Source organism: Phaseolus vulgaris, chromosome 1, assembly GCF_000499845.2.
Source record: "Phaseolus vulgaris cultivar G19833 chromosome 1, P. vulgaris v2.0, whole genome shotgun sequence".
In the NCBI taxonomy this organism is placed as follows: Eukaryota; Viridiplantae; Streptophyta; class Magnoliopsida; order Fabales; family Fabaceae; genus Phaseolus; species Phaseolus vulgaris.
This window is the reverse complement of record NC_023759.2, coordinates 49678235-49749759: the sequence shown is the minus strand read 5'-3', so window position 1 is coordinate 49749759 and position 71525 is coordinate 49678235. Positions and strand designations below refer to the sequence as shown.

The following is a 71525-nucleotide window of genomic DNA, read 5'->3' as shown; positions in this document are numbered from 1 at the left end:
CGAAAAGCATAAAAATTCTTTTAATGATGGATGTTGTCATCCTCAATTGTTTTGTGCAGCCATGGTGACCGTGACAAAAGCAATGTGCTGGACTGTTGTGGCTAAGACTCTCGATTCATCTGGCATTGGGCTTGTTATATACCAGAAGCCTACCTCATCTTCCTGTTATCACGAACGCAAAGAGAATAAACCTCCTTTATGTGAAGATAGCGATAAGAAAAGTATCTCATCCTGGTATATATGTTCAAGTTTTTGGTCCAACTTCTTTGACATTTATGTTTTTACCAACTTTGTTTTCTCTGCAATACCAACATGAGTGGAATAACCTGACAAGCAAATGTTTTTCAAACAATAGAAAATGTCTCCTGTTTTTTTTTTCTTGCTATTAATCTCTCGTCGAATGTTTTAGTTTGGTTGTTTTAAGTTGGGGTGGCGTATGTTAGTGTTTTAGTTTCTTTTGTTAAAGAGATTATTTTTCTTTCTTTGTTGGAAATGGATAGGCAGGTGAGGTGTGTTTTATTTTCATAATCTGGGTTAGACCATTCCGGAATTAATTTTATTTATTTATTCTTACTAGTTGATAAAAAAAAAATAATGTTCACAGGCGAACCATAGAAGCAATGCTAAGCTTATTAGTGTTAGTTTAACTTGTATCTCTGGTGATTTTGTTTGCATGATTGTGGTTAGGTATGCGAGACTGAGTGGTTGCCTGATTCCTCTACCAGTTGATGGAGAGGGTAACCTTCAGAGCTGGCCAATGTCTTGGCCCCAAAGGCTTACTGGTATACCTCCAAGCTTATCGAGTGAATCAGAGGCCACTGAGAAGTTCTTGAACGACACCAAGCACTGGTCTGAGTTAGTTTCAGAAGTTTATAGAGATGGACTTTCTATAAACTGGTCAAGTGTTCGAAATGTAATGGACATGAATGCTGGTTATGGAGGGTAAATTATACTCAATTACACATTGAAATTTACGTTTGCATTATCTGCATGTCAACACACTAACTTAAAATTGCTTTCCCTCCAGATTTGGCACGACACTAATTGATCTACCAGTGTGGGTGATGAATGTAGTACCCATTGACATGCCAGATACTCTTACTACCATATTTGACCGAGGGCTAATAGGAATATATCATGACTGGTGCGAGTCCCTAAGCACATACCCTCGCACCTACGATCTTCTTCATGCAAGCTTTCTTTTCAAACATCTTCAGCAAAGGTATTCATACAGAGGAAACTAACGCCACAATTTGTTTTTTTTTATCAGTAAAATTTTAGGAATGGTCTAACTTTTATAGAGAACAATAATTCATTTGGTGAAAACAAAACAAAAGTACAAACACACCTAACAACTGAAACCCTAAACAACTTCGGATAGCACAACCGTCAACATCCAACCAAACAACCAATACTAAAAAACAACACTAAATCAAATACATGCACACCAGAGGATCAAGACACCGATCATAATGATAAAAACAAGTTGAAAGAACCTTGGAGGCAACCCCAAACCAAGCATTAAGTTGAATAAGAGCAAACACTTCTAAAACATCCACCACTCCTCCTTTAAAAATGATCTTTCCTGAGTCTCCAAATCTCACTTCCAGGTAATCCTTCAAATTGCATTAACAGTTTCATATGCATTACACATTCTAAACTGTAGGAAATGGAAGTAAGGGTTAGAATGGTTCACAAACGTCAAACCTAACCAAGCGTAGCACAGACTCCAAACAAGTCAAACTAGTTTGCATTCGAAAAACAAATGGCGGTCAGACTCCTCTTTCACCGCATAAAATATTCTCAAACTCTATCCCTCACCTTACCAAATTGACTTTGGTGATTTAACTTATTTTCCCACACCATCATCCATCCATGTTATTTTGTACTATATTATTATAGGTTTATATTATAGTGCTTTCTCTTGAGAACATTTCCCATATTTATGCTACATTGGATAAAACAAAAGGTTACATTGTAATAAAAATGTGTTAATTAAGATTCTCACAGTTTGCAATAATGTTTGTGATCAGATGTGACATTGTGGATGTGGTTGTGGAGATAGATCGCATACTGAGACCAGATGGGTATCTAGTGGTTCAGGATACTATGGAGATCATGAACAAGCTTGGTCCGGTTCTGCATTCACTTCATTGGTCTGTAACATTGTATCAAAATCAGTTTCTTGTTGGTAAGAAGACTTTATGGCGTCCAAAGCCTTAGAATTTAGAACCATTTATTATTTTATTAATTCATCCTTAGGGTTTTCTCGTCATAATTTTATTTTACTCTAATATATATATAGACATTAATCAAAAACAATTGTAGAACAAGCTTTAGATGAAACGTTTTATTCATTTATTTATTCATACATTAATATAAAAAAAAAGATATTATTATTTTTTATAGTATGTATGCTATTAGTTTTAATTGAATTCTTATTAAACTTGTTATATTAACATTTTTACATCATCTAACGAATATATCACATAATTAAGTAGATATATTTATATTTATAAACATAACATTTACATCCTTCTTAAATAGTATTATAGAAAAAATGGATATCCCTCTTTCTACAGATTTTCAAATATATACATATGTTAAAAAATTAAAACACTAAAATATAAAAATTTGTCGGCAACTGAGGTTGTATGTAAATTTTAAAGCAAATATAAACACACACACACAAAATTACTATGTTCTTTAAGACTTAATTACGATTTTGATTCTTATATTAAGGATAAAAAAATAATTTCATTTTTTTATTTAAAAAATAATAATATTAGTATTTTTACAATGAAAATAGTGGATTTTAATTATTCTGAAGATTGAATAATAGTGGATTTGAATTATTACAAAGATTGAATAACTGATTGGATGAAAGCTTTCCCTTCCTCTATATTTTTTATATTATTGTTTTATCAATTTTAAGTTCCAAAATAATTGCATTTAAATTTTTTAATTAAAATAATTTTGAAAAAACTTAAAAGAGGATAAATATGTTTCAAATAATTTTTAAAACCAATTCATCCCCACTATTCTTTTTTACGAGTTCATTGTTGTGTCTCTTTCTGCAAAATAATATATACGAACTCTTTATCTATTTTAATTATTTCTTATATTAAATAAATTAGATACTAGTTTAGATATAAAAATATCATTAGTATCTAATGTAGTTTGTATTATATATCTAACTCATACATAATTTAGAGAATAATATTATTTCAAAATGTTTACTTATCCATAACTCCAAATTTAAAATTTGAACCAAAGTTTAATACTATGAACTAAAACACCAAATTTTCACAACATACTATTTTTTAAGGTCAAATATTTCAAGAAAATCAATTCAAAAATAAAATTCAAGCGCATGTAAGTAACTCTAAATTTTCAAAGAACAAACAATTCAACCAATTACAGTTTTATTAATTTATTACCATGCCATAATCTTCTCTAAAATCTTACACTCTAAACTCCACTAAGGTCTTTTATATTTAAGTTCCTTGTTCTCTATGAAATTTAGAAGTTGAAGATGACAAAGCTAAAAAAACTTGAAGATTCCTTTGATCACTTCAAATAATCAATCTACTCATCAAACTTTCAATATCAAGTTGAACTTAAATTTCTCAATAGTCTCTTTAATCTAAACCATGCATATCACTAGAGGGGTAAAAATTTCTTTGTTGTTTAGGTTTTAAGCAAAAAGAATAGTTGAAGAAGATAATAGAGTGAAGAAATATGGATAATAGATATGTTACTTGGAATGTAAAAACAATAGCAGAATTAAAATCTCCTAGTGCACCCCTTGCTAGCTAAACCTACTCTTATTTCTACTATAAGCACCACCCTTTTTACTAAAAGCACAACTATCTTATTCCATATCCAAAGTTAAAACTAATCAACATACATTATAAAATATTGACTCAATTAATAAACATACAATAGTTTATTTTAAATTATTATAACCCACTTATATAATAACATAAAATGTGAATCCTTACCATGTAGGAAGATTTGTTAAGATTATTATCTACGGTTATACGTGATAAAATTATTGATGCTTATAAACTTACTTTGAAGGTGTATTTAAAATAATTTAAACCATTTAATAGCGTAATTTTTTAAACAATATAGAAATTGAATGTAATTTTTTTAATGATTTGAAGAAAATCTAAAAAATGTAAATGTAACTATTTAATGAAAAAGTTAAAAAACTTTGAACGACTTCTAAAAAAATGAAATACTGGACTATTCTTAGAAGAGGATTGTTTTCAAACAAGGACATTTATGGAAAAGAAATCAAACAAATTTAAATACCAGATTTAAAAACCAGATTGTTAGCAAATTATCCAGTTTCAAATAGCCGCAACTGTAGTTTTGCTTAAAAGGTAATAATTATATATGAAAGAGTTATCCTATAAAATAGTTATAATATAATATATATGTTATTAACACGAATAATGTTATATTTTTCTTATCATTTTTTATATTTATCAAGAAAGTATTAAATGAAAAATTAAATATATATTTAATGTTTTATGAATTTAAAAGCGTTTAATTTTTTTATATTTCCTGGTACAATGATTTCGTGAAAAATTTATTTGGTATATAATTAATAGATTTTTGACTGAAATTACGATTATATATTTAATATAGTAGTGTAATTATGAATAATAGGAGTATCCCTTTTTTTCATACTGTACCAAAAAAAAGTATGATCGGAGTATAATAAATTGTATTTTTATAACAGTTAAATTTCTTAATTTATTTTCTTTTGAAGAGTGGTTTATGTTATATTTTAACTTTTTAAAATTAAAATTAAATTCCTTTCAATCATCATGCTTATTCGATTTATAAGTTAATGTATTTTTACTTATATTCTATTTGAATCAATTTTACCAATTTTGTTAATTTTTGAAAGGGTTAAAATTTTAAATTATATACCAATATTGTTTCAGTATTCCTTTAATTTTCCTAATCTCTATTTTCAATTTCTTTTTATTTTGTTTCTTGTTTCATCTTCTCAAATTTTTATTTTCTTTTGTAGATTGGTTGAGTGTTTTATTACTTGATTTTCTTTACTAATTTAATAAAATGCAAATATCTAATCATTAATAAGGATGAACCTTCCCTTTTTATCTATCTACCAATTCAACCCCACTCACTACCACTAAACACAACACACCTTCATAAAACAAACCACATCAAAAAAACAAAAACAAAAACACACGCATTCTGTTTCTCCTTTGCTTCAATGTGGCTACCATGGCGTGTGCGAACCACAGCTTCGCGTCCCAACCGATCCCGAGCCTGCTCCGTCTCCTGCACTTCCTTCAAAGACGTCCAAATCCTCCTCGATTCCGAACCCGAACCTAGCTCCCCCAAATCTCCCTCCCTTTTCCGCCGCCTCTCCGTCTCCCCCTCCCTCCTCCGTTCCCTCAGCAGCCCCCGCGCCGCCGCCCCTTCCTCCTTCGCGGAGCCGCCATACTCCGACTGCTCCTCCATCGTCCTCTACTACACCAGCCTCCGCGTCGTCCGCCGCACCTACGACGACTGCCGCGCCGTCCGGTCCATCCTCCACGGCTTCGCCGTCGCCCTCGACGAGCGCGACGTCAGCGTCGACGACCGCTTTCGCGAGGAGCTGCAGCGGATTCTCGGCAGCCGCAGAGCCCCGCTTCCCAGCGTCTTCATCGCCGGAACCTACATCGGCGGCGCCGAGGACGTTCGGCGACTCTACGACCGCGGCGAGCTGCACGAGCTGATCGAACGGCTGCCGTTGTCGCGGAGCATCGCGTGCGATCTCTGCGGAGGACTGAGATTCGTTGTGTGCGACAAATGTGATGGAAGCCATAAAGTGTTCGCTGAAAAGAGCGGCGCCTTCAGGATCTGTTCCTCCTGCAACTCCAACGGTTTGATCAGGTGCCCTTCCTGCTTCGTTGTGCAGCCGCGGCGCAGCAAATAATAATCCCTTTTCTTAGATTCCTTGCATTTTTCAATGTTGATCATCATCATCTTTCTCTGTGAATTATAAAACTTAGATTCCTTCAGACAGTAATCAGCAATGGGGATTCAATTCAAGCCTTGTGGATACACCAACCAACTTATGTTAAATTATATATGTTTAGCATATCATAGTTTCATCAAACAATAGTTATATTATATAGTTTTTATATGTTTAAATATTTCAGTGGTTTCAAACTCTCGTTTTCCCTCCAGAGTGAAAACTATGTGGTCTTTCTCAATCTTTGTCATCTATTCAACAGTTTGAACGTTATATTGTTGTCTACTTGTCTATTTTTGAATCCTAGTATTCAACTTCTATCCATTCGATTTCATTTGTATAGATTCAAATTAGGTAGAAGAAACACAAACACAACACAGATTCAAAATATTAAAAAAATTGTTTTTTTATTTTTATAATTATAATACAAAATTATATCACTAATTTTGAATTTTTTAAAAATTAATATATTTATTTTTTTAAAATTGTTAGAATCTTATTAGAATTGTCAGAAATTCAATAAATAATTTTTGAATTAGACATTTCACCAATACAGTATCTTACCAGTATTGTTTTATGAATATCGTATAAGTATCAGTGTCCGATACGTGTATTCAATACGAACATGTCATTAAGCTAAATTTCTCAGCTTCATAGAATTCAACATCACATAAGAAATTTTTAAACATAATAAATGAAGAAAAAAAATGGGCTGATGAGATTTTATCTCAAAACCTAATTTTATATAATTAAAATTCAAGAATTGGAAAAGACGTTGCACATCTCTTCCTATTGATTTCCTACTTGTTTAATAAATATTATTTTTTAAGACATTTAAATATATTCGAATTTTATTTAGTAATTTATTTATTGAAAATATTTGAGGGAGAATATTCCAATTTAAGCAATTGTTGAGGAAAATGTTTTGCCATAGAAATGGTGAACCCACAGCAAATGACATGTTTCTGTGGGAGGCTCCAAAACTTTAAATCGTATCGTAATTGTGCTAACTTTTCATCTTAATGTTCAATATTATTATTAACGCATTAATATCTATCACAAAAAACAAATACAAAAAACTATACATTAACAGGATTATTTATAAGTTTTAATATATTTTTCTACGAGATTATTTTATTATTCAACAATATTACTCTAACTTTTTAAAAAATAGTTAAACAGTAATTATTATTTTCAACAAATATTTTCTTGTTTTTATTATTACATATCCCCTAGTATTTAATTATTTCACAGCTACTATCCTTTTCATTGATATTTTACAACTACAATCTAACTCTTTAAATGGTTTTTTATTTATTTTGATAATTGATGTAATAAATATTGTTTAAGATATGTGTACCTTCTCTCTCAAACACATTGTAATTAGTTTTGGTTTTGTTAAATATATATTTAATGATACATGGTTTTAAATAATTAATTTTGTAATATTGCACACTGAGAAACCTAATCCACCTAATTATTGGCTGGAACTATCTTACAATTCACTGCACTAAACTACGTACCTAAAAAAATCCGTACATACGTATGTGTTCTTTTAAATCAATCAGGAAACAAAAAAGGCCGAAGCCCAATACTCGAAAACCGGCCCAAATATGAAAAAACAAGTATCTAATATAGATTTATGAAAAAGAAAAGTGTTTTTAATCCATATACATTTAATTAAACTTGATTTTAATTTTTTTATTTTCAAACTATTTTTTTTAATTTATAAAAATGTGTGATCTTTGTCTCTCTAATATATGATTTTGTTATTAACAGAATTGATGAAGAACAACGAAAGTTACATATTTAAAAATATATAAAAAATAAATTATTTTATCAATATATATATATATATATATGAATAAAAAATAAATTTTTCCATAATTAAATAGGAGAGACTAAGAAAGCCCAAAAAGGCCAGAAAATCGGATTCCATTAATGTAAAACAGGAACTTTTTAAAATTAAATGACAAACCATGGGCCCGTATATTTCGGCCGTACATCATATAAAGAGGTTATTTTACCCTGTTTTTGTAATTTTTTTTAACAAAATGGCAATAAAAATTAAATTTCTTAATGTGATTATACTGGATTATATGATGGGAAATTAAATTTTTTGATGGTGTCATGTTCCACTACATTACAAAACATTAATGCAAAAAAGAAAAAAACATAACATGTTACCTAATGTGTCATGTGAATAACACATTAATTTTAAGTTCATTTATGAGCTGTCAGACACTCTCATATCCTGTGCATAATTTTACAACTCAGTTTACTGGTTATGGCCAACTTGTTCCAACGTGGAGTTGGTGAGTATCGCATTTGTCCAAGATGCAAATAGGAAATGCAAATTTTTCTGATCACCACATTCCTTCAAAGGAAACATTTCTGTGTGTGTTTTGTTTTCTGATCATGACGCCAATGGGATAAATAAATTACGATGTATAAGTGTATAGGTTGGGGACTTAGATAGTAGATGTGATGCACTTATAACATGTAATTCTATTTGTTTTATTCAAAACTCATTTCTTAAATCTTTGATATTCGATAAGAGTAATGATAATTTACGAAAAGGTAGGTATTCCGACGTTCAAGTAAGTATTATAGTAAAAAGTACATTTTGGTCAATAATAAAGACGTACATTGCTTCTTCACAAAGGACTTTATTTATAGTATTGGTTATGGGCTCTGGCTATGATGGACTAAATATCAGTTATTAGTTTACCTGCGTCATGGTCCCATACTAATAGAGATGTGCATCCTTCCGTTAATCAGTTATTTAGCTGATTCGTCGGAGAAATCTCTCACATATTTTAAGATACTAATTATGAATCATTAAGTACTGTTGCAATTGTCATTACTATATTTTATTGTGTTATTTCACTCAGTCGATCTGTGACCGAGATAGTCCGACTCGTCCAATACCAACTAGTACATTATCTAAATCATATAAAAATAAGAAATAAAGCATTACCTTGTGAATTTTTTTATACATTATTTATTTTGCTATTTTTTCATTTGTATACAACTTTCGACTTATACTATGTTAACAATAAATATTAATTATTAGTATATTTTTTTTGTTAGTTAAATATTTGAACTAATATTTCATATTTATTAAATATAAAAACATTTCATGATATATAAGTATGTGTAAATCTCATTATTCATAAAGTTGAGTTAACCTTAAAATATAAAAAAAAAGAGTTAATCTTAATTTTTGATGAGATGAAAGTTGTTGATTTTTGATGAGATGAAAGGTCTTGAGAGGAAGAAAAAGACATGTGATTTTAAGAAGAAACATGCCATGAAAGGTGCTGAAGCATAAGCTCGAGTCTGATAATCATGTGTCCAATCTTACATGTGGTAGGTGCTCTAATCACCAACAACACAACAAACTCTTGTTCCTACCATTCAGACTCAGTTTCGTTAGTGGGAATTATCAAACTTTATTGTTTTTCTATTCAATTTTTTTTTTCTCAAAATATAGATGATCGTTTCTTCCTTAAAATATAAAGTCACAGAGAATAGTTTCTTTGGTTCAATATTTTTATTAAGTTTTATCAGAAACTTTATTTCATGGTAAATATTTTAAAATATAAATTACTTGAATTTTTAATATTTTTATGTAAACAAAAATGAGTAAAACTTATGATTGGTTTTGAATTGATTTTTGTTTAAAGAAAAATTATTTAGCTCAAGTAAAAATATTTTATAATTTAAAAATAAGTATAATTTATGAACTTCTATAAGATTGTTGGTTCATCTAATATATTATGTGTTGTAATATTAGCTAATCCCATCTTGTGTTAAGAAAATGGCATTAACTTATCTAAAGGATTAATTATAAGATTTATTAATTATGAAGAAAGTGATTGATAGTTGAGAAAGGAGAGTGAGGAATGTGGGTTGGGTTGAACAAGTAAACGTAAAGGGCGATGGTGACTATGGTGGTGGATTATTCAGAAAATCAATTTGATTTCTTATAATCTGTTTTTGTTCCTTTATTTTTGTTATTTAATCTTCCTTTTACTTCATATATGTAAGACGCCACACCAGTTTCTTTAAAATCACAAGTGTCATCATCACAACTGCGAAAGCTCAACAACTATCTATATGCCAATTGCCATATCTAACATTTTTTCCATCACAATTTTTAAATACAATTATTCTATTATTAGTATTAACAAAAAGTGTTACAATCAAGAGAACTCTATCTATTTCTATCTCTGTTAACGGTCTACACGTCATTTTTTTATTTTTCGTTCTCGTAAACTCCAAACTCAAATGGTATACGTAAAAGACATTCTGATATTCAAGTAAAATCTCGATATTCGGTGTTCGGTGCTATTAATACTAAATGATTATGTAACTTATTTTTGAAATATGTACCTATTTATATGATTATCGTGTGGAATTTTTGTTATTAGATCGGATTAGGGTTTTAGATCGTAATTATAAGTGTATTACCTCATGTTTGACCATTAACTAGTCTTGTTCATCTTCTGTTTAGACATGATAAATTTAGTCGTGTCGATCGACCTTGATTGGATGCTGAGACTTTCGGCTGTCGTGTTGACCCGACCGGTACAATTATTAAATAAATAGTTGGAAATTACCACTGAAATTAACCAAATTTTGCATGTGATTTTGAAATTGAAAGCTTCAAACACTTCCTTTTTTATATCTTATTTTTTGTTGACACGCGAACAAATCTTTTGTTTCATGAACAAGTTGTTGATAAAAATAGTAGCTATTGATAAGATATAAGTATCCAACTCGGTTCCCTGAATAGTATTTTAAAAATTTAGATTATTGTAAATAAAAATATAATTAAATAGAAAGATCTTACTATACATAGATACTTCTTATCAATGAAATTGTATAAAAAATAGTATATCTTCTACTTTAAAAAAAATATTGTATTTTTTTTAAAATAATCTTAATCAAATTATATTATATTGTTGGAGACTTAAATTCAATATACGCTGATTTACAAAATTATATGAACGGTAGTTAATGTAATTTTTTTGCATTTAAACCACCAAGCATTCAATTCATTCCATTTATAACTATAAGGTGTACAAAAAAAAATGTTTCATCTCGAAAATTCTTTTAAAAATAAAACACACTAATATAATGCACATCAGATAATAGAGTTCTCTCCCTTTTAATTCAATAAGAGAGGCTCTTTGCGTTCTTTCTTCATAGATGGAGCAATCCTCTTCGAAAGCTTGAAAGCGGATTAGTACAAATCCACGTGATTCGTATTCACTTACGTATCACGCATGCTTCGTCGTACACTTCCTAGTCCTGTTTCACTAACTTATTTGTACCTGAGTACATGATGGCACTCCCCTAGACCAATCCTCACTCGACAGCAACTTCATCCTAGCGTAGACAATTGAAGTAAAGTCTCTACCTCTATCGCTTGATTGAAAGAAATAAGATACTTTCCCTACTTTTGAGAGGAGAACAAATTATATTATTCAAATAAGTAAGGTAAACTTGCTTTGACCGATTGCACTCGGATAGCGGCCTAACATACAAAACAATAAAATTTCTTAAAAATAAGATTTGAAACTACAACATTTTCAATCATATAATCTTCTTAGTTTCTTAGTTAGAATTATATCAATTTAACTTAATTATTCATGTTAACTTTTTTGGACCAGGACAACAATTTATTATCGTTAGTAAATGGAAGAAATCAGATTACTGAATTCTCAAAGACTTGGTATATAATTATTTAATAATATAGAATATAAATAAAAAAAATTCAAAATTGTGGAAATAGAAGCAAAGACATTAATTAAAAATACTTGAATTAAAATAAATACAGCAAAGAAATACACAAAAGATAACTAAAATAAATAAAGAGATATCATAAGTTATTTTCACCAACCTTTTCCACCTAATTTACTCCTAATCATTATCCAATAATCTGGGTTACTCAATTAATTCAATGGTTCATGAATTTAATTTGACTTTAATTCATTAATAAAAAAAATCTAAATTACTTCAGGAAGATGAGAATTCATAGTTGAAATTTGTTTAAGCAATTAGTGTCAAAGGAAATTAATTAAAATTTCACTAATATACCTTACCCTATTCCTAAGAAATAAGTAGTATAATGTTCTTAGTGAGAACTTACTTAAATTAAGATTTTTATTGTAGTTAAAATTTCAAAATCATAATTTGATTGTGTTGGATGAAAAAATATTAATACTAGAATAAAAATATTAAACTAAATTAATCGATCTTATTAAGAAAGAGTTGAATAATTACTTGGAGTATAAAACTACACCAACCTCTAAATAATATTTTGACTTATGACAAAGTTTATCATTTTTATTTTTTATTTTTACATGGCCTTTTAAGTAAATAACTTTTCTTCTTCTCTTCCTCAAGGTCTTTCAGGTATCTTGCTAACAATTTTTATTTATGATCACTAGGTTGGTTGACTTGGACTATCTTTTGGCTAAACAAGCTTGAAATTTCTCTTAGGTGGACTAAGGCTTTCTCTCGGCTAGGTGGATTTGGGCTTATTTCCAGATGGATGGATGTACCTGCAAGATACTCCAATGATAAAGTCATAATTAATTTGATTAAGGTATAATTTCATAAAAAACACTATACTTACCTATTAATTAGATTACCTATTTATAAAGCTCATCATTAATTTTTATTAACTTTATTGAGCTTTCACTTTTTACACTTTATAATTACTAAATATATTTTTAATGATTTGAACTTATTCATTGGATCTTAATACAATATTAAAACTGTTTATTATTTCTTTATCATTTTCTAATTTTACTTATCTTTAATATATTATCGGTCTTTTTTTTCTCAAAACCTTTTGGTCTCTCGACCTTTCAGCCCTATATTTTCTTAACCATTACATTTATGAAATGTGTTTTTTCAATCAAAATAATTTTTTTTCATAATTTGTAGGAAACTCACATGTATTAAAAGAAAAGTATTTATCACACCTTAATACGCGTATAAATGGTCAAAAACTTCTCTACTTCATGTCTGTGACCTATAAGGTTATGAGTCATCTTCAATCCTAATGATGATTATGTGATCGACAATTGGATTATCTTAAACTTTTCTTAATCACCTATTTAACCATTTAGCTAACTATTTTAGATTTTAGATTTTAGATTTTTAACTTTAATGTTATGTATGTGAATAAGTTACAAAATTCTGCCGACCAAATATTAAACTCATTATACTAAATTGGGTTTGCAAACCTTAAAATGTTAAATTTAAAAGATGTAAATTTGTACTGTACTCAGTCAAATAATTCACAATTCTTCAAACATCACACTTAAAAGGTGTGCTAATTTGTTTAGGCAATCTATTATCATTCGTATTTCGATTAAAAAATTGAGAATAAATAGTTATTTTGTATTTGTTCAAAGATAAAGAGATAATTTTAAGAAATGAAAATTAAATAAGAAGTTAATTTTTCAATTCAAGTTTGATTTTCTCATCTTGTCGAACCTATAATACACTGATTTTATTATAAAACCTTTTTGAATGAAGAATATTGAAGATAGGGAGAAAGATGGTTCACACAAAAAGCTCAAACAGAACAAAGAAAGATGCTTAGTTTTTTCTTTGTTTTTTTAATCACTAGGATTTTATCATAAGAAAATAACATAAATTATTAAAATTGGTGAGTGAATGTTTTACCAAGTCTCAAGAGAAAGAGAAAGAGAAAGAGAAAGAGAAAGAGAAAGAGAAAGACGCGAGAAAATGATATTATCAGAATTTAGTGAAGTCAGCAGCCCATGATAGCTTCCAAAACCCACTATTTTGTCTCATCTCATTTCATTATCTCAACAAAAAAAAGTATATTTTCATCCAAAATATACAACAATACTATATTCTTTCTTTTATTTTTACCATAACTCATGATGGTGAAATAAAATTTTCTAACTCTTTTTTGTTTAATTCGAACTTGGAATCAGACATAGAAAAATAAAATATAAAATATAAAAAAATGAAGAAAAATAGATTGAAAATGGTGTTTTGATGATGAAACCAATGAAAATGGAGAGAGTTATCTCAATTTGTTTGAATAAGTGAAAAGTTAAGGAGAAACGTATAGAAAAAGCAGCGTGTCAATTATTTTCATTCTAATAATAATAGAATAATAATTTTTCACTTTATTATTTTCTCTTAGCATTACGCTATTTATTATTTTTAAATTTCATTCTATAAAAATATTTATCTTTTAACAAATGAACAGATATACAAATATAATATTTAATGGTTATATTGGTATTATAAAACATTGATAGATATTTTAAAATAAAATATATTAAGTAGTGAATTTTATTGAAAGTTATAAATACTTTCACTAAATACAATTTCATTTCAGTCTAGTAAAATTTTGTTCTTGGTGTATTCAACACAGTTACATATCTATGATTCAAAGTAAACACAATTAGTTATACTAAAATAATTTCATCTTATCCTTATTTTTTGTTAATAAATAATTTCACACCCATATATATATATATATGCATATTCTTCGTATTATAATATGATTGTAAAAAATAAATTATTAGTTTGTGTTTGATGTTAAAGAAATAAAAGAAAAGTAGAAAAATGATAAATGAAATAGAACAATTTTAGCTTCTTTAGTAAGATATGAGTAAAGAGAGAGAAATAAAAAATTATGTACTCCTTATAATTTTGTGTTTAAAAATAAAATTAAAATGAACTGTATTTCCTTTTTTTACTGTATATATGTTTTACAAATGTTAAATACTGTCTCTAAAATATCACAGCAATTTAAAAAAAATGAAATTAAAAACGGGTTTTGAAATAGAAAATTAACAAATTTTTAAAAAGAATACGGAATTAACAATCTTCAATCTTTATTTCAAACACATATTTTCTCATAATAATACTTTTATAGTCTCAAATTATTTTTAAAAAGAAGAGAAAAATTAAAATCACCTTTAAAATTATTAAATAAACATAACATTTTTCACGAAAATATTGGAGTATTCTAAACAGTATAGGTATTTAAACGAACAATGTAAAAAGTCTTTTTTATGAAATGCTTTATAGTATTTCAGACCTAAAATTCTGGCTCTTTTTCATGTAATATTTTTTAAAATATAGCTTTTGTCATTTTAGTATTTATGTTGTCCTTTATTATATCATTAAAAGTTTACTGATATTGTTTGTTTGCAATTAATGTGACGTACTACTCCATGTTCATTAATTAAATGATTAAACTACTAGTACCAAATAATTTTAAGCAGTTTAATGAGTTTGACTTTGGAAATTACAGTGTAATGATTGCATTAGTTACGATAAGCACGCAATCAGAAGAAGAGTTTAAAAATGAAAATTGCGTTGTAATTCTGATGATTAATCTATTTGCTTGAATCACATCTAATTCACTGTCTCTGCAATTACTATACTCACCACTATGCACTGTTTCTTCAGCCTTTTGACCCATTCCATGCTGTACAATTTTAATGTTGCAGACAGAATTTTTGATTTGGCTTCTTTAACAAGTTAAATAAATCAAAACAATTTATTAAAACATTTAATGTTGTTAATATAATTAATGAGTTTAATTTTAAATAAAGTTATACCCATAACATGATTTACACTTGAAAAAAATAATAAAAAACAGTTCATATATTAATAATATAACATTTCTTATAGTATTATTTAATTATATATATGATTATTTTTCTAAACCAATTAATATTTATAACTTTCTCTGGTCGATATGAAATCTTCGATACACCCTCTCACGTCGAGAATGACGGTTCGTGCATATGAAAGATAATCGATAACACTCGTTAGGATAGACTCGAAATAAATTTAGTACCGTATTATAAAGTGGACTTTAAACCTAAGTCAACCTCATAAAACCAGCTTATGATGTGAGATTTACACTCAGTTATATACCATGAATTATTTCAATATTTAGTTGACTTAAGATTTCCGACATGATTATTATAAAAACCTCTTTCATTAGTAGTTAATTAAAAAATAATATAAGTAAGTTTGATTAATTTTTAGAATAATTTAAAAAATTATACTTATCATATTTTTCCTTACACTAGTAATAATGTATTGAAAATAATGTCATAGTTTGTATATAGTATTATTTTGGAATTATAATTTTGTTACAGGGCTACTAACGTGCTTGTGTTGGTGACATTTTTTATTTGAGAGGATGGGTGTTGAAGTTGCGTTTAGATTTTGAAGTATTTTTTTTAATAATATAAAAGTAATTTAGAAGGAAAATTCTATTGTGAGGGAACGCGTTTTCAAATATTTTTGTAGTGTGTTGTATGGGTCCAAACTGGTTTCTTGGTCTAAGAACATGGTTTGGAGATTCACCCCTTTGCCATATTTGACAATATTTTAGCAATTTCATATCTTTCGATACTTTTGAAGACTCTTCCTTTTGGTCATCAACTTCCTTCCATTTCGCTTCCTTGAAGAAAAATTCAATCTGGATCGTGCTTTTTTTGCCCCAGTTGACGTTTGCACGCAGCAAGAATGAACAACAAAAACTGGAAATCCAGCTGCTTCAGGGATCCTGTGTTCCTTCTGGCGTTGTGTTTGTTGTTTCAGAACTTTAGTTGCTGTTGCTCTTTGAATGAAGAAGGTATTGGGTTTTTGCTTTGTAGAATTTTCTGTGTTATTTGTGTGTTTCCGAGGGGAAAATAAAGCTGAGAAGTGAGTTCTATGTGCAGGTAAAGCTCTTCTGAAGTTCAAGCAGGGAATAGTTAGAGACCCTTTTGGTGTTTTGTCAAATTGGGTTAACGATGAAGTAGCAGTTAACCATTGTAATTGGTTTGGTGTTGAGTGCTCTGCTGGAAGGGTGGTAGTCTTGTAAGTTCTGATTTTGTGATCTGTTTTTAAGAAATTGAATTTATGTATTTTTCTCTTCAACTTAATTTATGGCCACAGAATGAATAAAGGATTTTTTTTTATAGATTTTATTCATTTGGGTCATCAGATGAGAAGTCCAAGTTTCAAATTTGTACTTTATTTTTCTTTGTTATTAGCAAAACTGTTTGATTCATGATATTTTGAGACTGCTATAGAAATCTATCATGATTTTTTTTATTATATTCTAATATATCCTCAATTGAAATGTACCTTGGTCTTGAATCAACTGATCCATAGAAGTTTGATAGTATCATTACCAAATTTCAAGATCAATTTCCTGTTAAATCAAAATGACTGTTGTTAACATTGTTGGTTAGATATTATTAGTAGTATTCTGATCAATAGAATAAATTTTGTTTGGCAGGAATTTGAAAGACCTTTGTCTTGAAGGAAATCTGGTACCTGAGCTCGCAAACCTTGTTCACATAACGTCCATGTATGTTATCAATTGGTGATGTTTGTTGCAACTAATTCATTAGTAATTTCAGTTTTCAAATGTTTTCAACTGTCCAGTAATCGTGTGATGAATATGTTACAGAATTTTGCGGAACAATTCTTTTTATGGAATCATCCCTGAAGGGATTGCACACTTGAATGAATTGGAGGTTTTGGATTTGGGCTACAACAACTTCAGTGGACATCTACCTAAAGATCTTGGGAATAATATTTCTCTAACAATTCTGTAGGAAAACTCTTTGAACACTTCAAATCTCATTATTTAAATTTATTTTCGTACTTTTCTTAGTTTCTTCTTATTGCAGTTTGTTGGACAACAATGATCATCTCTGTGGTTTCTCTCCTGAAATTAATAAATTGAAGATGATTTCTGAATATCAAGTAGATGAAAGACGACTAAGTATGGCAGGAAAAGTGCCAGCTTGTACAAGAAGATTCATCAAACGGTATGACATTAAGGTTCTAAAAGGGCTCATCTCTAGTTTAGAGTTATAAGCCACGAGATTCTTTCATGTATTTCTGGTTCATTGGTTCTCTATATTTCAGGTTGTGTCCATTCTATTTCACAATCTTATTCTATCATTCTTTCTGTGAAGGCACATTGACAAAAATAAGAAAGGTTCAAGGAGGCTACTGCAATTTCTTCCTCGTGGTAGAGTAAGTCCTTTTGACCGTACTGCTACTTTGCCTGATAGTCCTGCTCCATCACCTTCAGCACCCTCACTGGCCCCAGCAACACCACCGGTTGAGAAGCCAGCTTCCGCTGACCGAAATGATTCTGCTTCTACTTCTCCTTCTCCTCTGCCTGAACCAAGCTCTGGACCACCATCTAAAAGTAACTCATCAAACAACAATCTTGTTCGTATTTTGGCTGGAGTTATAGGTGGCTTTGCATTTGTTGTCATTTCAATCATTGGCATATATCTCTGGAAAACAAACAAGGTGGCTACTGTAAAACCTTGGGCCACAGGATTAAGTGGACAGCTTCAGAAGGCATTCGTAACGGGTAAATCTTAGCTGTTTAAAAGTAGTGATGTAGAGAAACAGTAGATAACTTGCACACAACCACTAGTTCATGATTAATGAAATGTCACAAAGAGAAAAAAATACTTAACTTATTTTAATTTGGTCCTCGGTCATCTCATTGATCTGGCTTGAAAGATTGCAGTATTGCACTCCCTTGACGAGATATGTTATTTATGTATTGTATTTAAGATTTCTGCCTCTTTAAATGGATGACAGAGTTGTACATTTTCAGGTGTGCCAAAGCTGAAGAGATCAGAGCTTGAAGCAGCATGTGAAGATTTTAGTAATGTAATTGGCACTTCATCCCTTGGCACTGTGTACAAAGGGACTTTGTCCAGTGGTGTTGAAATAGCTGTGGCCTCTGTTGCAGTGACAGAATCAAAAGATTGGTCAAAGACTTTAGAAGCCCAATTTAGGAAGAAGGTACTGCCACCTTAAAAGTTAAACGAAATTATTTGTAAATTTGCAACTAGGCTGCTATCCTAACTAACATTTTAAGTAATTATGGTTTCAGATAGATACATTATCAAAAGTGAACCACAAGAATTTTGTAAATCTTCTTGGACATTGTGAAGAAGACGAGCCTTTCACCAGAATGGTGGTTTTTGAATACGCCCCAAATGGAACTCTCTTTGAGCATTTACACAGTAAGTACCTATCATTTTGGTGTTATTATTACATACAAAGTAAATTAATGGTTGAGTATCCCTATCTATGATCATCAAATTTTAAAGTATTGGTTTTACACGCTTCCAACATTCTGGTTAACAAGTTTTCGTCTGTTGATACTTCATACATTCAGTTTATAGAGGGTTGTCCTCTTTTGCTACTACTCTGATGTTACCCGTAGTTAGTTAGATTAGGACTACTTTTCTGTCAGCCTAAAGTTTGCAATAGAAATTCTTCTGATCATTGAATACTGACAAGACTTACATTAGATTGATGTCAATGGATAGACATAAATGGGCAAGGACACATGGGTTTGGCCCCTCAATTAGGAATTTTCTCTGACTCATTATGGATACTATTATCATATAATAAAGTTGATTTGGTCTATCAATCATTGAAACCTATTCTGTGTTTTGCTATATCATGTCACAGTTTAGAACTTAAACTCTGTATAAAGCAAGGAATGAAATTGAGAGGATGAAAACAGAGAAAAAAAATGAAAAAAAGGTAAGAAATAAAATTAAATATTTACTTATTTGATAAAATAAAATTAAATAAAAAAAAGTATTTTGACATTTGTATAATTTAATTAGTTTAATATAAAATAAAAAATGAATAAAAATAAATAAAAAATAACACAAGATATCTTGTTACTTTTTTTCTTTCTTTTCTTCCTCAGTCAAACAAATCACCTTTCCATCCTTCCTCTTCTCTCTCTGTGAAGAGAGCCCAAGCATAAGAAACTATAGATGTCAACTAATGTATTTTGTAATACTAATGCTTATCACATCCCCACCCTTCCTATTTTCTGGGAGTGATGAGAACACTATCGGTGTAAAGTAGGCTAAGATAGGTTGCTAATAACCCTGCAAATATGTGTAGGTCTTGAATTATATCTGTCGGAAATTGAGCTTACAATACTTTGTTATTTATTTGCTTTCTATCTCTCTAGTCCCTCCTCCCCGAGTTTACTTCTCTTTCAGAAGCCAAAATAGTTGCTTTTAAGGACTTTATTATGGCATTCTATTGGTGTTGAAGTAGGAAACTGGCTGATGTATTTGATCTTCTTGTAATTCCAGTAAAAGAAGCTGAGCACTTGGATTGGGAAACAAGACTTAGAGTTGCCATGGGCATGGCTTACTGCCTACAACATGTGCACCAGTTGGAGCCTCCTTTGGTTCTTGGCAACCTGAATTCTTCAGCTGTTCAACTCACTGATGATTGTGCTGCCAAAGTCTCTGATTTTAGTTTCTTAACTGAAATAGCTTCAGCTGTGATAAAATCTTCTGCTAGACAGCACCCTGACATGACCCCAGCAAGTAACATTTACAGTTTTGGTGTTATATTATTTGAAATGGTGACAGGCAGGCTTCCTTATTCTGTGGACAATGATGGCTCACTTGATGACTGGGCTTCACAATATTTACATGGGGATCAGCCCCTCAAAGAAATGGTGGATCCAACTCTAGCGTCCTTCCAAGAAGAACAGCTGCAACAAGTTGATACTTTAATCAAATCTTGTGTCCATCCTGATCAAAAGCAAAGACCAACTGTGAAAGAGGTTTGTGCGAGATTAAGAGAGATAACAAAAATAACACCCGAAGCTGCTGTTCCAAAACTTTCTCCACTTTGGTGGGCAGAGCTTGAGATTGCTTCAGTAAATGGAAACTGAAATCAGTTAATGAGGTTGTAAGTATGAAGTTCTTACCATTCTCATCCTTTTTCAATCGGTTAAGGCACAAAAATGTATTCACCTGTACATTAATACATCCTGTGTTTCATCGTACAAGAGTGGCAAATCACATGTACATATACGGGAGAGAAAAAAATGTGATCTTTTCTTTGGGTGCTTTGTTTGGTTATGGTTTATGGAATCAAACTAACAAAAAAAGCTTCAAATATCAGTTAATTTCATTTTCGCAGTCTGTTTATTTGGTGAAGTTAAAAATGTTTTCAATTATATTTCTTATCAGTTACAACCATTACTCATTTCTCTCCCTACTTCCATATTTTTTATTTCCATAAACAATCTAATCTAATTTGTTCTGTTCAACAAAATGGTTAATATTGACAAATAATATTTTCTTTGAAAATATGAATAAGGATTCAATTATTATATTCATATTTATGGAGAAACATCTATTGAAAAAGGTTAATTCCTTAATTTAAAAGATTAATTTTGAACTCATGATATAAAAAATGTTAACAATCATAGTCCTACCCATGTGTGTTGATTACATGTGATGACAGTTACATGTGAAGAATAAGGTTGTGATAGTTGAAGTTTTGATAATATAGATGGAACAGGTCAAAGTCTATGGGGTTTTTGTTAATATTCTATGATGAAGTATGAACAAAGTTTGGTGGCAAATGACAGCTACAAAGTACAAACTTCCAAAGCTGTAGCCTGCTAAATAGAATAATGGGTGGCTGAAAATTTCAATGGCAGCTGCATGAGACTTGGAGGCACTTCTACTTTTGCTATACGACAGTTGTTAATTGAAGATAACAACGTACTTGACCTTAACCTATGCATTGCTCATCATGCTGCAAAATTCCACAACTAAAGAAACTGTATACATTTCAGAATATAAAATAAATGTGATGGTGTCAGTATCATTGCTAATTCCAATTGAGAAAAATAAATATAGGTGCACCGAATTTTGAATTTTTTCTATTAACTGATATCATGGATTTTGAAAATGTCTTATTTAGAGCTTAAATTATGATTGATTATTCATCAATTGGACATTTTCTCTAATTACCATGCTGTCATGAATTCATAATGCAGAACAATCTTATTTTTATTTATTTATATGACCCTCGTTCCTAAAGTTTTTCATCAAAATGTGTAAGGAAAAACGTTCAGATAGGTTACATGTGGTTGATTCATGAACAGTTCTATTACATCACAAGTATAAAAGTGAGCTAAAGAAGCTAAATGCTCAGTCACAATTTTAGCTTCTTCATATTCATTGGACAAAAAAAATATCCCAATTCTTAGTTAACCAATATCAGATAAACTGGTTATCGGTTAATATATATTAAAAATTGGACTTTTAAATTTTATGTTGGAGACGTATATTGACTAGAGATTAAGACATTTTATAGTATATAAGTGGTGCAAACTGATAGTTTTATAAGGTTGAATTATGCTTAAAGTTTATTTCTTAATATAATATTAAAATTATTTAAAATCTATTCTAACGAGATTGTTGGTCTTATCAGGTCATCCCTGTCAGACCGTAATTGGATCATCCATAAATATATTGTCTCATGCACGAAGTGTCATTCTCGATGTGAGAGATTTGTTGAGTTAGACTTAAAATTATTTCTTAATAATAATATATTTGGAATTTATATAAGTTTAAATACTATATTCAATAAAAATAGGAAGTTAAATACTATAAGCAGACTTTGCCATACGTCCAAATAAACATCTTCTCTCAAGTGGGATTGTGTTATATATAATGCGTAATAAAATAAATAAAGAATAAGTCTCTATAAGATAGCCACTCTTTTAATCTTTCAAAGATTTATTTATTCGTCATTACTAAACTACTCCCTCCTCACTTTAAAATGGAGCATAAAGTCTTGATGGAATGTTTTTTTATGAACTCATTTGTGATAAATTAAATCTTTGAAAGATTAAATTAGTGATCACAATTTTGGACGATTAAAATGGTGATGAAAATATTTTTGAGATTGATTTGGTGACAATTTTTTTTAGAATAACTTTTGCAATAATACAAAATTGTAGAGTGAGAAATTTAAATATGAAGTTTGGAATCTCACATCGGACTCATAACTCATCACTTCCAAATCTCTTTATATATAGACTTTTCAAAATATGTCTATTATGAAGAAATTCAAGATAAAGGACTAAATTGAATATTTAATTAAATAATTTTTTAGAAAAATAATTACATCATATATAATGAGATATTAAAATATATAATAATTAAAGAGTAAAAATATAAAAACAATTATATATATTTACATTTTATTTTAGCATTATTTATATAATAAATAAGATTATTATCTCAAAAATCATATTATTAATTCTAATGTTGACATCAAATAATTCAATCAAACATTCATCGTATATTTTAAATAACTAAATTATTATGTTATATCACGCATAAAATGATTTTTTATTTTATGTGCGTTCTAAGCCTTAAAATGATTAATTTGATAGGCAGATACTATGCAAATAAAAGGGTACGATCGTGCCATGTCCTATGTTCGTTGGTAAACTAATGAGAAAATTAGTGAGAAAGACCAATAGAAGAATATTCATAATTTAGGGACTAAATAAAGATTTTAAAATTTACAATTCCTAATTATAAATATTTTAGGATGCTTATATGTATACCACAGACATATATTCCTTTTTAATTAAAATTTTCAATCAATTACTTAATACATCTTAGATGTTAAAATAGATAAACTCAGTTGATAAATGCTTAGTGGAAATTATTTTACAACATAATTATATTAAAACTTAATGTCAAAGTACAGGTATATATATTAAATAATCATTTGTAAGTTAAGTTTAGTGTTTCTGGCGTGTTAGATATTTAAGTGGTCAATGAAATTTACTAATAAATTGGAAATATCTAAACCCATATTTTTTTGGTAACTGAACATATCTCCCGTGTCATAAAACATGAAAGCATGTAGATGGCAAAATGTGGCCTTCACGTATAGATGAAATTTATTGGCAACAAAGTGGATGGCACGTTGATATGCTTTATTATCAATTCAACTGAAGTCCTTCATATAGTGCAAGCGTTGGTCTCTGAACTCTTCCTAGTCACTTCAGTTCAACCCTCAAAGGACCCAAAGGAAATGGCTGGCAGGCATTTCAGTACCCTTTCTCTGTTACTTCTTCTGGTGGCTTTCTCTTACACACAAGCCACTCCAGATGTTCCAAAAACAACAGAGAAGAAAATAGAAGTGGTGGTGGTGGAAGCTACGGTCTATTGTCAGAGCTGTGATCACTTTGGAACATGGTCTATGATTGGTGCTAAGCCCATTTCTTCAGCCAAAGTAAGTGTTACCTGCAAAAGCTACAATGGTCATGTGAGCTACTATAAGGTCTTTGAGACAGACAAAAACGGTTACCTTTATGCACCACTCGAAGGGTTCAAGATGCAGCATTATGTACTTGATCACCCCCTCCACTCTTGCTACGTGAAGCCTGTTTGGTCTCCTCTTGAAAGTTGCAGCCTTCTCTCCAATGTCAATTATGGTCTGAATGGGGCACCACTTCGTTATGAGAACAAGAGATTGCATGGAAGCAAGTACGAGGCTGTCATTTATGCTGCTGGTCCATTGGCTTTCCGTCCCTCTGAATGCTCACAGACTCACTACTAGTGTCTCAAACAATTACCCTTACCATGCATTGAGATTCACTTGATCATGATTTTGTTGTTTCCTATTATTTGTGTCTACATAGTACTCCATCTGGAGATGTTTTCTTTCTAATTTTTTTTGGTATTTTGCAGTATTAAACTAAATTGCAATGTTGCTGTGGTTATTTAATATATTTTTATTCCTTTGAAAAAGGAAATGGTTTTCTACATTCCAATCTTTGAGTTCCATACCCATCGAAAGTATGCTAAAAGTTATAAAAATCAGTACAAACAGTGAAACCTTCCACTCGAATACTTCACACAAAATCAAATTCTGCTTACTTATTAGAAATCAGAATTGGCTCTTAAAAATCACCTTATTACTAAAAATTCAGGGGCATGTTAAACATTTCGTTTATATCGTCCATGGCTTCCTTTGTGAGGAGAGTTGGCTCAAACAAATCAGATTCCTTGGACTTTCCTGGCAATTTTGGTGGTGGTAGTGGAACTTTCTGTTCCAGGTGGTCATCGTCAGCAAGGATTGAAAAGCCACCAAAGTCATTTCCCCTTTTGCTCTGAGGTGCTTTCTCCTGCTTGGTGGTTCTTCTTTTCCTAACAAAATCTATTGGCTTCCCAAACATGTTATTTATATCATCCATAGCTTCCTTCAAGTTGATGGTGGGCTCTACTAAACCGTGGTGGCAAACATTTTCCACATCTGGTTCACCCAAAATGGTGGAACCAACAAATTTGCAAACAACTGTATCCTCTCTGAATTTTGAATTACGAGAGCTTTCAGCATCCGTGTCACATTTTTCAGAAGTGATATCCTTGGGGCGGAGAAAAACAAAGTCATTCGATTGTGAAGCCGATGAAGCAGAACCACCTTCAGACAAATTCGCATTACTGGTCTCGGAATGTTCTTCATCATCAATGTATATCTGGAGCGGTTCTTGGTGAGGTTGGCTGGCTTCAGTCCTTTTCTGAAGTGAGAGGGAACCGGATGACTTGATTTCATGATCCAAGTTTTCATCAACAAAAACCTCAAACTCGTTCTTTGTACTACGAATTTCTTTTGAATGGTTTTTATGTGACTTCCTTCCTAATGGTCTAGTCTCCAATGGCTCCCGGAACATGCTGTTGATGGCATTCATGGCCTCCTTCATATTTATTGTAGGATCCACCAATCCATGATGGCATGCATCTTCTGCTTCAGACTTTCCAACCATGGCAGTGTCAACAAATTTGACTACAACTGTATCATCACCACGAAAGTTCTTGCACTCATCCTTCTTAGTCTTTAAGTGTCTATCATTAGCTACACCTTTAGCTTCATAATTCTGAATTTCGGGCCCCTTTTGCACACCCTCAATGCAACATGCTCCATTGCTTTTGCTTCCCTCTATCTTGTTGTCAAGAGAACTCTTTGAAGATAGAGGCCTCCTGGCAGCTTTTGGTTCCTGATGCTGCAGGAGATCCTTCTAAATTAGCTAACTGAAAGCCGCTAACAACAAGAACAAAATGCCTAAAACAACCCAGATATGAGCACATGAAGATAAAAGCATGTCACTACCTGGGCTCTCTTATTTTTTCGCTGCTCCATGCGTTGAAGAAATTGTTCATATGATTTCTGCAATTTATCTTGAGGCTCTGCAAGGCTGTCCAGAAAAGGCAATGACTCGTAAAATTTCTGGAATAGAGGGGCATAACATCCTAATACCAATTAAAGTACTGAGTAGTTATTTGCTGAACTAATCTACTAATTTGAAATTATGAGAAGGAAAAATTCATCGAAAATGATGTATGCACCAAGTTTCAAGCACAATCTAGCGGCAAATTCATGTGATTTTTTCTGTGCCAATTTCTCCAAAGCACCAACCATTACAATAAAATGAATAGGAAACTTGATCTAGTCAAAGGTGAGAATGTTAAGCTAAATGGTTAAAAATAGTTAGTGTTGCATCGGATGTGTGTCACGGCACTTGGCAACAATCAAGGAACCATGTCAACTCATTGCAGGTAAGTTTTATCACCACTCATGTACTCAACACAACAATCAAAACAATTACACTACACAACTTACTTCTTCACTCCCAGATGGTACATTCTCTCTGCTTCATCGTACTTCTTGATCTTTTCGTAGTAAAGAGCATAGGCTTGGTAGAATTCAGAACGTTTTGTTCCAATGCGATTAACCTCCATGGTACTCAAAAGTGTTTTTGGATCACTCGAAAAATCCATCTATATGGGAGAAAATCACTAACCATGTCAATGCCCCCTTTGTTTGAACTTAATATATATTTTAAATGTCGATAAATCAAATAATAATATAAAAAAACAAAAACTTTAAGCTTCATTTTCCAAATCCATTTCTGCAAGAGGGGGTTACCAGATGGAGCCACACTCGAATATAGCGCATGTCGTTTCTGTAACGTCGATCGAGCTCGAAGGTGTGAGCGCATTTCTGCAAGAACGCGGGTAGTTTTTCCTTCAGGATTTTGGGAGGAAGAGTATCCTTTATCTTTCGGATCGCGCTGCGAGTAACGTTGGGAATGAATGAGTAAACAGAAAAGTGAGGGGGAAAACAGAGAAAGAGAGTGGGAATTGAGGAATACCGAAGCCATGGGAGAAGAGGGTCTTTGTCGGTGTACGAATGGATGTCTGAGATTAAGGAAGATAAGAGTTCGTCCACGTTCGCCATTTCAAAACTGAATATACGGCGGCGGTAGCGGTGGTCGTCGTGGTGGTCCTGGTTTGAATTTGAGACTGAGCGGCAATGAAATGCTCGAGATTGAATTTTATTTGTTTGTGTAGGAGGTGGGCCGGACCAATTTTGCTTCCAAAGTAGTTGGACCCAAATTCCTTATAAGATCAGACTGTTTCTTCCTGCACCTCCATATCTTCTTCTGGCACCTCCATACACAACATGAAAATACATTTTTATCCTTCTTGTGCCACCTCCATAGAATAACTTCTGGATTATGTAATCTGGAAACATATTTGAAAAAAAACTTCCGAATTACATAATCCGAAAGTTAAAAAAGAGATTATGTAATCTGTAAATTAATTATGCATCTGAAAAAAACTTCCAGATTATATAATCCAGGAACTAATTACAAATTTGAAAAATGACTTCCGAATTATGTAATCTGAAATATTACAGAGGGATATTTTTGGAAATACGAAAATCTATGGAGGTGAAAGAAGAAGGTATGGAGGTGCAGGAAGAAGCAGCCATACGATCACCAGTTTTGGGCAATTGCTTCCTGTACCTAACAAAATTTTAACATGTACCCTCCCTCCACAGTGACAAATATGTTCTCTGTAGTTTTGAATTAAGAATGAGGTGCATTTGTTATTTCAGAATATATTTCTGGAATGTTTTTTGAGATTATAATTTTTCAATTCTTTAGAACAGTAACATATTTTTATATTTTTGGATTTTTTTTCAATTTTTTTTCATGATAAGATTTTGATTTTTTAATTTTAAACTAGAATTTTATTTTTGGAACACAAAATATCTATTATGAAATTAATTTTCTAAAATATACTTTTTAATTATTGATTTTCAATTTTGAAATAAGGGCATTATTAGAAGTTAAAAAATTATTTGAGTGTAGGTTGAAACATTGGATTGAGGAAACAAAATTTTGTTGGGTTTGAATTAATACACTCCAAAAAAAATCTAAAAAGAGTACATTCATTATTATTAAAATGTATAAACAGCATATTTTATTGTGATTAACTTATATCAATTAAATAATTGCATAAGAATACATTAATGTATAGGAAACCTCTATATGTAATAATTAACAAAAAATCACAACAAAAATTTTGTTTGATTCTTAAAAAATGAATTTATTTGGATTTATCAAACTTATTTATAAATAAAAAGTTCAATTCCCAAAATAAAATTAATCACTATAAAAATTTAATGGGTTTACTTCATATGCAATTAGACTAAAAATATAAATTAATTCAATTACTCGGAGTTGACATATTTAATAAATTAAGAATGTACAATGAGATGGCATATTTATTTAATCAAAACAATTTTTTATTAATGATTTTAAATTACTTGGTGATAAAATTTTAATTCATTAAGAATTAAAGTTAAATTTTATAATATTCCTTTTACTACAAGAATTAGTTAAAATAATAATTTGCAGTTTTAGAAATATAGACACTGGTCACTCAAAAAAGTGCAAAAAAAAAAAAAACTTGATTTGGGTTGGTTTTACTTGCTCACACTCAAAGAGCAAATTCCATCTCTCAAACTCACCACGCAAACTGCCTCAGAATCCGATCAATGGAAAACTCGGAGGAAAGAAACGAACAACTTCCCTTCTCTCCAAACCCTAACAGTGCCGAAGACGAAGAAATCGACGAACAGGAGGACGAAGAGGAAGAGGAAGAAGACGACAGCCATGACGACGTCGTTTCGCACGAGCCGTACAATCGGAACAACCGATCCTCATTGTCGAGTTTGCGCGAGCAGCGTTCGAAGCTGGAAACCCTCTCCCGGCGTTTGGCTTCGGAGCTGGTCCCTATCCGCGTCCACGATGTGCTGATTCGCGGCAACACCAAGACCAAGGATTGGGTGATTGAGGCGGAGCTCAAGCTTCTCCAGGACGCCGCCACCGTGCAGGAGCTCATTAGCGCCTCCGAAATCGCCCTCGCCAGGCTCCGCAGCCTTGAGATTTTCGAGTCCACCGAACTCACTCTCCAGGCCGGGCCGCCGGAGCTGCCTCACACCGCCAATGTCGTCGTCGATGTCGTCGAGACCGCCAACAAAGTCTCTGGCGAATTCGGCGTTTACACCAAACCCTCGGTACAATCTCGCTCTCTATTCTCCTGTGCGATGTTGTGATTGCTCTGGATTAAATTGATTCAATGTGAGTCTCTGAGCGATGGTAGCTTTGTTTGAAGCATTCAAAGAATTTGTGATTAATAATAGTTTATATGAGAATGCATTTCTTCTTAGGTCTGAGGTTGTATCTTTTCATTTCAGATGCTTGTACTGTAGTGCAAACACCAAAGAGGAAATCTGTAATCATTTTATAAAAAATTAGAAAAAAACTATCTGGGCATCCTTGGACTAGGTTTATCTTTGCAGTTAAAGTGTCATTTCCTGATCTTCTGTTCTTCCATAAACTCATGGTTTGGCTAAATTGTAAAGAAAACAATATACTCTTTTTGCTCTTAGGAGATCAATGTCATCTTCTAGTATGATCTTTGACTATTATCAACTGAGGCATTAGACAAATACTGACCTGCTTGTCCCATATTATAGTATCAAGGATTTAAGGGAAGTTGACTTTCCTGCTTATTGCCCCCACAATATTATGAAAGCTTTTAGACAGCAAAACAAGCAACCCTTGTTTTATTTCTTGGCTAATGGTATTATGCTTAGGGATGAGCAGGAGTTATTTTGAATAGTGAAAAATATTTGAAAGGGTGTACTTATGGGTCTAAATTAGGAAGAAACTTCAAATTCTTTGACTTCCAACTTGATTTTTCTTTCCATAGGTGGAGTCGGTTGTGTCTTTAGGTCAATTAGAATGGTTATCTCAATTTCTAATGGTTCCTTCTAGTGCTTTTGTCAATAATAAATTCAAGATACAATGTACGTGTAATTGCATTATATAATAATTGTTGGGATTCTTAAAACGATCAGGTTGGGACAAAGATCTGATTTATTTCTTGTTGATAAAATATAAAGATCTGATCATGACTATGAGTTTTCAGCTATAATCTTTTACTTGTGGGGGAGTAGAAAGTTTCTGTTACAGCCTTGTTTTTATTGGAAGCTGTATATTGGTCTGATGAATATTTTTTGGTCTTAATAAGCTAATATGCATATGTTTTCATTTTGGAATTGTTGCAACACTCTTGTAGACAAGTTCGTGGACTGCTGAAGGGGGTCTTAAGTACAAAAACTTGTTAGGTTATGGTGATCTATGGGATGCCTCTTTGGCTTATGGTGGCAGCCAAGCAACAGAGGTGAGTGTAGGAGTGTTTGCTCCAAGACTGAAAGGGTTGTTAACTCCTCTTGTAGCACGACTTTCCATGCTTTCCCAAGATTGGCAAGAGTTTTCTTCATACAAAGAACAGTTGTTAGGATTGTCTCTTGGCTTAATCTCAACCAGGCACCATGACTTAGTCTACACTCTTGGATGGCGTACCTTGACTGATCCATTACAAATGTCATCCAGGTCTATAAGGAGGCAGCTTGGGCATGGTTTATTATCATCTTTGAAGTATACATTTAAAATTGACAGGAGAAACTCACCAATTAGGCCTACAAAGGGATATGCTTTTCTTTCCACTACTCACTTTGGTGGTCTTACACCAGATCATCGGAGCTTGCGATTTCTACGCCAGGTGCAATTAGATCAATTTCTTGTCCACTAATTAATCTGCTTAAATGCATTTGTATATGTCATGAATACAACTTTATAATCTATATCAAGTGATGGATACCAGTGTAGTAATTGATAAAATTATTTTGGGGTGTTAGACTTTCTAATTTGATGAAGACAAGACATTTTAAAGGAGTTTATTGTTATAACTATATATTTGTAATTAATTGATTGATTAATGCAATTAGGAGGATTTGATTTTGCACAATTTTTTATTCCCGAATTTACTTCCCTGTAACTCCTATTTGGGGTATTCTAATTAGAATCTATTTGTTTGTACCAATATATGTATTATTTGGAGCTATAGAGAGTAAGTTCTCATTCTTTACCCTTTAAATATTCCAACCAGTTAGATTTAAATTAAGCATTTAGAAACTGGGTTTAAAACGTTATATTCTTTTGGGTATGGGCAGAGTTCATCTTCTTGGACATTTTGAAAAATACAGAACGTGGTGTCTGTAAAAATATTCTTCTTTTCCTGTACGCATTTACATCATTCAGTTTTAAATTTTCCGGTTGTGTAGACAGTGCATGGGGTGCTTGTTTGATCAAGTGTGGCCTTTCCACAAAATGAAAGAATGCCCAATCTTTGTTTTAGTAGGAGGATAATGCTCGTACAAGTTGAAGAGCAACCTATTGATTATTCTCACTATTTGAAAAATATTGGCACTATACAACTTTAATAGGTGCTATATATGTTGTGTGATTCAGAAATCATATTTTAAGAACTTGATTGTATAAAATGCAATTTGTGACCATCTGCCTGGAAATTGTTTTGGTTGTGGTAAATAATATATACGGGGATGGAAAATATGTACACATTTTTTTAAAATGTTGGGAATGGGGCAATCTTAACACATGTATAACAAGTTGTGGTAAAAACCCTCAACTGTCAAAAATATTGTTTTTCTTTGCTCATTTTAGATATATTTCTTTTCTTAACTAACTTGTTCGATTCTTTTAATGCAGGAATTTGATGTTCGCTGTGCCATCCCCTTTGGATTTTATAATACAGCTCTTAACCTTGGGATTTCAGCTGGTGCCGTTTTTCCATGGGGGCATGACTTCATGAACAAGCCATCTCCTCTTCCTGAAAGGTTTTATTTGGGTGGTGATTTCTCTCCAGTTTGCACCCTAGGAGGGCCAATAACATTGTGGGGATTTAAAACTAGGGGATTAGGTCCTACTGAACCACGAAGGAGAGTTAGAGATGAAATTATTGATGACAATGATGATTCCTCTAAATGGGACTTCATTGGAGGAGATGTTGCTGTTACGGCATTTGCAGACCTGTCTTTTGATCTCCCGGTTAGGTGGTTGAGAAATCATGGAATCCATGGTCATCTTTTTGCTGGTGCTGGAAATACTGCAAAATTGACTCAGAATGAATATAAGCGATTTTCACCTCGGAAGTTCTTAGAATCATTTCGAACTTCAGTTGGATGTGGATTTGTTGTTCCTACTAAACTTTTTCGCCTAGAGGTTAGTTAATGTTTCAGTTACTCTTGTATATAATTGAGGAGATGGTCAAACTATCCAATCATATTTTTTGGGAAGGGCAGAGAGGATATGATTTTGATTGAAGAAATCTTTGAGATAGTTAGTCTTGTTTGTTATATTTTGACTTTGGGCAAGTTGTGTAATTTTTCTTTTTATTTTCCATAAATGGGGCTATGAACTTAACACTTAGTATTTTTCTTATAAAATTATCTCCGCCAACATATTTTCCAAGTTTTGATATTGTTGCAAATCCCCTTAAATAACTTTTTAACTATTTCAACTGCTGATAATATAATTTAGGGAAACAGACAGTTTTGGTTACAAGATTGGCAAAGTTCGGCAGAGTTATTCAATCTCTTTTCTTATGTGCCCCTGCCCCCTCACCTGGTCTTCTTTCCTATTTTTTATTTGTTGTTATTTACCAAATGAAATTTTCATTTTCACATTTGCCATTGTTTCAGGGTAACTTCTACTACGTACTCAAGCAGAATGAACATGATCGTGGGAAGACAGGATTTCGGTTCAGCTTCTCAGCTCCTTCTTAGAGGCAGATTTCGAAATTCAGATTCTTTTTCTTTTTCTTTTACTCAAGCATTAAACATTTTTGCTGTCTATCAATGGATGGCTAGTACTATTCCTTATCGTTTAAAATCCAGACTGAAAATCGAGAAAAGGACACTGTTTCAGCGTAGAGGATTTTTAGGATCAGTTTCTGGAGTAGACATTCCCTTGAGGATCATAGCCTTTAAGCTGATGCTCATTGTATGGCGATGGTGTATGAAATTCTAAATGATGCAACTTTAGAAGGCCTCGATTGGCCCTGAGAATTCTCATACTTTGTTTGTTCAACTTAAATTAAATAAATCGCTAACACTGGTTGAGATCATTCTTGTGGATATTTATCCCTATTGTCTTCGAAATGGTGAGACTACAATTGGGTTTTGTTCTAGTGTACTTGTATATTTCGTGGTTATACACGGTTTGAGTTAGATTTTGTTTTTTGTCAATATTAATGGCAAGAGTAGCCTCTTTATTTCAGAAAGTTTAAAAAGTTTCTTTGTCTTTCTCATTCATTAAAAATGTACTCTAAATGTCTTTGATCTGTGATGAACCGCGAAGGCCATCTACATAATGATGGGAACAGCCAATTGTTTCGAAATGGTGCATAGAGAAGTTGAATCCTAAGGATTTAACTGTATAAAGCAATATTTTGACATATACACGTTTGACTTGGTCGATGATCACACCAAATCATCTTAAGCTGTTTTGTGGTTTCGCTTCAAAATGGAGAAAAATGGAGACTGAGATGTCCATGACTCATGACTGTCTGCTAGTGAATAACTGCATGTGTAGGCATCATGTGATTATCATTAACCTTCACTTTAAATCTATCACGAGTTCTCTCAGCCTTGGACGTTTAAGTTAATACTGTAGCTTACTGCAAATGATTAATTGATTTTTCAAAGAAGTTAAAAAGCTATAATTACCACATAATGTAAGTACTTCAAGATATGATTTATTTCTTATATAATAATGATATATTATCAGAACTCAAATTCTGAATCATTTAACCAAGGGACATAAATTAGTGTTACTTATATCAGTGTTGGTGATATAAAAAGTATTATAGAAATATGAATGGGGTAATATGAATTACTATAAAAACATGAATTACATGTTTTAATCTTTATTACATAATTTAGCCGAATAAATGTATCTGTGGACAGTAAGGTATGTGAGAGAAAGAAGATAAGAGGTATATATAGTAGGCACAGAAGGAGAGCACATGCAAGAAGTTGATGGACGGTTAAGAAAGCACTTAATTTCCCTCCTTATTGTTATGCTCTTTCTCTTCTGGTATATGCTTCTGGTATCTTCCCTTTCCTTTATCCTGCACAACTTCAAATTCATCGTTATTCACTCTATTAATAATCAATTGCATATTCCAACTCAAACACACAACACAACCTTCAACAATGCTTCACTCCACTTCTCTTCTTCCCCATAATAACCGTTTCGTCTTCTCATTCCGCTCCAAACTTTCTCTTTCTCATTCTCATTCTTATTCCCACTCTCTCACTCTCTCCAAATTTCTCTCTCTTCCCTCTTCTCTCTCTACATGTTGTCGAGTCGCTCGAATTTCCACCGAGACCTTGGAGGTCTCGCCGCCACCGCCGGATGACTTCAACTTCCACCGAGAAATCGCACGCCTCGCCGCGCTCCGCGACCGGCTTGCGGCGTGCGCCACTCTCGTCGAGAAGCTCCGAGTGCTCAACGCTGATTCCAGAGTGAAGCGCTTCTTCGGCTCTGGTCGCGGCCTTGCTAGGGTTTTGGCCTCGCTCCGGTTGAGCTCCGACCAACTGTTCCTGCTCAAGTGCGTGGTTGCCGCCGGGCAGGAGCACGTGCTGTGTTTGGACGAAGCAGAATCGCTAGAATCCGCCGCGGCCGCCGCGAGCGCCGTGAAGAGCGCGCTCTACGCTATAGCGGAGATGATTGAGAACTTGAATTCCTATAATGGCAATGGGGGTGCGAGTACGGGAATGGCGTTGGGGGATTACGAGATTATAGAATTGAACAAGTTGCTAGAGACTTTGGCGGAAATTGAGCGATTCTATGACTGTATTGGAGGAATTATTGGGTCAGTTCTTCGTTTTCCTACTTTTACCATTCGCTTAGTGTGGAACCAATGTAGAAGAGATGGAATAAAATTAACTTACCTTGCTTGTGCTTCTTTAAAATATCAACAAGGGAACAGAAAGCAATTATATTAAGATTGACTTGTGTGAGTTACGTAGTAGTAAAATTGTGAAACGGAACTATTGTGCTTCTTAATTGGATTAACATTTTTAGTTCTCCAGTTTTGTTGGAACAGACATAGGTTTATGAGGTGGACAGAAAGTGAATAAATCTCCTGTAGTTTTTTTTTCTCTCTTGATGTTTTTATAACCTGTTCACCTTTCCATCATTACTTGTTGTCCCAACCAACGTAGTGTAGTTCCAGTTCCTTGATAGAGTGGGAAATTGTAGAATGCGGCTTATACAGCCATAATTGTAGCCGGAGTCTGATAAGAACTTCGGTATTATGGGGTTGTCTGTGTTCCATAGTCTTATGGGATGTTTGGTGGAATATTTAAATATTTGGTTTTCCCCCCATAGGTAGCTTTTGAGGGTGGGTTCACAAATGTTTGGGTGCTTATCACAGTCACCCCATAAAACTTCACTCTGTAGCGGAAATTACAGTTGCAGACCCTTTTTTAAAACCTTGATCTCAACACCATCAAGTCTATTTTGCTTTTGCTTGGTATAAACTTGGTTTAATAGGAGTGAATGTTATTTGGGAATAATTCAATTTGCATATATTTGTTTGTTTGCTAACATTGGAACTCTGCAGATATCAGATAACAGTGCTGGAACTTATTGTCCAAAAGTCATTTGAGAGGCAGAATATAAAGTGGTCGCACCAGATGCATGAAGTGAAAGAATGCAAAATTTTGGGAATTAATGCACCTAATGGGCATAACCTTTCTGAAGACATAGAGTATGCATCTCAAGCAGCTCTATGGGGTATAGAGGTAAGTCTAATTACATTACCTGGTTTGTAAATAAAAACATGCATTTAGATTAGATACTTCGCAGCTACATGGAATAATAAGATCTTGTCGTTCTAGGGTTTGCCAGACCTAGGCGAGATTTATCCTTTGGGAGGTTCTGCCGACAGGCTTGGTTTGGTTGATCCTAACTCAGGTGAATGCCTGCCTGCTGCTATGCTACCATATTGTGGAAGGACTTTGTTGGAAGGTCTTATAAGAGATCTTCAGGTATTAGATCTCCAGCTATCAAACACAGAAATACTTGCTATGCCCATTCTTTTATAATAAAACCAAGATTGACTTTTTATATTGGGATCTGAAATATATAATTCTTCAATTTCACATTTGAAGGCTAGAGAATTCTTGTACTTCAAGATATACAATAAACAATGTATCACACCCGTTGCAATAATGACAAGTTCTGCAAAGAACAACCACAAACACGTCACTTCTCTGTGTGAAAGACTTTCATGGTTTGGGAGAGGTCGATCAACTTTCCAACTTTTTGAGCAGGTTCTAAATAAATCTATGCCATGGCTTCTCGGAAGGGGGATCTTATTTTAACAATCTCTAAAATATAATTTTGTAAATTGGCAGCCTCTGGTTCCAGTTGTTGGTGCAGAAGAAGGTCAGTGGCTGGTCACCAAACCATTCAGTCCCTTGAGCAAGCCTGGTGGTCATGGTGTCATATGGAAACTTGCACATGACAAAGGCATCTTCAAATGGTTTTATTCTCAAGGAAGAAAAGGTGCAACTCTGCGCCAAGTCAGGTCTGTTGTTGTGATTGATATTTCTTGGGTTTGCTTTTCTTAGTATGTGAATCTTGCATTTACAATACTGGTGACCTTGCAGTAACGTTGTGGCCGCTACAGATTTAACCCTCCTAGCCTTAGCAGGGATTGGTTTACGTCACGGAAAGGTAGGTATCGGTTGTTTCAATTGTTAATCTCAGCCTTTTCTAGCACTATATGTACATGGACAAAGGTTAAAACATGTTATGATGAAAGGGTAAATCATATCTTATTATCATGTGTAGTTCCTTAGCAAGTCTAAAGTTTCTGATGTATAAGATTTTGGTAAATCAACTAATGACAGATAATTGCAACTTTGGTGTATTCCTTTAAATGCACTGTTTACTTGCAGCATTATCCCTATTTAATAATTTATCTTGCCTGAAGATCTTTAAGAAAAAGAAAGACTCTGTTCTCTGTAATATTTATTGAACTAAACAGTCTCGAGTCTCAAGTTCAATATTGTTTGCACTTTCTCAAATGTGTTTGTTTAACAGAAACTGGGATTTGCATCTTGTAAACGGATATTGGGCGCCACGGAAGGAATTAATGTGCTGATGGAGAAGAAGAGTCTTGATGGTAAATGGGAATATGGCGTTTCTTGTGTTGAGTACACTGAGTTTGACAAGTTTGGAATTACAACTGGACCTCTTGCTCCAGAAAGGTGTGTTTTTCCTGGACTTGATTTATTTCAATGTTTCACATTAAAAAGTAATTTGGGCTTTCATACGCTAAACTGACTTAATATGTTCGAATTTGGTTTCCAGATTCTGTGATATATTATGCAGCTTTAAATTATTTGCCCATGCTTAGGCTATGTATTCTTCTAGTTAGGCTTAGGCATATTATTACAAACGAATGACTTTGATGATTAAGGACACATTATCCCCAAATTTGTATGAATATTGAGAATGGCAAGCATCGTATAAACCTACATCCACAGGGGAACCATACCCTTCAATTTTAAAATGAAAGCATTTGATATAATAAATTTATTTTCTTCTGGAGATTATCAAACAGTTCAATAGTCATATCATATGTAATCAAGATAATCAAGTGCATTTTAAAAACCTAATCCTAGCTCTCTAGAAACATGGATGCGTAGTTGGAGCCTTGTTTTCTGTTCTTCTAATCTTATTTGTTAAAAACAAAGACTAATTTTTTGTTTGCTTAAAATTCTGTCTCAGTTGAATTGATGGTGTTGAATTCAATTTATTCTATTGGGAATCTTTACTCTTTTTGTCTTTTAGGCCTTCTAATTTTGAATGGATGACCCAAATATCAACTTCATTCTGTATAATCAAGTTTGCAGGCAGAGTTCCCAGCCAATACAAACATCTTATATGTTGATTTACCTTCTGCGGAGCTAGTTGGATCAAGTAAGAGTGTGAATAGTTTACCTGGAATGGTGCTAAATACAAGAAAGCCAATAGTTTACACAGATCAGTTTGGTAGACGTCATAGGTATGTGTTTTCCCTTTGAATTTATCAATGCAGTTACTTTGCTTTGTTTTATACATTAAATTGAAAATGAAGCTTAGCACAACTGTAAGGTTGCTGCCTTGTGACCTAAATAAAGGTCCCATGTTCAAATCTTTGAAAAAAATTCTGTTTGTGTGGGATTAAGGCTGTGTATGTCTACTTTATCCAAACCCTACTTAGTGGTAGCCTCGTATATTGGGCTGCCATTTTTCTTATTGATTAAAGTTTCAAAATGGATACATGTGTTAATAACTGCAGTAGCTACTGAAACATTTATAACATATATTCTTTATCAGACACTAATTTATATTCATTTATTATCTAGAAACAGAAAATTTTGATTTTGAGTGCATGATGACCACAAATTGAAATTGATGGATTTCCTTTCCTGGCTTTAAAATAAATTCATCTTTTCTTTCTACAGTGATTATTTGTTTCTTATTATTACTTCTCGAGGTTAATTTTTTGGTTAAATTACTCAGTTGTTGTCTAAACTATTTGTGAATTTTCAAATTAGGTCCTAAGTAAAAAAGAAATGTAATTAGGTTCCTAAACTAAAAAAGTAGGCCCTTTGGGGTCAGTTTATGGAAGCTTGAAATTGCCATTATCTATGACTTTTTTTAAAACCCTCAATTTTAAAAATTAATACAGCAAGGACCCTTTTAGTTTTTTTTTTTTTTTTTTTTGAGTTTTGTGGCCTTGAAAATTTCCAAATAAGTAATTTTACCTTAAATTTTCTTATGATGAAATATTATCACGCTGCGTATATTGCTGATTCTTTTGTTGCATTTACAACTTACTCATCCTTTTTCATTGTGATTCACTAGCGTCTCTGGTGGTAGACTTGAGTGCACAATGCAAAATATAGCTGACAATTATTCCAATTCGTATTCATCTAGATGCTATAATGACGTGGAAGGTATGTCATGCAAGTGTTTGTCTGATCTGACAAACCATATACTTCATTTCCATTTAGTTGAGCTTAACAAAACCTTACTCCTGAGCAGATGAGCTAGATACTTTTATTGTATATAATGAAAGAAGGAGAGTTACCTCCTCTGCCAAGAAAAAAAGAAGGCAAGGAGACAAGTCTTTGCACCAGGTTTGACTTACTGCATTTCTGAAATATCATTTTTTTTTTGGTCTAGATTGGGACGCTAAACAAAGTACATGTGATATTCCATTATGTTGATTCCATTTCAAGTTTTTGATCGTCCTTGTACTCTTGTAATCTCTTCCTTATGAGGTTTGTTCCTAATATTTCCTTATATAGTTGGATAGTGCTCGCTTCACTCAGCAGTTGGTGTTATCTGAATATCTTACTAACATGTTTTGAACAATAATGAAAGCTTAAGAACTAAACTAGGGGTTATTTGAATTGCTAGGATTATCTTTATGTTCCTCATATATTACCAGGACAAAACCTACAATTTATGTATTGGAGTTGTAATGATGGTTGTTTGTAAATATCTATAATATGTTTTGCATTTTTATGCAGACACCTGATGGTGCTCTTTTGGATATCTTACGAAATGCTCACGATCTTCTCTCACAATGTGATATAAGACTTCCTGAGGTATATATATATATATATATATATATATATATATATATATATATATATATATATATATATATATATATATATATATATATATGCATACTAGCGTGTTTTATGCTTATTGATTCATTTTCATTTAGTTTGGTTAAGTACAATTTCATATTATACTAGTATGCTACTGCAAAACCTTCTTTTTATTGTTCGATCATTTGGTAATACATGTAAGTTTGTAAAGGGAGGATAACTGTCTTTTCTAGGTACTTACAATTATTTTGTTATGTTTTTTCTCTGCTGCAGATTGAAGCTAATGAGAACTATGTTGATTCAGGACCACCATTTCTCATCCTTCTGCATCCTGCTCTTGGTCCTCTTTGGGAAGTCACTAAGCAAAAGGTAGCCCTGTATTATTATGTTATTTTCAATAGTCGTTCATCAATAGTTGTCATTTTTATATTATATTGTTTGTATAAATTTTGAAGTATGGAAGTTTAATTGAATTCTATCAGTAAATGGTTGTGTGCTCTAAACATATTGGTCTCAAGTGTTCCCTTATATAGGTCATTTTTTCAGTCTACTCTCCACTAGTGTTTTCTTAAAACACATGACAGGACATGAACATAACCTTTTTACACAAATTTTTCTTCCTATTGTTTGGCTGTAATCCGTTCTTCAATACAATTTGCTTGAAACATGACTGTTCTACGGCTTTACTAGTGTGAATTGTTGATTATCATTTATATATAAAGGTTTCAATTATTATGTCATTCTTTTTTGTGATCAGTTTTATGGTGGTTCCGTATCAGAGGGCTCTGAGTTACAAATAGAGGTTGCAGAATTTTTTTGGAGGAATGTACAGGTACTACGCCAATAGTTTTTGATAACTTATGTGGCATGAAGTTCTAAGATATTGGGCTGATATTTGTGATTTGTCCCTTTACTCCAGCTGAATGGAAGCCTGATCATTATAGCTGAGAATGTTATGGGCTCAATGAAGATTAATGAGAGCGGTGAATCCATACTACATTATGGCCAAAGGTATTGTTCTTTCTGTATTAATAAACTATTGTGATCCTTTATCAACCTGATCGTACCTCAAGATCTCAAGATCTAAGCCATAAAATTAATTAAGATTGCAAACATCTAACATTATTATACACATTTATCTTGTTATCATGCCAGGTGTGGAAAATGTAAATTGCAAAATGTCAAGGTGTTGAACAAGGGAATTGATTGGAATTGTGGTCGAAACATATACTGGAAACATGATGTGCAGCGATCTGAGATGCTGCAGATCATACTTCATGGAAATGCTGAATTTGAGGCTACTGATGTTGTCTTACAGGTTAACGTTTTTAAAAGTGGATTTTGTTCTCACTAAAATTTGTTGAAAAAAGTGCCGCTTACAATACTGCCCACTCATTGGATTTGAGCCAATAATTTCTCATACTGTGTAAGTTAGAGCTTTCATCGAATCCAAACCAATTGCCTTGATGTGGATGTGGATGTGCATGTGCATGGTAGGATACTCACAACGGCCTAGAATTGCTTGACAAAGCAGGATTTATTCCCTTCATGAATACCCAAACAAATTGTTCCAAACAATATCAGTCTCGGGACACATACTTTTTCTAACCAAAGGATTCATTTCGAGTTTAGAATTTACTGAGTCACTGTTTGTTAAGTATTAAACTGACCCTGTAGTCATTTGTATATGAATGTTTAAAAGTACCAGAGCCTCTCATAACAAAGCCTTCAGTTACTGTTGTCATATAGCCTAGAAATTAAGTAAAATAAAATTACTCTTTCGTTAATTCTGGTGGATATTTGATACCTATAAACTAATACCTAACGAGCTTATTTTTCTGTTATTTAACTAATATAGGGAAATCATGTGTTCGAAGTTCCAGATGGCCACAGACTGAAAATCATGCCGGGAAGCCCAGGTCCATTCAACTTTTAAAATTTATTTGGCTTGGTTCCTTATTGCTTTGGTTGCCTGAAGTAATATTATGATGATTATTTTTTAGAATGTTACTGTTGTTATTCTTAGTCAAATTATTTGTTCTGTCTAGTCATAGAATACTGATTTAAGTTCATATTTGCGTTTCAGGTTTAGCAATCCAGTTGGATCCAATTGATCAAGATAGGATGGAAAGTGGAAGCTGGCACTGGAATTATAGGGTACAAGGTTCTCACGTTCAGCTAGATTTAGTAGAATCATAAACCACTTATCACTTTAGATGTCTGCTTCGTGAATCATGGTTCACAGCTGACATTTGAGTTCATAATAATTTATATTACCAAGTGACAAGGTTGAACAGAAGTTAAACCTTCGTCATTTTTGGTTGTAACATGTTGATAGGTTTGTTGTATAATCCGTGTCACTTCCCTCATTTTTCTTCCCTTTATTTATTGGGATGATATGTAACCAACATTATCAAACTAAGATGAATTCAAGGAATGTATATTGATCTATTTCAGTAATCACAGACCTCCTTTATATTCTAAACATACGCTTTCTATTCTAGGACTCGTTTGATTTTATCCAGTAGATTTCAATATTTGTTTTAGATTTCAGCACGATTCTTTCCCTTATTGGTGAGCTAAATAGTATGTAATCTGATTTAACTAATTACCTATTGGCAAGTTAAGTGAATTAATTCATGTGCATCACCTAATTTTAACAAATAAAAGATGCAATAAAACATAATTACAAAAATCCATCAGTATACAAGTTTATTACAGTAACAAATTCAAAACCAATAAATTAAAATACAATGTCAAGCAAATTTAGAACAAAGGATAAAAAAAGGAAATCTCAATATATAATACTACAAAATAAAAAATATCAACATCAAAATTTCAGTAAATGATAAACACGAACAATAGGTTATCCAACACAACAAGCCAATTTGAATGATGTATAATTGATTTCTACTTATTTGTAGTTTTCTATTTATTTATAGTTTTATATTCATTTTTTTATGTACTCTTTTAGACCCAAAACAAAAGGCTTTATACAAAATTATGAGAGGATGAAACACTTTAAATTCTTCCAATTTTACCATCGTTGTTATTTGATAAATCTGCAATATATATCGTGTAATTTATAAGGAAAAATTTACAAATCATTTTATCTTAAAACTCCTAGATCACTCTTATTAAATTGGACAGATGTTCTTATACTTTAATTTGGCAAAACATTTACAGTCTCTTTCTCTGTTATCTTTTATTCATAATTTTCCTTGTTAACACATTTCAAATTGTATTCATTCATATAGGTTCCTCTAACTTGATAGATTCATTCTTATTTTGAAAACATTAAAATCACAAATTTATTTGTTAATGATTATTATTACATTGTAACTTACAATTAAAATATATGGAATACATTTAGAAATGCAAGTTTGATAATATATTTCAAACAAATAACTTTGCATATTGATCCCTAGAAGCCTATGAAGATACACCAATTAGAGAGAAAGGAGAGAAGATTAATATATATTAGGAAGATACAAACACGTGCCCAAAGTAAAAGTAATTTATTTCAAAATGTAACAATACACTTATATGTTATTTCTGATGCAACTCCAATAATAATGTTTTCTATTTATTAATTCTTTAATCAGAATCCTTAGGACAAGACTTGTACCTTCAGTGTAAATTAGTGTGAATTGCATACAAATAAAATGCTATGTAAAAGATAAATTAATCTTATCTAAAAATAAAAGATAAATTACATATCGAATCACAAACAAGACTGTTTATTAATCTTGCTCTAGTTTAAATGTCTACATATCTCATTCTTTCATGTATTTTCCATACTGATAAATTTCTTACATGAATAATGTTTTGCAACATTATTTTACTTGATCATTTTTCCATCAAACATTCTCATCTAAACTCTTCTTCTCCACTATCTAATAGGAAGTGGCGAAGTTATTATTAAAGTTTTCTTAAAACTTTCATTTAATGATAATTTGTGTTTAACCACCCAACCAAAATACTCTAATTTCACTACTACTAAAGAGAAACTTAGATTTTTTTATAAGCTGACATGGATGATAGTAAAAATGGTAAATGTACCGGTCGGGACCGTACGACATTATTATATCTAAATAGAGAATTAATGAGACTAATCAATGATTAAACATCAGGTAATATATTCTTAATCATGATCCAAAATTCTAACCTAGCTCGATAATGAAGGATCCATGATAAATAGACACAAATTTCAAGAATCAGGTAAGTTATCATTCAGTACTAATAACACCAAGTGCCGAACACCTAAGCGTTAAAGTGTCTTTTGTAAGTATCATCCGAACTCGGAGTTCACAAAAACGAGAAGTAGAGAAGCGAAAAGAGCACGAGGAGGTCATTCGAGTAAAAAAAAAAAGGTAAACCGATCAATCAAAAACAAAAACAATCATTAAATGTAGTCAAATTGCATCACTATTAAATTTTTTTGTACCACACGTAATCTATTAGTTTATTTGCTTTGTGATCATTAAGAAGGTAATGGGGTTTCATTTGATTGATCATGGTGCTGCTACACCTACAGCTAGAGTCCAAGCAGGTCAGTTCTAAGTTGTAAGGGAACCCTTTTGATGTTTTTGAATTGGAGGAACAATTATTTTGTCCCATTTTGGAAATACACCAAAATCCCACAAAATCTTGAGCAGGGAAGAAGGTACATGATAGAAAATGCATCATCCTGCAGGCCCAGCACAGAAAGATTCATCTGTGACTGAATATTACTTTAAATTTGTAAAAAATATAATAATGGTGTACTATGGTATTGACCCAATAAGAGACAAAGGCTTCTTCCATTTTAACACCAGCAGAAGCAACAAAGTGCTTTTCCTCCTAATTGTCCATTGATGTACAAAATGTAGGCTCTATACCTACACACTACACACCATTGCACTACCAACAACAACCTCTTTCATTGTACTGTGAATTCTGTCACAGTAGACAAACCACCATCACGTACCATTCCATTACCTTTCTTTCATTTCAATACACACACTACTCATCTATAGATTCCACCCTTCTCTTTTTTAGTATTACAAATATGAACAAAATATTAAAATATGAAAATTTTAACCCTTAATTCATGAAAAGGTTTAGGATGTATTTACTTAGCTATGGTGAGAATTAGGTTTAATTGTATATAATAGTATCTTCTTTCTTTTTTGTTATAGGAGATATGGTTGTTAATTATGAGTTCTTTTCTATCAGTAAATTGAAATGTTGGCCGAATAACCGATCAGTTATGACGGTCTAACGGTTTTTCGATAAAAAAACAACAATTAGAATGTCAAATCACAAGTTAATAGCATTAATTTTAATTAAAGATTACAAAACGTAATTAAATGTTCAATGAACTTACGCTAATTCTTTTGACCGAATAAGGCCCATCAGAAAAATATAAATAAGAGTGGTGAAAGGTAAATCACTTTTGAACTCTTGATTGAACCAATTGAACGTACTTCATGTGACTTGAGCGTCGAAGTATCATTGGAATTATCTCACCTTCTCAAATCTTAAAGAAAGACAACTAGAACTGAAAAGAAGATAGGAATAACTCGATAAAATATATTCGATTTCAGATAAATGGTAAGAACTTTTTGCACTTCAACATGATAGTATTTTTGTTAATAACATGTGATTGACTTGTTTCAAATTTCAAATTTTTGAAACACTGATCCTGAGCAGATTTATCTTATATGAAGTGTGATTTGTCTTTTGATGAACTATCAACCGTGTCACAATGTTGAATGCCAGACTCATTATTATATCAAAGTTGTTCATATTAAAATTTGTTTATGTTAGTTAATTTGTTGGTAGCCATTTAATTTTGGTTGATATTATTTTAGTCCAAGATTCCTTCCAATCTTATCTTGAAGCACCAGAAGGATTATTTAGTGTAACATGAAATGGAATTCAAAAAAGGTGTATATTTTTGGTACCCATTTGGCCATTATATATATAATCATATATTATATTATTGTGGTTGCAGTTATTGAAGTATAGCAGAGATGATTACATAGAAAGTCAAATGATTAATGTAATTTATAAAGTGTGTGAGAAGATGTGTTGTGCATTAATTAATGACGCCACCAGTACTATTTTGTCTGCATACCAGGCTTGTGTATGGATGCATCAACTTCTTTTAAAAGTTTCCGAATATGCTTTTCCAATTTTTATTTTTTTTCAATCAATTCTATACCATATGTCATGCATATCTTCTTAAAAATCCAACAGACATAATCCACTTTTTATGCAAAATTTTATACACAACTTTTCAGGTTTATGGTATCAGTTATAAAGTAAAACACCAATTTTTCTTACAGATAACAACCATCATAATCACAGCCCTCAAATTAAAATATAAAAAAATATTTATATTCTAATATGTTTAATATAATCTTACATCATCACTATGTCATTGCTATGAGTTAAAAGTTAAGATAATTTATATATTAAGTTGATGTTATAACAAAAACATGACAGAACACTAATTTTTAAACGAACAATATCGATTACGATAATTAATTTTAATAATATTAACTTATTAAAGTCGGAATAATTAACGGTTGTCCACAACTTTAGAATACTTGGTTTTTCATTTTGTTATTTTTTTCATTATTTTATTTTATTTTATTAAATTATAAAAATTTTCTTACAGCGACAAAAGAAATCAAATTTTAATATTATAAAAACCACTCCATTTGCAAATTAGACTAAAAATTGAAATCGAACAAAAATATGGAAGACCATTGTAATAAAATAAAAATGTTTAGAAAAATAAAACTACTGAATCCTGTTGCTTATTTGATTAAATAAAAAAGCTACCAGGTTTTGCTATGTTTTGAATTGTTTTATTAAAAAAAATAACAGTAATAAATCAGATCTTACAAAAATTAACACACTTGAAAATATTAATAGCTAACTCAATTAAAAACTATCTTAAAAAAATAAAATAATATTAAATGCCCTAAACAAATAAACATTAAATCATCTTTATGTACACCATGTTTTTCTTTTCACAAACATTGTCTTTTTAATTCCTATCATGGCTCCATGAGATGATGTTAGAAAAAAATGATTTTATATATTGGTGGGGGTTTAATATTGCTTAGACATACTCTCATAATTGCAAAAACATTATAATTACTTGCCCATACCTAGGTCTTGAATGATTTGATGGGTAAAAATCAATTAATAATGGATAATCTTGGTCAAAATAAAAGGAAAGAGAAACAAATAGTAACATGTCTCTTATTAACAGAAATTAACATTTGTTGATTATAATCCTAATCTTTTACATATAACACCTTATACAGATGTTGAAAAAATTACTTTTATGTTATCAATTATAATCAATGTGAAATCCTTCAATTTGTTCAAGTCTTGTGTATATTTCACTCACTATCAAACTATCTTCATCTTCCTTTCTTTTTTCTTTCAAAGTTTTATAATTCCAACCCATTAAAACCATTTCAATTCATCCTCTGGTCAAAACATATTGATTAAAATATCATATTTCACTCAAATTAAACAAAAAAATATATCAAATTTTCCTTTCTTCCAAATCATAATTTCACATGTTAGTTATATACATGCTTTGTTTATCAGTTCTTTCCTTTTGTTATATATAATGATATGATTTTGATTTTTTTTTCTTTCTTTCTTTTGTTTCACGTTTCTTCACATGGTATCAAGAACTTCTTTCTTTTTATAGAATTTCTTTCTTTTCATGACTTTATGCGTTAAACATTAAAAATAATTCTTCAACATCTTATGTTTTTTTATATATTTTTACTACTTCTATCAACCACAAACATGAGGATGATAATTTTTTAATTTGAAAACAACAAGTGCTTGTCGCTATATACGTGATCTTAAATCTTCTCATTTATTTGATAAATTTAAATTTCTCGAAAATTCAATACATCTGATAATACTTTTCACCATGCTTACATAATTGAGTATTTACTGTTTTAGCAATAACATCAATTAATCATGACCTTATTGGTAGTTTTTATGTCTATTTTTATCCTCAACAAGATGGTTTGTATAGGTTCTTTTGTACAGAAAAAACTTAGAGCTCACAAATTAAGGTTAAGAAGTTCAAACTCCAACTTCATCAATCAAAAAGGATAACACCATCATTGCATATCTTCTTGACATCAAAAAAAAAATTGTGAAGAAATTTGTGTTAATCTACCTAGATTTTCCTCTCATACCTAATGATCATATAGATGCCATTCGATGACTTATTAGAGGATTATGATAGTTTTATTACCTCTGTTACTGTTACTTCAAGGCAGTGTTGTTGATTGATGGCACATGTATGATTCTAAAATAGAAACACAACAAGTGCTAATACGTCTCTTGTTTCTTCTTCAGTTTTTGATGAAACTGAACCATCTATTCTTGAAAGTCCTTCAAGTGTGCATGACCACTCTAGTGTCCATAACTAGTGTTTCACATCACATTACACACTTCTCTACCAAATCAAAACTATAAGGATCACACATAAATCTTGGTAGTGTCTCTCAATTTTCTAAAATCCCTCTCTCAAATTGCTAAAAACAACAGTATCTGTGTTAAACATCAGAAACCAAAGTGACTCTTCTTCAAAGCAAATTTAAAGATAGATGGATTATAACGCCACAAAATCCTTAAATTTGTTTATTGAAATTTTTATCTGAGTTTTTTTTTACCAAATTCCTTTTAAACTTGTGATCATTTAAGCAAAAAAGATAATGATATCCGAATTGTATATTAATAAAACGTGGCGAAATGACTAATTGCAATAATTAAAAAATGGAAAGAGTAAACTTGAGAAAAAGAAAGTGTTGAATAGGAATAGAGAGATAGGGTTGAATCCAGTTGTTAATCCTAATCCTGTGTTTGTCTTTTACACAGGTGTGAAGCTGTGGTGAATTGATATAAAGGGTGCAAGATTTTTATGTGACTAGATCATCAAACAGTCATAACATGATCTCAAAAGTTAAGGGATCAGTTTCAGAAAGTGGGAATGGCATCAAATAAATTTCAATTCCAAAACCATAAATACTTTCATTCACTCATCTCATTCATTGATAAGACCCACAAACAATCATACATATATATAACTAATTATTCCTTAATCTCAAATTCTTAGTATTATACAATACTTAAATAATTAATCCCTTTTAATAGAAGATTTTATTCAGAAGAGGAAAATTTAAAAACATTTATTTTTCTAAAACAGAATAATTACAGAGGTCAACGTAACTAAGGAAGAGGTTGTGGTTGGGTCATGAATTGGATTCCCGGAGGAAGCGATGGAAATTGTCCACGGCGGCGGTGGGGACAGCCACCATGACCTTCACACTGTGCCGTTCACCGGTCACCGGAAGAAACAAACAGTACCTATCGCAGCAAATGGGTCCCACATGCAGAGGCTTTCCCATTCCGAGTTCAACCCTCTCCAAACCCAACCTCGACCACTGCGACAGAATCAACACCCCCACCGAGTCAGGACTCGCCCTTGACTCGGACACCAACTCAACGACCCTCCGCACGTGCTCGCTGTCCACCCTCTCCTTCGCACGCTTCACCACACCGCGCACGTAAGCCACCCCTCTCTCCCCCAACTCCCACGCGCTGCTCTGCGCGCACCCCAACACAAACGCGTTCCCGTAATACCCCTCCGGCAAACCCGGCTTCACGCGCTTCCGCACGTTCACGCTGAACAAAAGCTTCAGCGTCTGGTTCTTCGGAAACCCCAACGCCCGAGCCCAGCTCCTCCACACGTGCGCGGCCACCACCTCGAAGGACGTGCACGACGCTCCTCCGCACGCGCGCTTCAGCGCCTCGATCCGTCTCTCGTCCAACACAATGCAAGTAGGTTTCAACCTGCTCGTCACACGGTTCATGAACCCGCACAAATCAGGAACTCCACCAAACTCGCCATGCATGGCTGGATTTGCCTCGCTTCTGTTATCCGGATTCAGAAGATGTCGATCCCAAACCGGTTTCGGATCCACACTCGCACTCGCACCCAGACTCTGACATTTCTCCGAGGCCAAATCGGAGAAATAGTTAAGAAACTCAGCGCTGCCGATGCCGTCGCAGATGCAGTGGTTGATTCCGACGCCGACGGCGGCGGCCCCGTCGGCGAGCCAAGTCAGCTGGACGACGAGAATCGGCGAGCCTTTGAGGACGTCAGTGACGTAGAGCGACAAGAGCTTTCTCCATTGGGCCACTGTTTTGGGGGCCTTTTGGAAATCAGTGACGCTGAAACGTTCGGAAGAGGCTTCGATGAAGACAGCACCCTGGGCCCGACACACCACCTCGAGGCCCAGCCCTTCGGCCTGGGCCCGGACTCTTCCAGCAAATGGATAATAAGGAACAAGCGCTTTAGCTAATGCGGTTTTTAAACGAGCGGCGGTTGAAGAGCGGTCCAGGCCCGGGCCGGGCCTGTAAACAAAGAGATACTCGATTGTGAAGCGCAGGAAGAGTTGGGAGTCGAGTGCTGAGAGTGCGAGAACAGTGTTGGGTGTGGGCTCTGACGGCGTGACAACATGAGCTTCTTTGACACGCACCATTTTTAGCAACTGGGTAGTTTTAAGTTTTAAGGTTTTGTTTGGTTTGGTTTGCGTTGTTGTTGGTGGTTGTGTGAGAGGGTGGTATTTATTTGTTGAGTGTAGCATGGTGAGTGTGAAAGATTTGTGAGAAGATTCTGGGGGCATCGCTTTATGGAAGAAAAATGAATATGAAAAACAAAAATAGTAAAACAGCTGTGCTGGCTTTGCTTTCTGTCTGTTGGGTGAGGTGATGACCAGTCATTTCCGTTTCCACCATCTCATCCAAATCAATCCCCAAATTCCTCCATAAATCTTTTCTCTTGTTTTTTTCTTTATGCTTTCCCTCTCTCACTCTCACTTCTTGCTTCATTTCAGATACCTGTCTCTCCAATTCATGTCCCTATGCCTACTACCCTTCTCGTCAAACACACTCCTTTTTCGTTAAATTACAAAACTTTAAATGTCTTTGTCTTCCACCGATCCACATCATTAAACAAAACCATAAGTATCCTGTTAATTACTAGATTCTTATTATATTATATCCACACCAACACTTGTTTCTGCTCAACCATATACGTTAAATTTTTCAAACCGATTGTTTCTGTTGTTGACAGTTATATGCGACTACTGTTAGTACGACACTGTCTTTTCGTAAAGATACATGTTATTTTTATGGACAAAAAGTATCTGTGTATATCGCCAGTGTATTGCGTCGCCATCGAATAAACTGTCACTACCAACGCAACGAAAGCGTATATATATATTTTCTCCAAAGTAGCTCTTTTTTTCAAATTTTCAAATAGGAATTCACGTTTAATCACTGACGTAGCTGCCAAAGCCCTTCGTAATCTATACTGTAGTCTTTATGTGACACTAACTACCGTTCATGAATGATTATCTATATGTTTCAACACAAACAGAAAATTATGAATTTGGATAAATGATGACCAGAAGTTGAAATCAATTGATTTCCTTTCTTGGCTAGAAAATAGAACTCGCCATCACTCTCTTCACTGCTATCTATTTATTCTATCTATTATTGTTCTCGAACAGAACATGTCTTACTTCACTCCTTGCTTCTATGAATTATCTGTTCGATAATATTTGTAAAAAACACTTTGACGCTTAAGTGAAAATTCGGTGTTCTGCATTCGGTGTTATTAATATTGGATGGTCACGGTTGGAAATCTCACATCGAGTGCAAACTTCACCTCATTGAGCCGGTTTTATGATGTTGAGTTAGGCTTAAAACTCACTTCTTAACATGATATCAGAGTTATTTCGAGCTTATCCTAGCGATTATTTGTTGGGTTTATCAGACCACCCGCTATCGGGCCGTTATCGGACCACCCATAACATATATCTCCACACACAAGTTGGTAACCTCGGCGTGAGGGGTGTGTTGGAAATCCCACATCGAGTGCAAACCTCACCTCATTGAGCCGGTTTTATGAGGTTGAGTTAGGCTTAAAGCCCACTTCTTAACAGTGACTTACTTGATTTAGAGATTTGTGTTTATTCATATTATTATCATGAGTCATTTGTTATTATACCGGATTTGAGTTTTGCATCATGATTAAGAGTGTATTATATAAGGCTTAATCAATCATTGATTAATCTCGTTAATCTTCTATTTTGGTGTAACCATTTTAGTTGTGTTGGTCGATCTTGACCGGTGTAGACCTCTAAATTTTGTAGTACAATTACCATTCCTTCATGATTTTTAAGATAACTTTTCCTGTGATGACTTTGGTTGGGACGAATGAACACTAATGCATTGTGATAATTCAATTTCATGCTCCACACCGTCCTTTTACTAATTTTTTTTTCTCCACAATGATGATGAAGTTCTTTGTGCTAATATATCCAAGGATATATTAGTTAGTATCTTTCAAATAATCTGCCACGAAGACAGTGAAAATCGGGAACCACACTTATTTGAATTATATATTTTCTTGAAGTTCATCAAACATTTACCATGACAAAACCTACAATTATGGAGTTGTTCTTAATGCATCGTGATCTTCTTTTACAGTGATATAAGACTTATTACGGTATATTGTAGCATATACTAATGTGTTTTGTAATTGATTCATTTTCATATGATTGGGTTGGATACAATTTTATATTGTAGTGCTAAATATAGTACAAAGCTTTTTCTTATTTGTAAGTTCATTTGGTAAAGCAAGAAGATTTGTCAACCGCGGATAACTACCTTTTCTACCGACTTTTGAATTATTTAATGTTTCGTGTTCTTTCGGCTGCAGATTGAAGCTAATGAGAACTACGTTGATTCGGGATTCTCATCTTTCTGCATCCTGTGTTCTTCGTTTTGTTGGCAAGTCAATACACAAAAAGTAACACTCTCTAAGTGTGTATTATGTTATTTTTCAATAGCCATTAATTCATCAATAAATTTTTACATTTTTGCATTATATTGTTTCTTATATTAAATTTTGTCAGTAAATGGGTGAAATAGAATATCCACGGTCTATTTACTAAATGAGCAGTCTAACACATTTTCCTTTTAAACTAGATATAAACCTAAGGTGAGGTCATGGCGCAATTATTATTCAGAAAATATATTGGAAATGATGACAAATAAAAATATAGAAATTCATATGAAAGTGGAAATGGTGATAAAGGAATTATTGCAATACCAGACCATAGTGAATCTGAGAGTATATAGGAATTAATAGCCATGAGGACATGTTGAGATCTCATGCTAATGAATATAGAGTTTAGTATCATTTAACTGATGCACAGTAAGAAGCTATAACATGGTGAAATAGAGTATGTCATCACAAGGCTGATATAAAACTCTGAGGAACTGAAATATAAAGTTAGGAGTGGAGATTGAAGAGATGAACAATATATAAGTAAAAGACCTCCTATATCCAGAATTGGAGGTTGAGTCATGGATTCTCACCACTGGTATATATAATAAAAAAATACATGGTAAGACATGAATCTAGACTCTCAATGCAAAATTTCCTTCCTATTATTTGAGCTTAGTACTTTCTCTAATGGGATTTGCATGAAATATTGCATTGCCTTGTTCTTTTGGTTTTGATTTTTGGGTGCGGAATGTAGAGGGAATTTGTGGCTTAGATGGGTGATAAAAAAAAACCGTGAGTTAAAGGTGCAGTGGAGAATGAAGATTAGGTTTGGTCAACTCTTAATAAGTTTAAGCTAATCACAAAATTAGTGCTAGTAAAAAGTGAGTAAAGAAGACAAGATATGCATAAATTTAAACAACAATTCTTTGATCAACTTTAAGCTATAGAATTAGCATTTGTATTTATAGTGCGAAGGACATTGTAAGCTTTAATTCTAAACATTTTTACTCATAGAAAAATAAGTTACTCTTTTAATTGGAACAAATCCTCTTAAATTAGAGGTTGATAAGTGTTCTCCTCTAATTAGAGATAATCATCTATATTCCCATGAAGACAAGTGTCATTTTGACACTGGTGGGAATCATCTTCATTGAGAGGATGACATGTGGATCTTGTGTCTTCCTTATCAGTTAATGTTTTCTATTTGCACTCTAGTAATTCATTTGTGCACCCTAGATGGTTTAGAATTGTATTAGATCTAAGAAGACTCAATTGTAACTTTAGCTACATTTTTTTTCTATTTACATCCTATTATAATTGGCTCAACATGACTCAAATACAAATACAAAATAAAACTTATAGTATTCTATACAATTTTTACAAATTAAAAAAAATAAAAATTAATTTTTCATTGAAAAAGAGCCTTCTAAATTCTTTCTTCTTCCTTTATTCTTCTAGTCATCACCCTAGTTAAAGACTAAATATGATTCCTTCCGGATGATTAGTTTATTCCAACTAAATTTTTTTAAAACATATTAACTCTATATAATATTTATTTCTGATTTAGATAACAAAATTAACAAATTAAAAGCTATAAAATAAACCTTTCAGCTGTAACATCATTAAACATTTGGCACACACTTATCTTGTTATCACAAGCTGTGCATGGAAGATGTGAATTGCAAAATGCAAGGGTATTGAACATGGGAATCGATTGGACTAATGATGGAAAGTGGAAACATGTGCAGCGATTTGAGGTGCTGCAGATCTGGAGGAAAGGCATGATTTGAGGCTATTGATGTTGTCTTACATGTTAATATTCGTTCTTTAAAACATTACTTGCAAGTGTCACCGACAAACCACCAAATCAAAAGATTTCTCGGACTAAGAAAGAGTGGTCATTGGACACAAATCAATTCACTAATTGATATGAATATGGATGTTCATTCTAAGATGGCTAGGTGAAATTATTGCTTCACACAGTAAGATTCCCTTCGTGTCACCACACACTTTCTTCTCAAAGTAGTTAGACATTTTGTTTTCTTAATTTGTGGTCTCCTTATACAAGAGAAAGAGTTCATCTTCATTACTATTAGTATATCTTTTACGATAATTGCTTTGAAATTAAAACCCAATATTTCATGCAAACTATTCAAATCATTGTTACTAAGTTAGATTGTTTATTGACTAAAATATTATAACAAATTACGAATGTATTGGTAGCACCACACGACTTAGACCATGTCTCGGAATCCGATTATTATGACAATCGACATCACAAAGACAATTACGTTTAAACAGGATTAGTGAGGTTACTCGGCAATCAAGAATTAAGTAATACACTTCTAAACATGACTCAGTTCCTTAATCTGATCCAATAAAAAATGGTTCATCACAATCGCATAAATAAACACAAAATTCAAAAACAACAACTCGAATTGTTCTTTTGTTCCAACTCTCATTCGATAATAACAAATATTTTTACTAAAAAACTTGTTAGGTGTGTTTTGTACTTGGGTGTAAGATGCTGATAGCCTTGTAAATTTCAGTCAAGGGTTGCAAACTTTTTGATTGCAGAGTTCTTTTTCTCTTTTTCTGCTTTCTGGTGAGGGTAACTTTAGCCAATTTTCACGAGCTTCAATTTGGTTATGTAATTGGTGGACATTTACTTGCCAATAGTAATAAACGACCATTTTTGTTTTGTACCTCAAAATTTACCAGAAAAAATAGTTAATGTTTACCAAAACGAACAAACAAGATTTTAAAAGGGAAAGTAGCTAATCAAGTTAATATTTGACTTAAACAGCTTTTTGTTTGGCACACTTTTTCAAGGATTTACTTTATTTGTCCGTTAAATTCCGTTTTTCTTTTTCAGATTTCAGCACAAATCTTTCCATTTTAAAGTTTTCTAGAGAAACTGATATTTTGAAACCTAAAGTTACCATTTTATTTGTGCTACTAATACAAGTGAGTGAAGAAATTCTCTTAAAGGTGAAAGTGGAATCCAAAGTGAAAAAGAGAAGAGATCTTGGTTAATGAAAAATAAAACATGTTGAATTCTGACTCCTGAAAATGAATATGAATCAGAATCCAACACCCCAATAGTAGTCTATCATAACTTGAATATGATCTTCACTATCCTTTCATGAGCACCAATATTCTTAAGCCAATAATAGTAATTTCCCAATTGGAGAAGGGAATATTCTCCATTGAAAGAACAGGAATTTTTAGGAATGAGTCTCATTGATGGTGTTTGATTTTAAGAATCAACTCCACAGTAACAACTTCCCTACTAAGTATCATCTAAGGACTTTTTTACTCTGATCACACAAAATCCTTATATCGGGCTGGTCTTTTCTTCTTTCTTTTGGGCTTCTTATTGGCCCGATTTATTGTTGATAGTTTAAGCAAGGCAATTTCTTCCTGCACCGTATCAATTTTAACCTGCACCCTATTATTTTTTCAAATTTTCAAAATTACCTTTATTTTTGGATTTGAAAATCTGGAATAGTAAATATAATTCAACAATAAAAAAATACGTTCTGGATAAAAAAATCCAGAAAAACAAAATTAAAAATGCATTCTAGATAAAAAAATTCTGGAATTTAAATGTGTTTTGGAAATCAAAATCCAAAATATTTCTGGATAAAATATTTTGGAAATAATTTTTATTTACACCCTCCTTTTATGTAAGGTTATTTTCATCATTTAATAAGGGCATTTTTGTTATTTTCAATAGTAAATTTGGTGCATGTTGGAATTGATACGGTGCAGGGAGAGAAATTGCCTTTAAGCAAGAGCCCGTGTCAAAGGATCTTAAACTTGGACCTTATTTTCATGGAACTGGATCGCACAATCAAAAGGTGGCAAATTCTTCCTACACTCAATTTTTTTAACCTCCACCCTACATAGTTTTCAATTTCCAAAAATGCCTTCTATTTCGAAAATAAAAAGTCAGAATTAGAAATAATACATTCTGAAAAAAATAGACCTGAAAGAGATTATTGTGTTCCAGAAAAAAAATCTAGAAAAAAAAATCAAAATCTCATTTTAAATAAAAAAAATCCGCAATACAAAAAATTTGTTCCAGAGAAAAAAAAACAAAAACATATTTCAGAAAAGAGGATCCAAAATGTCTTTTTATATATACTGAAATTGGATATATGGTGCAGAAAGCAATTGCCTCCGAATTTGTTGAATTTAAAAATATATTTTGAATTGGACGTTCCAAAATATATGTCTAAATTTATAAATGCATTCTACACTAAATTGCATAATTAATACACTTTTCATACAAAAATATATTTTAGATATCAGGATTATACAATTTAAAAATATATTTGTATTACTGTGAATTACATATTATATGCTTTGAAATATAGTTTCATATTACGGCAATTCAGAATCTTGAATTATATAATATAAAATGCATTTACAGATTAAGTATTTCAAAATTGTATTCTTTAATTTCCGATTTTATAATTTAGAATTGATTTTCATATTACACAATTCAAAAAGTTTTCTACCTGATAATTTAAATTTTTTCCACACTTATGATGGAGGTCCAGAAAGAAAAAGTATGGATGTGTTGAAAGAAATTACCCAATTCGAGCGAGCTTTAGGAACTATCATGGCTTTCTTTGGATCAGTGTCTTAAAGCCCATTTGGTTAATCCCAGGCCCAAAACTTTATTAAAACGTTTAATTTCCAAAGCATTAATTTTCAGACTATTTCTTCCTGCACCTCCATACCTTCTTCTCTCACCTGCATATATTTTCAAATTTCCAAAAATGTCTTTTTATACTATTCCAAATTACGTAATCCGGAAGTCATTTTTCAAATTTGTAACTAGATTCTGGATTATGTAATCCAAAAGTCTTTTTTCAAAATGAGTTTCCGGATTACATAATCCAAAAACTACTATATGGGGTGACATAAGAAGGATAAAAATGTATTTTCATGTTGTGTATGGAGGTGGCAGAAGAAAATATGGAGGTGCAGGAAGAAAGAGTCTAATTTTCATCTTCTTATTCTGGTCTCTCCCCAATCCCAGCATTTCAAGCTTTCTGACATTTATTAAACTGGAATGAGTTATTATGAACGATACATTTTTAATGTAATTCTATGCTTAACATTCAAATTCAAAAATTATTAGTTCTCGTTTCAAAATTTAAATATCGTATATAATTCTTTATTGTGTAGATATCTTTATTATTATAAGTATTTATTTGATTTTAAAGGAAAAACTATTAAAAAAATAATAATAAGAAATTGTAATTAAAAAGAAGAATTTCTATTTTATTAATACTATAGATATTTTAGCACTTTATTATTTAACTCATGATATTTAAGTAATATTATAAGAAAAGAAAAATATGTATTTCTTTATTAATATTTAAGTAATAATAATAATAAGAAAAGAAAAAGGGTTGGCTGTCCTCATCACTGTTCACTCTTTCCTTTCGGCATTTCCCCAACTGTTTGTTTTAGTGGAAAAAATAAAATAAAAGGAAAGAATTAGAAGAATTAAAGCAATGTGTCTATTTACACTGTGGAGTTGGATGCTGAATTATCTTCTTCATCACCCTTTTCAATCTTCCACCATATGTTTGAAGTGACATTTACTCATTTGTTCCCCCCTTTTATAATCACTATTCTCAAAACAAATCAACTTTTACAACTTATTTTCATTCTCTTCTTTTCTCTCACGGTCCCAGAGAAACAAAAAAAAGGACATAAAATGATGTAGTTTTGTCTAATAACACATGAAATAGAAAAAAATTGTAAAACAAAATACAAGTTTTGTTTGCGTGTCTGGTAAAATTAAAACTCCAGGGATATGGCATTTCTGCTCAGTAAAAAACAAGTATAATTCATTATAAATTTAAAAATGTTGTAGTGTCACTTTTGCATATTATTCATATGATTCTTGAATCACACGTGTCAACATTTGCAACCAACGGTGGTTTGCATTATGCTAAAGATAGAGGGTCATTTTATGTTTATTATTCTTAAAATAGTATCAGGTCCTCTTCACCTAGTGCTCAATACTTTACTCATTAATCTTTCCATTCTTTACATTTCAAGCAAATATTTTGGTGAAAGGTTACCGACAAAAGATAAAATGTCAATTTTTGGTGCATCATCATTGTATTCCATATTAAAAGAATGTTATAGTTTTCACTTTTCGACATAAACCTTTGAGTCTATAAACATTTAATCTTGTTTTAAAGTCTGGTCTGCAAAAAACTAAAATTGTCTGCACTTACCCATCATTCTAAACATAGTTCTTCCAAATAGATGGAAAGTTTTAAGGTGAATCTTTCTATATATATTTAATGTTGGTAACATCACTTTTTAATCACATTTCATATAAACTAAATTCTCAGCATTTTTTTCCCTCACTTGTTTTGGAGGGGGATACGGTTATACCACTTCATCTGTGTATACCAGAAAAGTTGATGCTAAGCAACTTTTATAGCATAGATAATTGATTGTTATTGAATAAGACAACCTAAACAACTTTTTCATTATAAGGGGTGATTTGAAACGGTTATCTTTAACACCAAAAATAGAAAAAAGGTTTAACAAACTAAAGTAGTAATGAGTTGAATTGACACTTAAAAAAGAAGAAGAAGAAGTTCAACAGAGTTAAGGAAACAAAAAAAATCAACATCAGGGAACAGATAACAGCCAGACCAACACCCTTATTTGTTCTTCTTTGACATCTTAGGTGCTTTACCAGGATCATAGATGTTTTTTTATGTGGTTAAATTTGGCAAAACACTGATTTTGTTTCCACATGTTTCACCTTAAATTTTGAATTGATGAACTAGAAAAATGGAAGGAAATCACAACAGAAAAAACTAAACATGTTATGGTAGAGGGCACAAAACAATACACAGAAGCAATTGATTAAATGATTTTTGGCTCCACCCATGCTATACTGCCAAACTACTACATTTCAAAGTACTCATTTTGATCCCATCAACCTCCTCTTTGGTTTACCTCTCACTGCAAAAGCATGATTTTAAAAATTTATGGAATAGATTATTTCTTTCTTTCCTCCAATCAATCAAAATATTCCATCTTTATTCATGAACTATCATGTCTGACTTGAAAACTACCAACACATCGCACCCATTGTCTGAATGAATCAATTATTTGGACCTACTTTTGCTCTCCCAGTTTGAATGAATGAATATAAATAAGAAATTGAATATGAATTCTGGATAGAAAAACCAAAATTGCAAATGATTTTTTTGTAAAAAGGCAAATGGAAAATGAAATGAGAAGACAGCAGTGGCCCATGCAGGTCCCAAACCTGCTACTCCCTTCTTGTTACTGCCACGGTGATCAATCCAGCTGAGCTAATAGGCGATGACACGTAATTGCTCACAAAATAGACCTCTGGGAAAGAGATATTAATGCTCTATATATACACTTTTTTCTAAATAAAATCATGTTAATTTTAAATATTATTAAAATTTTCCCATAGTGGAAATAGAAATAGGCACATGAAGGACCACATATTTATGAGAGCAAAGGATAGAGGATAGACTATAGAGTAACAGAGGAAAAGAAGTGAGAAGCATGAAGGGTTATGAGCCCCGTTCAAGCTCTTCATGTGCAGCTTGCAAGTTATTGAAGAGAAGATGCGTACCCAATTGTATTTTTGCACCTTACTTCAGGTCTGATGAGTGTAAGAAGTTTGCCAAGGTGCACAAGGTATTTGGAGCCAGCAATGTGAGCAAGATCTTGATCGAAGTCTCAGAAGAGCAGAGGGAGGACACGGTGAATTCTCTGGCATATGAGGCTGAGGCAAGGCTGAGAGACCCTGTTTATGGATGCATTGGTGCCATAGCTCTCTTGCAGAGGAAGATGGTGGAGCTTCAACATGATCTCGCCATTGCTAAGGACCGTCTAGCACGTTGTCACGCTGCTGCCACTGTTCTCCCTTCTCCTGATATCTTGCATGCCCATGTTAGCCTCCCTCCATTCCCTGACTTTTGCACTTCCTCCAATGATTTCAATGATATCTTCTGCCACAGTTCATCATCTCAATTATTGAGCCGCCATGAAACGGTGGACGATTTCAATCAAATCCCATATATATTTTAGTGTTATGTATGCATGTTATGGTCCCCTTTTGAATGTAATTGTTGTTATCAGTCTTTCTAATCAATCATGAGCAGCTACGATCTGTTGTATGTGCTAATGAATAAGAACTCCAGGAGAATGAATAGGGCTGAATTGAAAACTCTCAACCAAAAAAATGTATTATTGCTTTGTGTTGTTGATTGCTGAATTTCACGGTTCCTACGCTGCTATGGCAGCTAGGAACTGCTGGAAAATGATGGGTATCTTGGCCTTTTTAGGTTCACTTTTGTAACAGCATATCAGTAATAGGATTTTCGTTGTTCCTGCTTTCTAACTTTGCAAAGTGACCATAAATTTTAGCTCCCAAATTCCTGTTCTGATCGATCTATTTTCTACCAATTCCGATTATTTCAGACAACTTTTGTTTGGTTTGGTTATAGTAAGACACGATTTTCCAGGCTTTGAGAGGCATATAAGTAAAATAAATTAAAAAAATTGTTGAAAGTGTGAACTCAGATCACCACCTTCTAGTCTTTTGATGGATTGGTGATAGAGACCAGAGCAGCCAGAGCATTGATTGCCATTACCTACAGTAACGAGACACCATTCAGCACAAAGAAAGCAACACTACCAATTGATTCTTGCTTATCTTTGAAAAACTGCTGCCCAATACAGTGGGTCCAATTGTACTGTTTCAATGCAGCATGGAGCTCCCATTATGATTTTCCCCCAACCTCATCAACCCCACAAGTGGCCCTCCAGTTTATCATAATGGGAATCCAAAGAGTAACTCCAAGACCCAAAGTTTTCAGTTTCTTTGAGGCATGTACATTTCTGATAGTAACAGGATATGACTCAAGAAAATGCCTACCATTCAAACTACATCAATTATCTATTACACCCTATGAGTTGCGCCACATACTTCCAAACGCACCGCAAACCAACTTTGAATTGGCCTCATTAATTCATATCACATCATTCAGGCCCAATGCATCTCATGGTTGGTTAACAATTTCCAAATAAATATATATAAGATCATTCTCGAACACATACATGAACACATATCATGCCACTCATCTCAAGTCTTGTGACTTACAATGACCATAACATAACATGTGCCCTTGTTGTTTTTCATGTGATTTCTCAAAAACTTGTTTCGTGTTAGTGTCACTAATGATGTGAATGACCATTCATTTACTAGGTTTAACACACTATTTAGTAGGTCTCACTCTCACAACATGACATGACATAAAATTCACCCAATTATAAAAATGTCATTTATGGAAGAACAGTAGACAAATATGTGAATATATTGTACAGTAACCATGGTTTTGAAACAAATCTATCTGGGAGGAAACTCATTTCAGTGTCAGATCCGAGTATGGCCTTCACAAAGATTAAAGATGCCTCAAACCACATGGTGCTTCTGCCACTGCTAAAGTAGCTCACCCATCAGGTCTCAGATTGTGCCTTTTACCCTATTTCAAGAAAAGAAAAGCACAAATCTATGAGAAAGAAGTTGAACAGGGAATTAATTTTAGATTTGAATCATGATCTAGACACACACACATAACATATCTCTCTCTGTATAGACTGGTGGTTGAAGTAAAAGCTTGGCATATAACAGTTTGTTGGTACATGATTATAAATGGTGAAGGACAAGGTACATGAGTCAATTGGCAATCTGATGCATGATTAAGTTGAGGTCTGATATGACATAGTATGATAATAAGGTCCAGTCCACCACAGTGGGGAACACAATAAAAAAATGATAAAAGAGAACGTTCAATGAAAAAGATGAAAACTCTGAAACAGTGATTTCTCCTTGAAACGAAGGAGACCAAATCCCAAAAAGAAAAAGAATAAAGGCAGAAAATCATGCAGGACCCTGATATCATGGATACCACCATTATATACTCAGCAAAAAACACATCTAATGTACTGCGCCGTTATATTGTACATGCCTCTGTAGTAAAAAATAGTGTTGACAAGACCTTCCACCACAGTAAATATAGTGTTGCCTCAACATACACTCACATTCCAGAACTCATCAATGGGTCGGGTTGGGTTGTCTCATTCGGATCCAACCCCACCAATTTAGTACAATTACAATCTAATATTTTAATTTTTATATATGACATAACTTATCGAATTATTCATATACACTTACTTCTAATTATATGTTTATGTTGAATAATGTTTTTTTTAATTCTATTCTAGTTTTGAATAAATGAAATACACTTAAAAAAATCATTAAATAAAAACTAATTTTAGAGACAAAAAATATTTAGTTATTCTATTGATTAAATTAGAGATCATTTTAATTAGTGGTTTCTAAATTAGTTTATATTATTAATAAATAGTTTATAAATTAGTATCTAATTAACTACCAAGGTTTTAACTACCGATTATTTATATTCTAAATTTGGTAGCAGAAACCTTAGTAGCTAATTAAATATCAATTTAGAAATTATTTATCATTAATAGAAACTAATTTAGAACTCAACCATTTTTTTAAGTCTCTCAAATGATCTCTAATTTAGTTAATACAATAACTAATTATTTTTTATCTTTAAAATTAGTTTCTATTTAATGATTTTTTTTTAGTTAAATATACTGATTTTTTAACCAAAGATAATTACGTGTAACTCTAATAATTGTTTTATAGTAAACTATAATTTTATATAGTTTATTATTAAATTTTAATACAAGATATTACACTAAAAAAAATTAAAATATATATATATACCTATATAAGTTTATAAATATTAAATTTCACTTTCAGGTTGGGTCGAATGGTCCACTCACTGTACGCATGAGCTGGGCTTCGGCTCTGTGGTAGCTGAAATGGGCTAATGTTCCAATATACGTTCAGATTTTACTTTCTGCACCCACCACTTTTGAAGCTAGCCCTTTATAATTGGGTGAAATGATCGAATTGTCATCTATCAGCTTCTATCTCCCCACACCCTACCACTGATGCAGAAGAAGAAGAAAATGAGACAGTATAGTTAAAAGAAAAAGAGTAAAACGATCGTTTTAGAAAGCTCTTTCTGAAATATATTTAATGTCTTCTACAAAATTTATTCTGAAAAATATATTCTAGAAAGTGTTATATATATTTCATAAAATTCTTTCTAAAAATATTATCTCGAAAAAATTGTTCTAGAATATATTTCACGATTTACAAAACAGATAATCTAAAATCACTTTAAATAAAGATAAATTATTCAATTTGAAAATGATAGTGTAGAGGCTCAAAAATGGGATGCAGAAAGTAAAAGCTCACACATTTTCTTCACGTGAGTGATTGTCATTTTTTTTAACACGACAGAGATTATATGCACACACAATCGTTGATAACTTTTATACACACAATCTGTTTGAAAAATTTTATTTTAGAATCTTTAAAGAAAATGTTACAATTAATTGAGTTAGTCATTTAAAAATAGAAAAATTGAAATATCATTTTTAAAATAATTTTAAATTAAACTTTTTCAAACATACTTATTATAAATTTCAAAAGTAAATAAAATTATATAGTTCTTTTTAATATAACTAGAATTAGATATACATACGTGTTGAACTAAAAAACTATATTAGAATTAATTAGGAGTTATCTTAAATAGTAGTAAAGCTAATTTAGTTTTAGCAACCACACAAAATTTCAGTGGAATTTATCGTACAAATATTTTGTGAAATAGTAGTCAAACACGTGTACCATTATCTTTTCTGTAAACCAGAATATTAAGTTAGAGTTCACATGTCTCACAATAAAAGTTATTATAAAACTATGATATTAATTGTTTATCTTGAACTCATTTTATTATGATATTTCCCTTGAATTGATTCAATAACAACATTTTGTTGGAAATATTCACCTCCCAGTATGATTTATCAAAGGAAGAGGTATAAATTTAAAGAATTTAATCACATTTTATGTTTATCTGTTATGTGTAAAATTCAATGGTGTTTGTTGTTAGGGAAAAAAAAAATATTTTTAGGATCTAAATTTGAATGTGTTTGGTTTTATTTTGTTAGTAAAAAATATCTAGAAAGAATAGGGGTTTGGGTAATCGATGGAATACTTGTCTTAATTTTTGTAGGACAATCAGTTTTAGGGTTACTTATATTTTTCGTGAGGGAAATGCATGTGCTGATAAGTTGGTCAATTTATGGTTCATTCATAGAGAATCATTTCATTGGTATAATAGACTTCCATCTAGTCTGTTTTTAGAATTCTTTATGAATAGGTATAGTTTACCTATCTATCGTTTTTGTTAACATGTGAGTTTTGGTCTAGTTCCCCCATATTTTTGTATTTTCTTTCTTTCTCTTTTTTTTAATACTACTTTTTTCATGTGATGGCAGATGATTGTTGTTACTTAAGGTGTCAGCCTAGATGAGATGTCAAGTTGCATAGTGATACCTAACGTGAAAACTTTTATAAAAAAAATAAAAAATAAAAAAATAAAATAGGGCTTGGGTAATTGGTGATGTTTGTTAGATCACTCTCTAAATAAAAGAAAAAGGTGAAAGAGAAGTGATATATGAGTCAGGAAGGAGAGAAAGAAGCGTAGAGAAACGGACAGTGCATATTTTGGTGTAATTTATGTTTTTGGTCGGCTTAGTTGTTTTTCGAGTCACAGCCATATGTGCCACCAAAACGCCCACTTCGTTATTTTCCGTGTCCTTGTCAATTTTTTTGGGATAGCTAAGTTGGCCTAAAATTCGTTGAATTTGGGCTTCCAATGGGCCCATTTCTGTGTTGGAAAGTTTTACTCACAGTCACACCCAACCTTCACATTCTAAAAAAACTAACAAAAAATTAAAAAGAAAGAGTCCTTCAAGCGATTCCTTGTTGACCAGAAAGAAAACAAGGAAAAGACAGTAACACTTGGTTTGTCCATTCGCACGAAGCTTCGTACCACCAAATATCAGAGTCACACTCTCACTCACCACGCTTTGATATTTGTTTCATTTGTTTCCATCAACGCATTAAACGCCACAAACTGATTCTCATTTATATTACAAGACATAAACACAAGACAATAAATTATCATGGCTGTTTGGATTTAATGTTTTACTGTTTGTGAGCAAGTAAAGAGAATAGAAAGTGTAAGAAATTAATATATTCAAAAATGTAAAACACATCAATTTATATAATATTCACTATGATCATAACCCTAAGAGCATTTGTTGCCATTTTTCTTGTGTAGGACACTTGTTAATTCCTGCTACTAAAATTCCAAGAATACTTATTAATAATTATTCTTTTGTAAGAGAATTTCTTAATGTCTAAGGTCATAATCCCTAAAATATTTATTGATCATTTTCTCTTGTGTAAGACACTTATTAATCTCTAAAATCATTGAAAAAAAAATATAACTATAATTTTTTTTAATGAAGTGAACTTTTCAACTAAAGTAAATAAACTTAGACAGATGACTTTTTATTATTTTAAGATTTTTTAATTTAAAATTTAAAATAAATTGGAAAAAATGGACGCTTAATCATTTTATTTTGTTCATGTCTGTAGTTTGTTTGAGTAATAGTTCTAAGAAAACATATTTATAAAACATCATAAATATTTGTATTAAAAATCATTATATTAAATATATTTTTTTTTAAAAATACTTTAAATTCAATCTACACCTATGCACATATACGCTAATACGAACACTGATACAACGTAGATACAGATACGAAGATACATACAATCTAAAGATGTAGGATATAGGGACACGAATTTATATATTATGTGATTTTGAATTATATAAATTGACGATAAAAAATTATGTGTGTAAGTATACTTTAGTTTTTTTTAGCATAAATATGTTTTTTTATGGTTGATTTAAAATGATTTGTTCTTTATTTTTATAATCATATTTCATGGTTGTTGTTTTTTTAAATTGTGTTAAAATCGTGTTAGAAATATCGTACGAATATCGGTGTTTGATACGTGTGTTCGTTCGACACGAACACATTATTTAATAGGCAAGTCTGAGTCAAAATTTGAGTTAAGTTGGTTTCTATTTTTTGTTAAATAATTTAATATTTCAAAATACACACCTAATCAATAGAATAATAAAATAAATTGAATAATAATTATATTAATATTATTATTATTATTTAATATTCTGTGTTGAGTTTAGTGTATGTCATGATAATAATGAAAAGTCTCAAATTTGTTTGGGTTCGATTGAGTCAATAAAATATATTTATTAGACACTGGTTTATATTCTCTTAAGTAATAGTATAATATGGTTAAATTAAAAAAAAAACATCAAATGAATGAAAGTTCAGTTTAATCCAACTAAAACAGATTAAGTTTAATTTTCTGTATAATTATGTACACTTAACTTAACCATATCCAATATCTTACCGGTAAAGCAACAGATTTTATATGTTGAACCAAAACTCAATCCAACTAAAATTATTAAATAATAATAAAAATATTATTTAATTTCCTTTATTTGTATTCATTAAATGAGATTTTTAAAACATTAACGTATTTAAATATTAAATAATGTAGTCTATTTTAATAAATCACTTAAAAAAGTTCAATCATAAATATTTTAAAACTATAAAATTTAACCAGAATCAAAATATATGACAAATTCATCCACTCAATCTAACTCAATTAAAAATAGATTAAATTTTAAATAGAAAATAAAATAATCAACTTAAAACTTTATTAAGTAGAGTGAAGTATTTATCGAAACCCGATTTATGTAATATGTGAATTTCATTTGAGCAAATCATGATAATAATTTAAAAGTATAATTTATTAATTATTTTATTCTAAAATTAAAAAAGTTAGATGACTTAATAATAATAATAATTTACATGATTACAAATGCATAATTAAGTTTAAAAATGTATTTAATATTATAAGAATATATTTTTAATCATTATAATTATACTTTCAACTTAAGAGTCAGTTGTTTACTGACTATATAACTAATATCAATGATTTTGAAAAATATATAGGTATTAGTAATTTTATAAATTTCTTTTTAGTTTCATTAACAATCAGAATAAAATTGATATCTAAATCTTTATTTTTAGGTTTCTCAACTTTTAAACATGTGACGATATATATAATTTTCATCCAAATTTTTTAAAGAGAAGAACAATTTTTTTTAAACAAAATAAATAATAAAATCAAATATCTTTTATTTTTATTAACTAATCATTATTCACATATAGTTTACATATACTGTCAAAAAGATAACCCAAAAACATATTAGTAATTTTTATTATATTACAAATCCAACCAATCTTACTTTACAGTTTCTCCTCGTTTTCTTTCCTAATTTATTTTTTCTTTCAATAAACCAACCCCTGCTTTTCCTGACCTTTTACTTTTATTCTTTTAGAACAATACACGTGCGTTTCTGCAAATAGTGATGATTATGTATTTTACAACAGATCAATAATTTAATATAAATTATTCAAAAAAAATTATATATATTATACATATATATAATAGAATTGATGTTTACTTTGGCATTGGAGTGTCTTGCTGGTACATCTATCCACCTGTGAAAGGAGACCGAGATCAAGAACCGAGAGACTCAATTGATCTAACTCAGTTAAGTGAGTTTACTGGTCATCTAAACTCAATCCCAAATCAAAGGAAGAGTAAACTGAAAGCGCAATCCGAAAGAGGAGACTGAGACCGAGAAGTCAACACATTTAAAAAAAAAAGTTTTGTTTATAGACTTTTGTAATAACATTTTTGCGTCCACCATAGGATCGATAAGCAAATTAATTAAAAAAGTGAGCAGAAATAAGTGGAAAAAAGAAAGCAACTTGGAGAACAATGAGATAATCAAAATAAGGCTCCAAACAATAATCATTTTCTACTCTATTTTTTGTTTGAGCGGAAAAATTTTAGCTTGAAAAAAATGAATCTAAAAACAAATGATAATTTCTCACTATATTTTCACTTAAAAAAAAATATCTTAATAGAATTTAACTTGTTTTCAAAACTTTACACAAAACCAATATAACAGTTTTCAACCTGCAAAGTTTAAAATGGTCAAGAAGACTTTAATTTGCTCCAAATAACTTTCACTCTCATTAAGCTCATAAATCAAATCTACAATAATTATAATAAATTAACTATTTTTTTCATTAAAAAAGATATAACATTTTACTCCATTTTAAACATTTATCTAATTTCAAACAAAAACACAAGTCAATTGTGAAAATCAAAATAATTGTAACCAAATTACTCTTACATTCATATCATCTACCATAAGGTACTATCAAATATAAATAGATTTCAATACTTTTTAAACTTGTTTAAACCAAGTTTAAGCTCCCAATTTCATTACTCCAAAGAAAAACTAAACATGTACATAAGACATGTAATTATTTTCATAAATCTAACTCAAGATAAAGAGTAAAGAGAAACTTACTTAAAAACGAGTTATGAATTTCTAGTAGACCTATAAGTAGAATTCAAACCCAAATGAAGTTCTGACCATCTGTCAGGAAAAAAAAGAACGAGTGTTTTACTTTCCGTTATGATCACTAAGATAAATTATAGATAGATAAACTCTTTACAATTAAAAAATATTTTTAAAAAATGTAATTTTTAAAATAAATTTTGAATAATTATATTTTCTATTTATAAACATTTTAACTTAAATAGTAAAATATTCATATTTTATCTTATTTTAATCACTTATACTTTTAAACAATTTAAATTGATTTTTAAATTAAGTTTTAACTTAATTAGTATAAGTATGATAGAAAATAATATTACACATATTGTACCACTTTGTGATTTGAGATTAAGTACATATATTATAATCTAAATTAGTATTCAACCACCGTACATCTCAAAAAGCAAAAGAAATTAGAAGTAGACAAAAACATAAAAAGGAGTAAAATGACATAAAATTAGAAGGTAGAATGAAATTGAGAACTTTAAGATTTTCAATGTGTTATTTTTATTGAAGTGAAACACACAAACTTTATTTTTGTAGCAATTAATTTAATGTCTCTTGAAAGAAATTCCCTTGAAGAAAGAAGCCAGTGTAGAAAGGACACACGATTATATCCACTATGGCGATGGTGTCTCCAAGGAAAAAGGACGTGTCGGCGAACGCCCTAACTACTCTGCTGCATCAACAACTACTATTCGCTTCTTCTTCTTCTTCTTCTATTCGCTTCCCTTTTTCCTTTTTATATCAAATTAAAATTCAGAACAAATCTTAATAATAAAGCAAACTAAAATATTTCCATCCACGCGCCGACTTTTGCGAGTGCACTTACTCACCTAACGTAACTATAAATACCGTTACCCACTCGTGTCAGCTCTCACTTCATAATTGCCAGTGTTACTAACTGCAGCACATGATACTGTTAGTTCTGATGCCCCACCGTCGCAGCCCTCCTCCTCCACTCGCCACCGCCGCCGCCGCTTTCAATTCCCACACCGTGGAATCAGATCACGATGTCGAACCCAGATACACGATCATTCACTTGGCACTACACAGAACTCGATGACAGGGACCTCGAGATCCGAGGAAGGACTTTGTTCTTCGTCATCGTACTCTTCTCCATTATCCTTCTCGTCACGGTTCTCTTCATCTACACGCGCTGGGTTTGCCGCTACCAGGGGCGCCTTCCCACCACAGTTTTTTCCGCCGCTGCCCACGCGCCGCCACTCCTGCCAGCACAGGGACTGGACCCCGCAACCATCAAGAAACTGCCCATAATCCTTCACCACGCGCCCTCGGATCGCGACGAAAGCGCGTGGGACGAAACCGAGTGTAGCATCTGCCTCGGCGAGTTCAGAGATGGCGAGAAATTGAAGGTTTTGCCGGCGTGCGACCATTATTTCCACTGTGAATGTGTTGATAGGTGGCTCACTCTCCACTCAAGTTGCCCTCTCTGCAGAGCTTCTCTCAAGGTTGAATCTTCTTTCCCAAAGATTTTGATTCAGGAACCACCCCTAAGAATTGATTTCCAGTTCTAGATTTCTTCTTAGAATCAATCGAGTGAGATTGTTATTCTTGAAAAATAAATCTTGTATTTAAATAATCAGAGCTCAAAATTGAGACCCTGACGAAGTTAAAACAGTATTTGATTTCTTTTCTTAATCTTATTTTCCAACATGGAAGAAGAATCACAACATTTTGTGTTTATTTCGCGTCTTGTAAATCGTTGTAAAAAGAACTCGTGCCAGATTTCTACTAATCATATATGGATATATACAATCTTCAATTTTGTTCTTGGCAATATTTTGTATTGCTTTAGTTGTTTTGTAGAACATCGTTAAACAGTTGCACATGGTGTAGAGGGGGAGAATGTGGAGTTTGTCTCTGATATTGTTAAATTATGGTATGTTCCCACGTTGGATGATAGACGACTGGGTTCGGAAAGTCATATAATTTTCCTCAGCGCCACTTGTTTGACAAAAGTCCTCAAAGACGTTGCTATTCTGAGTCACCAATGTGGTCCTGCTTACAAGGTTCTATAATTGGGCATGGCAAGATTTTTTTAATTGGGATTGGGACCCCAAAAAGATCAACAACGATGGGTGCTCTTCTCTTGATTTAAGGAGGTTTTTTGCTTCTCACCTAAGTACAACCTAATCAACTTCTTTAATGTTTTTCCTTTTGTACATTTTGAGCAATGCTGCGCTGAGTAAGTAATTATTGAGTTCAAGGA

The 71525-nt window shown here is 32.0% G+C and overlaps 10 protein-coding genes across 10 annotated transcripts in view; 8 read left to right on the top strand and 2 right to left on the bottom strand.

Annotated features, from left to right (window-relative positions):
- Positions 1 to 2360, top strand: part of LOC137816260 (probable methyltransferase PMT23) — a 6022-nt gene extending 3662 nt beyond the window's left edge. The window contains exons 5-8 of the mRNA XM_068619338.1: positions 60 to 234; positions 688 to 942; positions 1028 to 1222; positions 2034 to 2360. Of these exons, the coding sequence (XP_068475439.1) occupies positions 60 to 234; positions 688 to 942; positions 1028 to 1222; positions 2034 to 2223 (815 nt within the window). The 3' untranslated portion in view covers positions 2224 to 2360. The remainder of the gene's footprint in view (positions 1 to 59; positions 235 to 687; positions 943 to 1027; positions 1223 to 2033) is intronic.
- Positions 2361 to 5171: 2811 nt separating this feature from the next.
- LOC137815099 (uncharacterized protein At3g28850-like) lies at positions 5172 to 6289 on the top strand. Its single transcript, XM_068618140.1, has one exon. The coding sequence runs from the start codon at positions 5258 to 5260 to the stop codon at positions 5963 to 5965; it is 708 nt and encodes a 235-aa protein (XP_068474241.1). The 5' UTR covers positions 5172 to 5257; the 3' UTR covers positions 5966 to 6289.
- Positions 6290 to 16184: 9895 nt separating this feature from the next.
- Positions 16185 to 21026, top strand: LOC137815098 (probable inactive receptor-like protein kinase At3g56050). The gene is made up of 9 exons (XM_068618139.1): positions 16185 to 16670; positions 16759 to 16897; positions 17322 to 17393; positions 17496 to 17639; positions 17719 to 17859; positions 18010 to 18419; positions 18672 to 18862; positions 18954 to 19086; positions 20188 to 21026. The coding sequence occupies exons 1-9, from the start codon at positions 16562 to 16564 to the stop codon at positions 20778 to 20780; spliced, it is 1932 nt and encodes a 643-aa protein (XP_068474240.1). The 5' UTR covers positions 16185 to 16561; the 3' UTR covers positions 20781 to 21026.
- Positions 21027 to 23959: 2933 nt separating this feature from the next.
- On the top strand, positions 23960 to 24701 carry LOC137815097 (non-classical arabinogalactan protein 31). The gene has a single exon (XM_068618138.1). The coding sequence runs from the start codon at positions 23960 to 23962 to the stop codon at positions 24485 to 24487; it is 528 nt and encodes a 175-aa protein (XP_068474239.1). The 3' UTR covers positions 24488 to 24701.
- On the bottom strand, positions 24645 to 27234 carry LOC137815096 (uncharacterized). Its single transcript, XM_068618137.1, has 5 exons — positions 27081 to 27234; positions 26855 to 26999; positions 26549 to 26706; positions 26039 to 26123; positions 24645 to 25931 (listed from the first exon to the last, which is right to left on the bottom strand). The coding sequence occupies exons 1-5, from the start codon at positions 27164 to 27166 to the stop codon at positions 24849 to 24851; spliced, it is 1557 nt and encodes a 518-aa protein (XP_068474238.1). The 5' UTR covers positions 27167 to 27234; the 3' UTR covers positions 24645 to 24848.
- A 1404-nt stretch (positions 27235 to 28638) lies between these two features.
- LOC137815095 (uncharacterized) lies at positions 28639 to 33273 on the top strand. Its single transcript, XM_068618136.1, has 4 exons — positions 28639 to 29296; positions 30364 to 30849; positions 31857 to 32369; positions 32849 to 33273. Exons 1-4 carry the CDS (start codon positions 28775 to 28777, stop codon positions 32930 to 32932), a joined length of 1605 nt encoding a protein of 534 aa, XP_068474237.1. The 5' UTR covers positions 28639 to 28774; the 3' UTR covers positions 32933 to 33273.
- An 815-nt stretch (positions 33274 to 34088) lies between these two features.
- LOC137815094 (UTP--glucose-1-phosphate uridylyltransferase 3, chloroplastic) lies at positions 34089 to 42320 on the top strand. The gene is made up of 17 exons (XM_068618135.1): positions 34089 to 35025; positions 35779 to 35959; positions 36056 to 36205; positions 36329 to 36490; positions 36575 to 36747; positions 36830 to 36896; positions 37266 to 37432; positions 38074 to 38232; positions 39078 to 39169; positions 39258 to 39352; positions 39749 to 39826; positions 40109 to 40204; positions 40593 to 40667; positions 40755 to 40846; positions 40991 to 41153; positions 41694 to 41754; positions 41922 to 42320. The coding sequence occupies exons 1-17, from the start codon at positions 34364 to 34366 to the stop codon at positions 42032 to 42034; spliced, it is 2586 nt and encodes an 861-aa protein (XP_068474236.1). The 5' UTR covers positions 34089 to 34363; the 3' UTR covers positions 42035 to 42320.
- Positions 42321 to 48875: 6555 nt separating this feature from the next.
- LOC137815088 (alcohol acyltransferase 9-like) lies at positions 48876 to 50906 on the bottom strand. The gene has a single exon (XM_068618123.1). The coding sequence runs from the start codon at positions 50557 to 50559 to the stop codon at positions 49123 to 49125; it is 1437 nt and encodes a 478-aa protein (XP_068474224.1). The 5' UTR covers positions 50560 to 50906; the 3' UTR covers positions 48876 to 49122.
- A 9330-nt stretch (positions 50907 to 60236) lies between these two features.
- LOC137815087 (LOB domain-containing protein 21-like) lies at positions 60237 to 61167 on the top strand. The gene has a single exon (XM_068618122.1). The coding sequence runs from the start codon at positions 60327 to 60329 to the stop codon at positions 60852 to 60854; it is 528 nt and encodes a 175-aa protein (XP_068474223.1). The 5' UTR covers positions 60237 to 60326; the 3' UTR covers positions 60855 to 61167.
- Positions 61168 to 70172: 9005 nt separating this feature from the next.
- Positions 70173 to 71093, top strand: LOC137815085 (RING-H2 finger protein ATL66-like). The gene has a single exon (XM_068618121.1). The coding sequence runs from the start codon at positions 70306 to 70308 to the stop codon at positions 70828 to 70830; it is 525 nt and encodes a 174-aa protein (XP_068474222.1). The 5' UTR covers positions 70173 to 70305; the 3' UTR covers positions 70831 to 71093.
- Positions 71094 to 71525: the final 432 nt, after the last annotated feature.

Excerpts from the sequence above, each read along its gene's own strand:
- LOC137815099 (XM_068618140.1), top strand. The coding sequence starts at position 5,258 with ATGTGGCTACCATGGCGTGTGCGAACCACAGCTTCGCGTCCCAACCGA.
- LOC137815098 (XM_068618139.1), top strand. The coding sequence starts at position 16,562 with ATGAACAACAAAAACTGGAAATCCAGCTGCTTCAGGGATCCTGTGTTC. Across the intron at positions 17,394-17,495 it reads CTTGTTCACATAACGTCCAT|AATTTTGCGGAACAATTCTT; the intron begins GTATGTTATCAA and ends AATATGTTACAG. Across the intron at positions 19,087-20,187 it reads TCTCTTTGAGCATTTACACA|TAAAAGAAGCTGAGCACTTG; the intron begins GTAAGTACCTAT and ends TTGTAATTCCAG.
- LOC137815097 (XM_068618138.1), top strand. The coding sequence starts at position 23,960 with ATGGCTGGCAGGCATTTCAGTACCCTTTCTCTGTTACTTCTTCTGGTG.
- LOC137815096 (XM_068618137.1), bottom strand. The coding sequence starts at position 27,166 with ATGGCGAACGTGGACGAACTCTTATCTTCCTTAATCTCAGACATCCAT. Across the intron at positions 26,707-26,854 it reads TTCGAGTGTGGCTCCATCTG|ATGGATTTTTCGAGTGATCC; the intron begins GTAACCCCCTCT and ends TCTCCCATATAG. Across the intron at positions 25,932-26,038 it reads GAAAAAATAAGAGAGCCCAG|CATCAGGAACCAAAAGCTGC; the intron begins GTAGTGACATGC and ends GATCTCCTGCAG.
- LOC137815095 (XM_068618136.1), top strand. The coding sequence starts at position 28,775 with ATGGAAAACTCGGAGGAAAGAAACGAACAACTTCCCTTCTCTCCAAAC. Across the intron at positions 29,297-30,363 it reads GCGTTTACACCAAACCCTCG|ACAAGTTCGTGGACTGCTGA; the intron begins GTACAATCTCGC and ends ACACTCTTGTAG. Across the intron at positions 32,370-32,848 it reads CTAAACTTTTTCGCCTAGAG|GGTAACTTCTACTACGTACT; the intron begins GTTAGTTAATGT and ends CCATTGTTTCAG.
- LOC137815094 (XM_068618135.1), top strand. The coding sequence starts at position 34,364 with ATGCTTCACTCCACTTCTCTTCTTCCCCATAATAACCGTTTCGTCTTC. Across the intron at positions 35,960-36,055 it reads CAGCTCTATGGGGTATAGAG|GGTTTGCCAGACCTAGGCGA; the intron begins GTAAGTCTAATT and ends TTGTCGTTCTAG. Across the intron at positions 36,206-36,328 it reads GTCTTATAAGAGATCTTCAG|GCTAGAGAATTCTTGTACTT; the intron begins GTATTAGATCTC and ends TCACATTTGAAG.
- LOC137815088 (XM_068618123.1), bottom strand. The coding sequence starts at position 50,559 with ATGCCCCCAGAATCTTCTCACAAATCTTTCACACTCACCATGCTACAC.
- LOC137815087 (XM_068618122.1), top strand. The coding sequence starts at position 60,327 with ATGAAGGGTTATGAGCCCCGTTCAAGCTCTTCATGTGCAGCTTGCAAG.
- LOC137815085 (XM_068618121.1), top strand. The coding sequence starts at position 70,306 with ATGTCGAACCCAGATACACGATCATTCACTTGGCACTACACAGAACTC.